This window comes from Bufo gargarizans, chromosome 1 (assembly GCF_014858855.1).
Source record: "Bufo gargarizans isolate SCDJY-AF-19 chromosome 1, ASM1485885v1, whole genome shotgun sequence".
Taxonomy (NCBI): Eukaryota; Metazoa; Chordata; class Amphibia; order Anura; family Bufonidae; genus Bufo; species Bufo gargarizans.
The window spans coordinates 170,649,171-170,713,209 of NC_058080.1; the positions used below are offsets into that span (position 1 = coordinate 170,649,171).

Below are 64,039 nucleotides of genomic sequence, written 5' to 3' on the forward strand. Positions count from 1 at the left end.
TGGAGTAGAGGATGAAGCTATTTTTTGTTGTCGGTTTGTGGAAGGTGCAGCATGTCAGTTTGTTATTTTCTACTTTGATGTTTAGATCTAGGAATTCTATCTCGCTTTTGTTTACATTGGCTGTGAATTGTAGGTTTATTTGGTTGTTGTTTATTTCTTTCAAGAATTTTTGTAAATCAGTTTCTCCTTTCTGCTGGATGAAGACCACGTCGTCAATATATCGTTTCCATAGCACCAGATCCGTCCCAGTCGGAGCTGTATATGTTCATCCTCCCATTGTGACATAAAGAGGTTTGCATAGCTGGGGGCGAATCTGGTGCCCATGGCTGTGCCCCTGGTCTGTAGATAGTAGACGGAGTTGAAAGAGAAATAATTGTGTCTTAAAATCAATTCAACACCTTCAGCTATGTAGCTTATTTGTTATTTTTGGAATTCATTGCTTTTTTCTAGCTGTGTAGTCATGGCTTCAATGCCGTGCTTATGTTCTATTATTGTGTATAAAGACTGAACATCACGGATGGCGAGGTGAGGGACTCCGTGCCAGATATCCTATCGAGTTTTGCTGACTTTTATCGCGATCTATACAGGTCACGAGCGGAGCACTCGGAGGTAGAATTGGAGGCTTATTTAGCGGAGATAGACCATCCGACTTTGTCAGTGGAGGATAGCCAGGTGTTAGAGGAGGACATAACTGTTGAGGAGATACGGGAAGCTATAGCAGACCTGGCAAATGGGAAGGCCCCTGGCCCTGATGGCCTGCCATTAGAGATTTATGCTAAATATGTAGATATACTTGGGCCTCAACTTAAGGTGATGTTCCAGGAGGCGTGGAGGTTGGGTAGGCTACCTGATTCGTTGTATGAAGCGACTATAGTAGTGCTTTTGAAGCCGGATAAGGATCCAGTGGAATGTGCCTCCTATCGGCCGATATCTTTGCTGAACCTTGACTATAAGATTCTGACAAAGATCTTCGCCAATAGGTTGAACAAGATGATAGCCAGCATAATACATAGTGATCAGACTGGGTTTATACCTGGACGCTCGACCTCTAGCAATATACGTAGGACTCAGGTCGTAGCCCAAATTGGTACTCAGGATGGTAGGCAGTGGGCCTTGGCTTCGCTTGATACCGCGAAGGCATTCGATTCGCTAGAATGGCCCTATTTGATGAAGGTAATGGAGAAGTTTGGCTTCGGTCCTGGGTTTCTGCAGTGGATTCGAGTATTGTATAAAAGTCCCAGAGCCAATGTCTTGGTGAATGGTACCACCTCAGCTTACTTTGATTTACAAAGGGGGACGAGGCAGGGTTGCCCTCTTTCCCCTCTCCTGTTTGCAATAGCCATTGAACATCTGGCTCTTCGCATTCGACGGGATCAAATATATGAGGGTGTAGAGCTGGGGGGGAGGGAGGACAGAGTGGGCCTATACGCAGACGATCTCATATTGTTCATCAGCAGGTTGGAGGTGTCTTTGCCGCGGGCGATCAGCATTATAGAGACGTTTGGGCGGTATTCGGGTTTGCATATCAATTGGACCAAGTCGGCGCTCATGCCTTTATGGAGCGCAGACTGGCCCAATGATTATCATAATCTGAAGATTGTAGATCATTTTAAATACTTGGGGATTTTCATTACCAAGGAGCCGAGGGAGTCGTATGCCAGAAATATTGCCCCTTTGGAATCTGTTTTTTCTAGCAAGTTTGCAGTCTGGAAAATGTTGCCTATATCTATTATGGGTCGGATTAACTTGATAAAGATGATCCTATTACCCAAGGGGTTATATTTATTGGAACATGCCTGCACTCCAATACCTAGGAATTTTTTTGACAGGCTTCACTCCTTAATGGTGCAGTTTATCTGGGGCAAGGCCAGACATAAATTAGCCTTACACACGTTACAGCGGTCCAGGTTGTCGGGAGGCGCTGCGCTCCCGGATTTTCACTTGTACTTCTTAGCGGGTCAATTGAAATTTTTAGCCGGTTGGGTTAATGGGCAGCCTCTTGTGAATATGGAATATTACCTGCAGCAGTACTTGGGGTTGTCCAGTTTATGGCCAGTGTTAGAAGGGGCAGGGTCGATATCGGGGAAACTATTGCAGATTCACAAGCTAGCACATCAGGTTTGGAAAGACTCCAAGTTGAGGCGTTATCAGGACTGGGCAGATGATATACCCCTGTGGGATAATCCGTTGCTTCCCCATCTACAGTCCATTGAGGGAACTCAGGTCTGGGCATCTTTAGGGATACATGCGCTGCGTGACTTGTATGAGAATGGCGTTCTCTGTTCCTTTTCCCAAATTCAGGAAAAATTTGGCCTAGAGCGCACCCAATTTTTTAGATACTTGCAGATCAGGCACGCCCTGCAGGTGCAGTTTAGGGATCCGAGCAGGGCCATCTCTTCATATCCCTTAATCGGTGTAGTTAAATCACAGGGACCTAGAGGTTTGATTTCAGCCCTTTATACTTATCTGCTGGGTTTGCGAATGTCCTCGCAACCCGTTCTAGCCGAGGCCAGGTGGAGGGGTAATATTCCTCATCTTACTGCAGAGGATTGGACGGAGGCGTTGGAGGCTGTCACCTCTGTGTCACCCTCGGTTAACAACAGACTGATACAGTTGTATATGTTGCACCGTAGTTACCTGACTCCTACCAGGCTGCATAAGATGGGGAGGATGCCTCAGCCTAACTGCCTTAGATGCTTGCAGACTAACGCGGACTTCTGGCACATGATGTGGGAATGCTCCCATATCAGATTATACTGGCAGGATGTCCTTAGAGTTTTGTCGTCACTGGGTATGGGCCCGATTCCGCTGTGTGCCAAGGTATGTCTGCTGGGTATATTTGACAATGACGGGTGGTCGCACTACAATAAAATACTACTCAGTGAATCCCTGTTTATGGCCCGCAAAGTGATTGCCCTTAAGTGGATGGCGGAGGATCTTCCTACTGTGGGTATTTGGAAAAGGCTAGTTAATCAGATCGTCCCGTACGAGAAAGTATTATATGTGAATAGAAAGTGCCCTGACAAATTTCAGAAAGTTTGGGGTTTATGGTGCGATTCTTCTTTAACCATTTCGCCCAATTCTGTAAGGTCAGACGACCCCTGAGCGGGGTATAGCGCCTCTAAGTGCTCTCCCACATACTTTGATTGTCCACACTGTGCTCATGAAGGAAATAACGACATCTGTATGATTGTATACTCTTTGTTTATTTTATTGTACTGTACTGTGTACTACTCCGGTATGTCTGCATTATTCTTGCTGTAACCTACTGCATGTGATCTTACGATATGCATATGTCTATGCCATATATGTGCCTTGTTACTCTTTTTCAATAAAACGAGTTTAAAAAAAAAAAAAAAAAAAGACTGAACATCTAGGGTTTCTAAGATCCAATTTGGGTTGTACTCTGTTTTCCATTATTTTGATTATCTGTGTACTGTCCTTTATGTATGTGTTTGTATTTTTAACAACTGGTTGGAGTAATCTGTCAATGTGTTGTGAGAGGTTTGATGTCAATGATCCTATTCCAGAAATTATCGGGCGGCCTGTTGGGTTCTCTAAACTTTTGTGGACTTTAAACAGTAAAATATCGGGAGTCTCTGTTGTGTATTTAGGATAAATTTTGCTTCCTGTTCTAATAGGAAATTGTTGTCTATTCCTTTCTGACAGTAGTCTTTCAATATCTGGACGTATGAGTCAGTAGGATCTTTGCTAAGTTTCTGGTATGTGGTGTTGTCTGACAGTAATCTTGAACATTCTGTTTCATATTGTACTTTGTCTAGAACTACACAAATGAATAAATTTAGACCACGGTATCTCCACAAACTCAATTAATTCTCAAACTCCTGTTAGAACCTCCACAGCAAACAGCTTGGACCATGAAATACCGGATCCATCACCCTACACAACCCCCCACACATTGAATATGCCTATAAAAACTATCCAAAAAACGCACCATTGAAAAAACACAAATATACCACAGGAAACCCAAATCAGGGTCCCTATGTATCAAACATGCCAAAAAACAAAACCAATACACTATTGAAAGAAAACGCAGCGGTACTGCAATAGATACAAAAATTCTGATCAAGCTAAAAACCTAAACGAATAAAGAACTAAATCAATAACCAGTACAACATATAATGTATTCAGCAGAACAAGTGTACAGCAAAGTAAGCTTGGATCCCATTTAAAAAAAATTGGATCCCATCCAAAAAATCGGATCCCAAAAAATTCGGACATTACATTGCATTTAGTAGAACAAACGTATAGAAAGGAAATCATTCAACCAATACAGCAGGCAAACACTCGCATTCCATTTAAAAATTCGGATCCCACCCAAAAACTCTGATCCCATCCAATCTTTAGAAATAAGAAATTCGGATGGGCTACCACAGATGAAGAAGGCAGCTAAGACCTTCGAAACGCGTCTGGTGACTCCCCTCTAAAAACTGCAAGAAATTCTATCCTGGAAGCGCTTCCAAACAATCGATCACATCCGAATTTTCTGGACCGTAAAAAGATTGCGAAAAATCCGAAAGTTTGAAAGATAAAGATCGATAAAGACACGTGAGATGCCAGATAAGTGACGTCACACCCACATGGATCGCAAAAGACCGGGAAACAGCCATCTCGGAGCGCAGCCAAGACGCTCCACCAGCCGAGACACCGACATTTTACAGAGAAGGTAACCAGTCAGGATACAGCCCTCCTCTGTGTGGGACGCCACACCAGGTGCAGTATCCGACTGATATATTACCAATATTTTATCCTGTTGTCACTAGATATTTTTTTTACTGTGACCAACACTAATGTCCAGCTAATAAGCCCCAAACAGGGCAACATCGCACCTCTCCTCTACAATATATCTATATACTTCCATATATTTGAGACTCTTAATAAATATATATATATATATATATATATTTTCTATATTTTTATGAACTATACATAAATGGACACAATGAATTACTGAACTATTGAACTTACTAAAGGTGGAAACCATTATTGAACATCAACCAGAGTGCCTTACTCCTGCATCTACCTCTGCACATTTTTTTCATTGTGCATCCGCACCACCGCGAATCACAATTTTCATTTTTTTATATATCATTTTTTATATATCTTTTACATTTTATACCTTATCCCTCATTTTTAGATTGTATCCTCAAAAATAAATACGCATTTTTATTACCATACCCGTGTATATTGCTCTTTCAGTATCACTCATAAATATTCATGAATCATCATTATCAGCTGGAGCTTTTCAATACAAGATGTTGGCAGATTGACTGGGTCAATTAAAGAAAGTGACCCAGCATTTTGATAAAAGAATCAGTCACTTATTTATGTTGCCCCATAGTTAGGACACCATAAAACTGGTGATAGGTTCCCTATAAGCAGCCACTGGTGCGGTGAAAAAAAAACAGTCTCCCCAAAACCTGTACTGCCGCAGAGTTCGTACAGGTAGTCATTAACTGCACGTTTCTGCTGGAGCAGCCTATCAAGCATATACAAGGTGGAGTTCCATCGCGTCGGGCAGTCACAAATCAGACGTCTGACAGGCAGGTGGTGTCGCCGCAGAATGTCGGCACTGCTTTTTGCCTTCTGTGCACTGTAAGTTTTGCCTGCTTCTCCTCCTTATCTGCTGCTCCGTCTCTCCCTCTGAACTCCTCTCCTCTTCCTTACTAGTGGGCACCCACGTGACATCCATCGACACGTCATCATCATCACCTTCACCACCACTGACATTAGAAATCTCGGAGTAGGCGGCAACAGAGGGGACCATCCTCCTTGGGCTGATCTGGGTACTGTCTTCAGACTGCTGGGTGGCGACCGTTGATACCTCATCTTCCTGATCCGATGCCAAGAATGGCTGCGCATCAGTAAGGTCTTGTAATAAATGGGAAAATAATTCCTCTGACTCGAGGGGAGGGGGTATGGTGGTGGTGTCTTTGGGGGTGCACACAGCAGAGAGTGAAGGGGGTGCAGATAGAGAGGATGATGAGAGTGCAGAAGCGGAAGGCTGATTTGAGCCACTCAACCAACTTTGGTGCGTCCTTTGACATAATTGCACGCACCTTCTGCAACTTCCCACTTAGGCTCCGGCCTGGTGCACCTGCCCGACCCCTACCACAGCTGTGGAATGGCCTGCCTCTTGCTGTCATTTTCAAAATGACCCTGTGTCAAAAGTCCCTATGGAAGAGCAGTATTTGTGGAAGAAGGTATATCACACTCCTGCCTTAATCACTCATTTTGGGGGGCAATTGGTATATCACACCAGTAGAAATTATTTGTTCCAATAGCGTTTGTCAATCTGTGTAGCTGTGGTAACGCAGAAAAACCGCAAACAAATGCTGCACTACCTAAATGCACTTATATAGAAAGTATATTATTGGTATATAACACCCCTGCTTCAATCAGTTGTTTGGGGGGCAACTGGTAAATCACACCAGTAGAAATTATTGGTTCCAATAGCGTTTGGCACTCTGTGTGGCTGCAGTATTGCAGCAGAACCGCACACAACTGCTGCACAATACAAATGCACTATAATATACTTTCTATGTTAGAAAGTATATTATAAGTATAGTATGTCGCACCTATCGATAGCACACCTATACCAGTCCTTAAAAGGACTTTTGTGGCCTATTAACTAGCGTTTTATGTCCCTAACAGTCTGTCCCTGCTCCACACAGTAACCTCTCCCTACACTGGCAAAATACTGAATGTAAAATGGCGGCCAGATCAGGTTTATTTATAAGGTAGGGGGTATGTCCATGTGTTGAAATGTCTCAATTGGCTGTCCTGTACCACCTGATGGATGTGTCATGGGTCAAAATTCTTCACAATGTAAAAGAATATGGCGGGCGCGAATATTGCCATATGTTCGCATGTTTTCGGTGAATCAGGAACGTTCAAAGTTTGCCGCGAAGCGACCGCCGGGTGAACCGAAAGGCCATCTCTAGGTATAAATATGCTGCTGACAGATACCCTTTAACCATTGCACCTTCAGGATGCTGCAAATTTTTTTAAAGTGTACTTTCATCGCCTATGCTTGGCTTTTTGCTCATTTGGCGTATGGATCCATAGAAAGTATATGGGATCCATACTCCAAACGCTCAAAAACCCAAGCAGAAGCAGATCGCCCTGAGATTCTTCCTCTTAGGGCTAATGCACACTGATCCGCAAAACACAAATAACGGTCATGTGCATTCCGCATTTTAATGAACGGAACATCTGGCCCATAATAGAACCGTTCTGTCGTTGTCCCTAATGCGGACAAGAATAGGACATGTTCTATATTTTTGCATGTGCCAAGGAATTGACATGCAGATGCAGACAGGACAAGGTGTGGTGTATGGTAAGGTCAGGCAGCACTGCGCGTTAGTTGGCGGGTGCTCGGTCTTGCGGATGTAATCCCGAAGTCTGCACTGCAACGTACGTATCTGAACTGCAAAAAATTTGGACCAAAAATACTTTTGTGTGCAAGAGCCTTTTTTTTGTTTTTACAAAAGTTTTGTTGCCCTTCAATTACTGCCTTCCGAGAGCCATAACTTTATTCCCTTTCCACTAAACAAAAACACCTGAACTTCAGCTCTCCTATGCGCTTTAGAATTAATACTGATCAACAAAAATGTTGTATCCGTCACTGTAGAAGAAAGTGACATGTTAGTTATGGTCATTTTCTAATGTTTCTGCTTATCAAAAGGTGCCTATGTTTTTGGTAGAAAGGCAAAATCCATTACTAAAGTATACAGTGCCTTGAAAAAGTATTCATACCCCTTGATGTTTTCAATTTTTTTTCACATTACGACCACAAGCTTAAATGTATTTTATTGGGACTTTTTGTGATAGATCAACACAGTAGCAAGTATGTGTGAAGTAAAAAGAAAATCATACATGGTTTTCAACATTTTTAATAAATACAAATCTGAAAAGCGTGAAGTGCATTTCTATTCAGCCCCCTGTACTCTGGTGCCCCTAAATAAAATCCAGTGTGACCAATTACCTTCAGAAGTCAGCTAATTGGTAAATAGAGTCCATCTGTGTGTAATTTAGTCTCAGTATAACTACAGCTGTTCTGTGAAGGCCTCAGAGGTTTGTTAGTGAACACTGATCAAACATCATCATGAAAACCAAGGAATACACCACACAGGCCGGGGATAAAGTTGTGGAGAAGAATAAAGCAGGAATAAAAAATATCCCTGTTCAATACATCATCCCAAAATGGAAGGAGTATGGCACAACTGCAAACTTGCCAAGACATGGCCGTACATCTAAACTGACAGCCCAGACAAGGACAGCACTAATTAGAGTAGCAGCCCTGGTCACTCTAGAGGAGCTGCAGAGATCCACAGGCGGGAGGACCTGTCCACAGGACAACTATAAGTCATGTACTCCACAAATCTGTTTACTACATTACATTATCTCTTATCTACAAAGGGGTCTATAATATTGAATACTATAAAGTTTGTACATATAATTAAATTAATGCTTGCCTTGTTTAAGACCATACAATGAAAATAAATGCTTAAGTATATTACATTATTTTATATAATATATAATGGTTTATATTACTTTAAATCATATACTAAATGCAGAAATTTTAATCTGAGTCCTCACTACTGAAATATGAGCTGTCACAGCATTCTGCAGTGTACAAGAATTTGTGGATGCTTGGGTTAAGTCGAGGTACCCAGTGTCTTGGCACCAAAAATGTTGAGAGGTTGAACAGATCAACAAAGACTTTGTATCTGTCACTGTGGAAGAAAGAGACATGTATAATATGGTCATTTTATAATGTTTCTGCTTCTCAAAATCATGTCTGGCAAATGTTCTTAAAGGGGTTTTCTGTTATTTTTATACTGATGACCTAATCTCAGAATAGGCGATCAATATCTGATCGGCAGGGGTCTCACACCAATCAACTGTGCTAGAGTGGGAACAGAGCTGCAGTAACCAGTTCCATCCACTACACAATATCAATAAATGATAACATTACAGATGAGTCATTTGTCACCATGAAACATACATGTCTTATGTAAATAAAGCTTAAAGGGTTTGTCTGGGATTTTTTATATTGATGGCTTATCCTCAGAATAGGTCATCAATATCTGATCGGAGGGGGTCATGACAATCAGCCGTTTGAAGAGACTGCGTCCAGTAACATCTCTGTACATTAGTCACATGGCCTAAGCGCTGCTCAGTCCCATTCAAATGAATAAGCCTAGGTCTCTTCAAACAGATGATTGGTGTGAGTGGCAGATGTCGGACCCCCACCGATAAGGCATTGATGACCTATCCTGAGGATAGGCCACCAATATACAAATCCTGGATAGCCCTTTAATTGTTATGTAATAAAAAGTTAAAGGGGTTGTTAAAGATCTTTTATATTCTTTCATTAAACTGCCAGGGGTGTGTCATGTGCCCTACACTGTTGAGGCCAGTAAATAGCTGCAGCCACAATAGTCTGTCGCTGATTGCAGCCAGGGGAGAAGGATGGAGGAGGTCAGTGTTGAAATGCACTGGGTTAAGTATAAGATTGTTGATCATTTTGACAGGCTTCTGGCAGTTTACTAGATTGATGAAATATCTTGGACAACTCCTTTATGCAACCTTAATATATTTGTTTCAAACCCCCACCATTTTAAAGATCTCCACTTCTGTCAGTGAATCAAACCAGTATTATTTAGATTCAAGCCTTACAACAGCAGTACAAATGTCTCTTCTGTTCTAAGTTCCAGGCTTAGAATTCTTAGGGTAAGGAAAACCGTCAGAATACCATGCCCTGCTACACACTGCACCATTTTAACACACTGCATCTGTGTGAAAGAAGGACTAAAGCCCGCCATACACATTAGTCTTATATTAGCAAACCCGTCCAGCCGACACACAAATGTGTATGGGAAGCTCCCAACTCCCCACAAATTAATATTTGTTCTCCTGGGAGAGGTGTCTGGTGGCAACTTTACCTGCTCTCTGCATAAAATACTTAGACATGTTCGGCTGAACCAAATTATCATGAAAAAGCTGGTAGGAAGTCAGGAGAGAAAGCATTCGGCCAAACAGATATTGCTTAAGCAGCTTAAGACAGGATGGATATTGAGCCTCAATATAAATAAGACTTTTTGTGGTTAGGGGCACCCACTGTATAGCCTTCTAAGTTTGTTTTTTGGGGGGGCTTTCAGCTACTTCCATCATCCATATGAAATTTATGCTAGCCATACATGCAAGATAACTGTCGACCAAATAGTTGTTCGGCTGACTGCTATCTTACCAAATCCCCCCAATACACTTGACTCCGTTCAGTTTAAATTTGTTGTGATTGGAAGAGGGGAAAAAGCAGTTGCCAGAGAACAAAAAGATTGGGCATGTTGATATCCAGCAGCAGTTGTTCTCCCAGAGAACTGAAGGATCGGACATGTTGATATCCAGCAGGACTGACTCTTCTTTTCCCTGACATCTGGGAACCCTCAATGCATATGGCCAGGTTTAGAGTTTCTGTTCCATTCAGTAATGCCTTGGTTTGCCTATGTGTTACTGATTAGAGGAGAAGCATTTGTGGACAGTGGCTTACCTGACTTTCACCTCTACTCCATCCCCCACATGGAACTCCAGCTCTGGGGATACCTTTAAGCAGTGTTCCTAAATAGCTTTAAAGTACTGATATCCTGTGCCCAGTGTTGTCTTACAGTGCATTATCATTGCTCATAAATATCTTGAATTTTTTAACCCCTTCCATTTTTGCTTTTTACAATCATCTTACCTCACTGTTGAGCGCAAATAATGATAGCCCGATGAACCACCAGTTCCAGCTTTGCTGCCAATCATTCTGTGCACCATGCAGACATGATTATCTGTTGAACATATAGCCATAGATTACAAACTCTGCACAACATGAAAATAATCTAAATAACCATGCCAGGGATGTCAGGATAAATCCCTTTTTCATAGTTTGGATCTTATGTTTCAGAAATGTAAAAAAAATCAAACTAAGAAATGATGCCTGGTTCAACTGAACATTCCCAATCCATATGTACGATGTCAAGTATTTTTGTACCCAGTCCTCAGTGATCAGCCAGATTTTCATGAAGTGATTGTCTAGTGAGGAACACCCTTTTAAAGGAATGTGTCATTCGATAGCAAAAAAAATGGTGTCATTTACAGTATACAGTGTATTTAAAATTACAAATTATAATAGGAACCACTATGGTTTTCATATCTCCCATTGACTATACTATATCTGAAAAAATATATATACAGGGTGAGTCAAAAGTCTGAGGACACCCTTTTATTTCAGAAATAAAATGGAAAATGAAATATTTGAATACCCTAGCTAATAATGGGTGATGGGGCCTATCTTTTAGGCTATGTCTGGAATATGGCCACCATCTTGAAAGCCACCATAGTGGATCAAGGGCAAATTTTTCTAAGGGGAAGAAGGTCATGTAGAATATCAAAAGCCCTGAATTTTCTTAGAAATCGATTGACGCAATCAGATTTGCAATAACTCTCGTGGTTCAAAAGTTATCAGAACAGAAAGTTTATAACGTCAAAGTTCTGTGTTCAGCACCAGGGACAACACATTCAACATTTGAAATAGCTGTGCATCACGGAGAACGTTCCAGGTTGTTGTTGTAACTTTTGATAACATTTTTGATACAAGTATATGTGTATATATACAGGGAGTGCAGAATTATTAGGCAAGTTGTATTTTTGAGGATTAATTTTATTATTGAACAACAACCATGTTCTCAATGAACCCAAAAAACTCATTAATATCAAAGCTGAATATTTTTGGAAGTAGTTTTTAGTTTGTTTTTCGTTTTAGCTATTTTAGGGGGATATCTGTGTGTGCAGGTGACTATTACTGTACATAATTATTAGGCAACTTAACAAAAAACAAATATATACCCATTTCAATTATTTATTTTTACCAGTGAAACCAATATAACATCTCAACATTCACAAATATACATTTCTGACATTCAAAAACAAAACAAAAACAAATCAGTGACCAATATAGCCACCTTTCTTTGCAAGGACACTCAAAAGCCTGCCATCCATGGATTCTGTCAGTGTTTTGATCTGTTCACCATCAACATTGCGTGCAGCAGCAACCACAGCCTCCCAGACACTGTTCAGAGAGGTGTACTGTTTTCCCTACTTGTAAATCTCACATTTGATGATGGACCACAGGTTCTCAATGGGGTTCAGATCAGGTGAACAAGGAGGCCATGTCATTAGATTTTCTTCTTTTATACCCTTTCTTGCCAGCCACGTTGTGGAGTACTTGGACGCGTGTGATGGAGCATTGTCCTGCATGAAAATCATGTTTTTCTTACCTTGCAGACTTCTTCCTGTACCACTGCTTGAAGAAGGTGTCTTCCAGAAACTGGCAGTAGGACTGGGAGTTGAGCTTGACTCCATCCTCAACCCAAAAAGGCCCCACAAGCTCATCTTTGATGATACCAGCCCAAACCAGTACTCCACCTCCACCTTGCTGGCGTCTGAGTCGGACTGGAGCTCTCTGCCCTTTACCAATCCAGCCATCTGGCCCATCAAGACTCACTCTCATTTCATCAGTCCATAAAACCTTAGAAAAATCAGTCTTGAGATATTTCTTGGCCCAGTCTTGACGTTTCAGCTTGTGTGTCTTGTTCAGTGGTGGTCGTCTTTCAGCCTTTCTTACCTTGGCCATGTCTCTGAGTATTGCACACCTTGTGCTTTTGGGCACTCCAGTGATGTTGCAGCTCTGAAATATGGCCAAACTGGTGGCAAGTGGCATCTTGGCAGCTGCACGCTTGACTTTTCTCAGTTCATGGGCAGTTATTTTGCGCCTTGGTTTTTCCACACGCTTCTTGCGACCCTGTTGACTATTTTGAATGAAACGCTTGATTGTTCGATGATCACGCTTCAGAAGCTTTGCAATTTTAAGAGTGCTGCATCCCTCTGCAAGATATCTCACTATTTTTGACTTTTCTGAGCCTGTCAAGTCCTTCTTTTGACCCATTTTGCCAAAGGAAAGGAAGTTGCCTAATAATTATGCACACCTGATATAGGGTTTTGATGTCATTAGACCACACCCCTTCTCATTACAGAGATGCACATCACCTAATATGCTTAATTGGTATATAGGCTTTCGAGCCTATACAGCTTGGAGTAAGACAACATGCATAAAGAGGATGATGTGGTCAAAATACTCATTTGCCTAATAATTCTGCACGTAGTGTATATATATATAGAGAGAGAGAAATAGCTTTGGCCTTTACATCTGACCACAAACATCAAAACATTTATTACTTACATCTCCATTTGGTCATCAAAATATCAATGTCCATTAGAGAAGTTAGGAGCTGAAATGGAACCTGGAACCGTGGTTCCTCCCTTAAAAAAGACATATGGAATTAGCATTCGACCAGCATTTTAAATGACATGAGAACATACTGAGAATTGGCTTTCTTTGACTATACCTGTAGAAATATATCATTAAAGCCCCTTTTAATGCTTTATATGACAGTCGTCTTTCTCCTGCAAAACATTTGATCAAGGCATAATTATATAAGGAAAATTAAATCATCTTTAAAAACTAACTTTTTCTTACCAATGTGCTGTTTATTGTAAACAACATAAGATACCGTACTTCCAATGTCTATTGTAGCTACGTTTGGAGATTTCAGTCGAGTTGTGGGGGCATAGGAGGGAATTTATCATGAGGGTCATATTTGAGGCCAGTTTTACTTGAGTCTGTGTTACTTTATGCCACATTTATCAAATGTCGTATGTTGCTTGATAAACATGTCTTATTATTGAACACTTTTGTCTAGAAAAGCTACTTCAGTTTTCCCAATCCATCTTTCTATTGGAGTGAGATTAAGACTTTTTTTGCAACTTAAAAAAAATAAAAAAAAGTATCAGTGATAAACATGGAGTGAAATTTAACATAGCTAAGCATGCCCACTTTTCCACGCTCATTTCAAAACTGGAGTGGGTGGTGTAAAAATGTAAAAATATTTGAGCAAGTAAGTCCAAAAATTCGCAAAAGCTCTATTTTGCATCAGTATTTTAAAGCCAAAACCAGGAGTGAAACATAAAGAGATGTATCAGAAAAAATAGCAGTCCTGGTTTTAACTTTTAAATACTAATGGCAAAATACTGACCAAAGTACTGCTGTGTGAAAGGCCTTAAAGGGTCATTCCAGCTTTTATGTCAGTTTTTAATTAGGCCAGTAGAACACTAGCCTAAAGTTTTTTTTTTAAAAAGACACCCCTGCTGCATGCCACTCTGTTTAAGTTCTTAAAGTCCAGCTTCTTCCAGGCCCCAGCCTGCACACATTGACACGGTCATGTGGGCCGCTGTGGGCAATCACTGGCCTCAGCAGTGATGTGTCCTCAAACAGCATGCGACCCCGCAGTGATATGCCATTCAGGTCCAAAGCTGAGGCGAGTGACTGGCTGCGGTTGCACCCTAGAAGTTTACAGTCCGCGGACCAGAATGAGTCAACCCGGACTCTCAGCACTGGAACAGAACAACAGGGAACAAAGGAGTTTTTTTACTTTAGGATCAGGGCTCTGTTGCCAAATTGAACATTGATAAAAGCTGGAATAACCCTTTAGCAAATCAGAATATATTCCGTGTAAGATAAGTACTTACCTTTACTGAGAAGATGTTCGTGTCGCTTCTCATCAAACAAAGCTGTAAAGACTTCTTTTTGTTTCTGAAGCTCTGCCAGCTGTTCTTCTTTGTCTTCTGAGTCTGGCTTGGCCTAATTATAACCAAATGTCATTAGAAATGTATTTCTTATTGATGTCTAAACTCTCTTCTTGTATCTGACAAATAAAACTCAGATAAGGCTACTTTCACACTTGCGCTTGATCGGATCCGTTCTGAACGGATCCGATCATATTAATGCAGACGGAGGCTCCGTTCAGTCAGGATCCGTCTGCATTAATAACTTAAAAAAAATTTGCAAGTGCGCAAGTAGCCTGCGCGGATCCGTTCAGACTTTCAATGTAAAGTCAATGGGGGACGGATCCGCTTGAAGATTGAGCCATATGGTGACATCTTCAAGCGGATCCGTTCCCATTGACTTACATTGTAAGTCTCAACGTATCCGCATGCCTCCGCACGGCCAGGCGGACACCCGAACGCTGCAAGCAGCGTTCAGCTGTCCGCCTGTCCGTGCGGAGGCGAGCGGAGCGGAGGCTGAACGCCGCCAGACTGATGCAGTCTGAGCGGATCCGCATCCATTCAGACTGCATCAGGGCTGGACGGAGGCGTTCGGGTCCGCTCGTGAGCTCCTTCAAACGGAGCTCACGAGCGGACCGACGAACGCTAGTGTGAAAGTAGCCTAGGATATCTCTAATTATATATATATGGAGCTTCTTGTGTTTTCATGGACCTTGCATCCATGTGGAAGAGTGATGCATAGAAACATAGACGGATGACTGCAGAAAAAGATTACATGGTTTATCTAGTCTGCCCTTATAATATATCCTTTTTATTTTTATCACATCTGCTGGAAGTTTGTTCCAAGCATCTACCACTCTTTCAGTAAGATAATACTTTCTGACATTGCTTCTGATCTCCCCCCCCCAACTAATTTCAGATTGTGCCTCCTTGTTCTCGTGTTTAGTTTCTTGGTAAAACACCTTTCTCCTGATCCTTATTTAAACCTTTAACATATTTAAAGGTTTTGATCACGTCCCTCATTCCCTTATAGGTTTTGCAAATTAAAGGGGCTGTCCAGGTTCAGAGCTGAACCCGGACAAACCTCTATTTTCACTCAGGCAGCCACCCTAACTTGAGAATCGGAGCAGTTCATTCTCTCCTTTGCGCTGCACTAAATTGCGCAGGGCAAAGGCTCTTTTTTGTTTACAATAACACACTGCTGGGTGGAGGCTTCCACCCAGCAGACCAGCAGTGTGTTCGGTGACGTCACCGGCTCTTATGGACGGGCTTTAGCGCTGCGCTAGCCGTTTTACTGGCTAGAGTAGCGCTAAAGCCCGCCCATCAGTGCCGGTGATGTCACCGGGCTCCCTGAGCAGCCAGAAGAAGAGGCTTCAGTGCTCCTGCAAGGGACCCGATATGTCACCGAGTCTAAGAAAACTTCACTTCCAGTGAAGAATTTCCTATAAGAAAACGGGGCTTCAGAAACATGTGGAAAAGGTAGGACATGTATGTATGTATTATGTATGTCTATCTTGTACTAATTGAACAAAGTCCTCAAACCCGGACAACCCCTTTAAATTCTTTATGTCCTTCTTTATACTAAAATGTCCTCTTGTATTTCATGTATGCTATGTAATTGTATGCAGTGTTACGGTACTTTCACACTGGCGTTAAACTTTTCCGGTATTGAGTTCCATCCTAGGGGCTCAATATCAGAAAAAAACTGATTAGTTTTATCCTAATGCATTCTGAATCGAGAGCAATCCGTTCAGTATGCATCAGGATGTCTTCAGTTCAGTCATTGTACGTTTTTTGGACAGAGAAAATACCGCAGCATACAGATTGCCGGCGGAATCTAACAACGCAAGTGTGAAAGTACCCTTACAAGAAACTCAATTTCCCAATCTGTAACCACGTACACTCCTTTAACCAAAATCAGTGGTTAGTATTTTTCTATATAAATCAAATAAAAGTACTACGATTTATAGTGTTAACAGAATCAAGGATTAAATGATTTGGTGTTACCTTAACCTTTTGAAGCTCCTCCTCTAATCCTTGAAATATATTGACCTGCAGTTTTCCCCAAAAATTGAAACCAACTTCTTCCAAGCCAGGTGTGCGTTCCAGCCATGCCTTAAATGAACATATATTGTCATTGTCATACAAGTTCAAATGTTGTATAATTCAGTTGAGAAAGTAGAAATATGAGTCTTCTCAGCTGCTCTTATAATAATAAAGTTTTTATTACTCATTTTTATGTTTTATGAATACTGTATATTGTGTTTACAACTTTACCTCTAAAAGACCCAGAAGGGTAGGTTCTTCCTCAGATCTACGAAGCAATTCATTCTCCTTCCCCTTGAAGTTATCACGATAATGGCGTCTGTTGTAAGGAACTCGAAGACTTTCTGGAACTCCAATTTTATTTTCAAGAAGTCGAAACTGCAAGCTCTGAAAGCCTGATGCAGGTGACAAGTATTCTCTTTGGAAACAAAATATACAATGTAATTTCCACGTATGAAGTCTAACCATTACTTTAAAATTGCTAAGAGTGTAAAATTAGACTTTGTAGCTAGAATTAAAAGGGTTGTCTTGCTTGCACCGTTCCTTTTCCCATGAATGGCCTTTTGCTGAGATAAGTGGCCGGTGAGTATTTAGCTCTTCTGCAGTGTTGCTGCACCACATGTTACTACAAATAGTCAATTATTCACAGGAAAGATCCCTTTTGTAGTGACTAACCTCATTGGCTACTATAGTGTGATCCTGAACAGGAGATCCCAGTTCTTTTCAAATATATGAGAGTGTACAGAACAATTTCCTTCCTTCTAGCAAGTGGTCTGCTGAAGGTATAGATTTGCTGAATAGTTATGTATTTCAGTCACTTAAAGGGACTTTCCAAAACTTGACCATTGAAGGAAGACCTGCTGTTTGTATAGGTCATAAATGTCAAATCGGTAGGGGTCTGAATCCTGTGATTAGTTGATAGAAGCTACAGTGTGCCAGAGCTAGCACAGCTCCATTCATTTGAATGGGACTGAGTTTGTCCATATTCTTGTTTACATCCAGCTCTGCTTGGGCATAGTCACATGCGCCACTGCAGCCAATAACTGGCTTCAGGCGTAGCATGGCCACAAGTGGCACATCCCCACTGAAGTCAGTTATTGGCTGCAGTGAAGCATGTACACAATCGAGGACATGGACATGTGGGAGCCAGCATTGAAGACTTGAGTGGCAGGGAGCGGGTACGTAGGGATTTTCTATTTACTGGGGCATCCTGCATGCATTAGATAAAAAGGCATTTTTTCTCAGAGAACCCCTTCAAGTTCAGGAAACCCCTTTAATTGCTTGGTGCATCCTACATTGAATTCATCACTATTTGGGTTTACTTGAGTCATTTCACTTGAGTTGAGTTCCTACCGGAAATCAAAGAAGTCCATGGCGGTCATTGTTTCTAGAACTGAGAATTGTTCAACCAATAGTTTGAGAATCATGGAAATGCGATTAATCCGAGTCACAACTTTCAGCATATTTCTTTCATCTCTTACCTGTACAAAAATACATGTGCATTGGGGTATTCAAAATCTTTTAGCGCAATTAAGAAAATGCATTCATACCTGTTTCTATCACATATGGGATTTTGTTATCTTATGTATCTAACCTTTGTAGCCACACACTAGGGCCAATTTTCTAGGAAGCCATTTGGCCATACACAGTCAGGTCCATAAATATTGGGACATCGACACAATTGTAACATTTTTGGCTCTATACACCACAATAGATTTGAAATGTAACGAACACGATGTGCTTTAACTGCAGACTGATAGCTTTAATTTGAGGGTATTTGCATCCAAATCAGGTGAACGGTGTAGGAATTACAACAGTTTGCATATGTGCCTCACACTTGTTAAGGGACCAAAAGTAATGGAACATAATAATAATCATAAATCAAACTTTCACTTTTTAATACTTGGTTGCAAATCCTTTGCAGTCAATTACAGCCTGAAGTCTGGAACGCATAGACATCACCAGATGCTGGGTTTCATCCCTGGTGATGCTCTGCCAGACCTCTACTGCATTTTATCTTCAGTTTTGTCTTCAGCAAGTGAAATGCATGCTCAATCGGATTCAGGTCCGGTGATTGACTTGGCTATTGCATAACATTCCACTTCTTTCCCTTAAAAAACTCTTTGGTTGCTTTTGCAGTATGCTTTGGGTCATTGTCCATCTGCACTGTGAAGTGCCGTCCAATAATTTCAGAAGCATTTGGCTAAATATGAGCAGATAATATTGCCCGAAACACTTCAGAATTCATCCTTTTGTCAGCAGTCACATCATCAATAAATACAAGAGAACCAGTTCCATTGTCAGCCATACATGCCCACGCCATGACACTACCACCACCATGCTTCACTGATGAGGTGGTATGCTTAGGATCATGAGCAGTTCCTTTCCTTCTCCATACTCTTCTCTTCCCATCACTCTAGTACAAGCTGATCCTGGTCTCATCTGTCCATAGGATGTTGTTCCAGAACTGTGAAGGCTTTTTTGGCAAACTGTAATCTGGCCTTCCTGTTTTTGAGGCTCACCAATGGTCTACATCTTGTGGTGAACCCTCTGTATTCACTCTGGTAAAGTCTTCTCTTGATTGTTGACTTTAAAACACATACACCTACCTCCTGGAGAGTGTTCTTGATCTGGCCAACTGTTGTGAAAGGTGTTTTTTTCACCATGGAAAGAATTCTTCGGTCAGCCACCACAGTCTTTTTCAGTGGTCTTCCGGGTCTTTTGGTGTTGCTGAGCTCACTGGTGCGTTCCTTCTTTTTAAGAATGTTCCAAACAGTTGTTTTGGCCACACCTAATGTTTTTGCTATCTCTCTGATGGGTTTGTTTTGTTTTTTCAGCCTACTGATGGCTTGCTTCACTGATAGTGACAGCTCTTTGGATCACATCTTGAGAGTTGACACCAACAGATTCCAAATGCAAATAGCACACTAGAAATGAACTCTGGACCTTTTATCTGCTTATTGCACTTGGGATAATGAGGGAATAACACACACCTGGCCATGGAACAGCTGAGAAGCCAATTGTCCCATTACTTTTGGTTCCTTAACAAGTGGGAGGCACATATGCAAACTGTTGTAATTCCTACACCATTCACCTGATTTGGATGTTAATACCCTCAAATTAAAGCTGGAAGTCTGCAGTTAAAGCACATCTTGTTTGTTTCATTTCAAATCCATTGTGGTGGTGTATAGGGCCAAACATTTTAGAATTGTGTCGATGTCCCAATATTTATGGACCTGACTGTAACATTATTGAAGTGTGTGAGGAGTGTATGCCTGAATACTCAGCCACCGTACCATCTATAAAGTGGACAGACGGTTAAAGTAGTAACATGCAGTGATGGTCTGTTCACAGTGTTTGCCAGCGAACACATGCGGGGTGCCATCTTTAGTAAGGTAGACTCACCTGTCCGGCGATGCACAGGTAAGCCCTTACTGGTGTCTGTCCCGGGAGCCGGTCTGAAATCAAATGCAGTCACCGGGAGCAGGCAGTTCCGAGAACAGCCTGATGAAGGCCCCCGGCGGCTGTTCTCGGAACTGCCTGCTCCCGGTGGCTGCATTTGATTTCAGCCCAGCTCCCGCCACAGGCACAGGCAAGGGCTTATCTGTGCATTGCCGGACGGGCTAGTCTACTTTACTAAAGATGGCAGCCCGCATGTGTTCGCTGGCGAACACTGCGAACTGACCATCACTGGTGACATGTTCCTATATATGTATTTAAAATCTAAATGTTATGACTTAACCCAATGAAAATATCATTCATATTAATTGAAAAGGGGTTGTTGCCTTCCTTAGTGTCCTGACTCCCCATTTGTACAGTAGCACCAACAAATAAATATTCCAGTGATATTGCTAACTTTGCTGTGGCAAACTAAAAGAATTGGCTAGTATAGGCAGCAGTATAATTGTGGGGGTTCAAATCACAGTTCAATGTTGATGGTAGGTGTCAACTTATATAATAGGAAATGTTGCTTGAAATTAATAATGGATACTTGTCTGTAGGTATGTCACTAAACCTACTGAAAATCTACTGTGTAGTGACCCCTTATTAGTCTATGTACATGAATAATGTGAGACAGAATGTTATTCAGAACGTTATTAACTCACACGTCCATTTTGGAAGATTTCTCTGACAGAATCCAGTTCCCAAAGTATTTGCTTAAACCAAAGTTCATATGCTAGAGAAAATAAATGTTTTCACATATTATAGATAGAAAATTTGTACAAGTGGGGGTTTATCATCACTAATGATTTACAAAACGTTGTTTTGTCTTTTCTCCAAGCTTTCCAACTGCACCTCACTTACTCTGGCCTTGATGCAGGAGAAGAGGCCATTCCACTGCTCCTGCTAAAAAGCTGGGTTTAAAGTGGACCTGTCACCAATCCAAAACAGTGAGATATTTATATGTTCTAGTTGGCACTGCTTCACTGAGCATGGTATACTTTCACTTATGAATGTGCACTCCCACGTTCTGCAGTGTAAGGCTACTTTCACGCTAGCGTTTAAGTTTTCCGGTATTGAGATTCGGCAGAGGATCGCAATACCGGAGAAAAGCGCTTTCGTTTTATCCCTATTCATTGTCAATAGGGACAAAACTGAACTGAACAGAACTGAATGCTCCAAAATGCATTTCATTCCATATGGTTGCGTTCTCATACCGGAGAGCAAACTTTCCTTCATGGGATGCAGAGCAAAACGGATCTAGCATGACCCACAATGCAAGTCAATGGGGACGGGTCCGTTTTCTCTGACACAATAGAAAACTGATCCGTCCCCCATTGACTTTCACTGGAGTTCATGCCGGATCTGTCATTGCTATTTTAAACGTTCATAACGGATCCAGCTGGTTCTTATATCAGAAACGGAAGCGTTTTTGCTGATCCCTGCTCAAACTCAAGTGTGAAAGTAGCCTAACAGAGAAACTTCTAGCAAAGAAGAGAAGTGACCAGCCACTCCTCTGTGGCTAGTCACTTCAGATTGACATGTGTAGTGCCTACATGGTGCCCGGCCATCTGGTGCCCAGCGCCTCCTTCCCAGTCTTAATCGCCGCCCTCCCTGTCTTAAGACTGGGAAGGAGGCGCTGGGCACCAGAAGGCCGGGCACCCAGTATTAACGGACGTCCCCTTGGGCACCTTAAGTAGGCGATTGACAGGTTATAAAAACCTGTTTTCTGGGCTAATAGAGCCACAAGCAGGTTTAATAAGGCCAGTTTAGGATTCATATTATTAGTACGGACATGGGCATATGTTTAGCTTATAGGGTTAAAATCTCATGACAGAATCCCTTTAAATGTTATAGTAAATTTTGTTTTAGTAGAAAGTTTGTTGGTTATTACTAAAGAAAAGCTACATACATTCTTTCTACAAATGACATACTTTCTATATTGCATATACTGTCAATGCAAACTGTATACTGTTTGTTATATAACCACACCAATATCAATACTATATACAGATATCATTAGGAGAAAAAAATGGTGGTGCATTTACATTGTACTCACAACATTATACCTTGTAGCATGTAATGGTGTATTTCTTACTGGGTGTGATACAAAACTACATACAGTGAGGAACAGAAGTATTTGAACACCCTGCGATTTTGCAAGTTCTCATACTTGAGGGGTCTGAAATTAAAATTGTAGGTACATTCCCACTCTGAGAGACAGAATAAAAAATAAAAAAAAAGGAAATCACATATTTGAACACCTGAGAAAATCAGCGTTAATATTTAGTACAGAAGCCTTTGTTTGCAATTACAGAAGTCAAACGTTTCCTGTAGTTCTTGACCAGGTTTCCACACACTGCAACAGGGATTTTGGCCCACTCCTCCACACAGATCTCCTCTAGATCTGTCAGGTTTAGGGGCTGTCGCTGAGCAACGCAGATGTTCTATTGGATTTAGGTCTGGAGACTGGCTAGGCCACTCCAGAACCTTAATATGCTTCTTACTCCTTGGTTATCCCTAGCTGTGTGCTTCGGGTCGTTGTCATGTTGGGAAGGAGGTTGTTGCTCAAAATCTCACAATAAATGGCCCCATTCATCCTCTCCTTAATACAGTCCAGTCGTCCTGTCTCCTTCGCAGAAAAGCACCCGGAAAGCATGATGTTACCACCCCCATGCTTCACAGTAGGGAAGGTGTTCTTGGGATGCAACTCATCCTTCTTTTTTCTCTAAACGCGACGAGTGAAGTTTAGACCAAAAGGTTCTACTTTGGTCTCATCTGACCACATGACTTTCTCCCATACTTCCTCTGGATCATTCAGATAGTCATTGGCAAACTTCAGACGGGCCTGGACATGTGATGACTTGAGCAGGGGAACCTTCCGTGCATGGCATGATTTGAAACCATGAGGGCGTAGTGTTCTACTTAAAGTGACCTTTGAAACTGTGGTCCCAGCTCTCTTCATGTCATTAACCAGCTCCTCTCTTGTAGTATGGGCTGATTACTCACCTTTCTTATCATCAGTGATACCCCACGAGGTGAAATCTTGCATGGAGCCCCAGTCCAAGGGAGACTGTAAGTCATCTTTAGCCCCTTCCATTTTCTAACAATTGCTCCAACAGTTGATCTATTTTCACCAAGCTGCTTGGCAATTGCCCCGTAGCCCTTTCCAGCCTTGCAGAGGTCAACAATTTTTTCTCTGGTGTCTTATAACAGCTCTTTGGTCTTGCCCGTGGTAGTAGTTGGTGTCTGACTGACTGTGAGGTGAACAGGTGTCTTTAAAGAGCTCAAACAGGTGCTACTAAGATTAATGAGTGGAGTAGAGATGGACTTTTTAAAGGCACAGTAACAGGTCTTTGAGAGCCAGAATTCTTGCTGTTTCTCAGGTGTTCAAATACGTATGTTCAGCAGTGCAAGACAAATACATTCTTTAAAAATAATAAAATGTGATTTCCTGATTTTTTTTTTTCTGTCTCTCAGAGTGGGAATGCACCTACAATGTGAATTTCAGACCCCTCCATGATTTCTAAGTGGGAGAACTTGCAAAATCGCAGGGTATTCAAATACTACTGTTCCTCACTGTATACTGTATCACTCTGATAGTTTCACTTATATACCTGATAAAGGCAGTATGTGTAACCAAAGTTCATGGTGGCATCTATAACTTCACATCTTATTGATATCAATGTCAATACATCAATGTGTACATATTTCCTTAGGGCTCATGCACACGAACGTATTTTCTTTCCTTGTCCACTCCATTTTTTTTACGGACCGTATGCGGAACCATTTATTTCAATGGGTCCGCAAAAAGAACCGAAGTTACTCCGTGTGCATTCCGTTTTCCATATGTCCATATTTCCGTTCCGCCAAAAAATAGAACATATTCTATTATTGTCCGCATTACGGACAAGGATAGTACTGTTCTATTAGGGGCCAGCTGTTCTGTTCCCCAAAAACGGAATGCACACGGACGTTTTCCGTATTTTTTGCGGACCACAAAATACATATTGTCATGTGCATGAGCCCTTAAATGAATATTCCCATCGTAAACATTGGGTCTTAGAATTGTTAATTAGTGGAGCAAGGCATGGTACCCCGTTACTCCCAATAGGTGAGGATCCCAGGGATGGGATGTTTACCAATCAGGGATTTATGGCATATTCTGTGGATTTTCCATATATATTTAAGATAGGAATAATCCTGTAAAAAGCTGGCCATAGACATTACTTAAAGGGGTTGTCCGAGTTATGGGAAACAAAAAATATAGCACAGTAAATCTGATGGTCAGCGATATATAACTAAGCTAAGCAATTTTTTGGCAAAAAAATATCAATTTCCTGATTTCCCTGGTTCTCTTCTGGCCCTTTGTTTACTTGCAATAAAAACAATCTCTGCCCCTCCCCCTGCACTGCTAAGGGAGTGAATACAAGTGCTGCCCTGAGTGACACGTCTGCCTGCTGGGAGACTTAGCAGCATGTTATAAGTGTTGGACTACAAGTCCCAGCTGTATAATGACACTGCTAAGGGAGTGAATACAAGTGCTGCCCTGAGTGACATGTCTGCCTGCTGGGAGACTCAGCAGCATGTTGTATGCGTAGGACTACAAGTGCCAGCTGTACAATCACACTGCTAATACACACAGGATCGTCCCCCTACCTGCAATGCTCTGCAGAACTTCTCTTTCAGCTCCTATGCCCATCATTTGTCTCCTCACTGCCTGCAGCTACACAGTAAACACTTCAGCCCTGAGTTTGTGCAGCTAAATGGGGTTGAATCCTGGGAGAGAGCAATAAGCAGCAGCTGGCAGTGCAGGGGGGCGTGGCCAGTACAGTGTTGTCTGGTGTACAGATCTCTCAGGCTTGTGCACCAACATTATCAGAGCAGGGAGAGAAGCTGACATCACAGGTCATGAAATCTGAGAAACCAGCCACTGGAGATAAAGTGAGTTAATTGGAAAGCTGTTACATTTGCCTAGTTAGAAACATAGAAAGAATAAAAAAATAACTCGGACAACCCCTTTAAATGTCTTCTGAACCCGCTGATTTTGAAAGGACCAGATGATAACCTAATGTGTATGGTGGCCTTCTGACTCTCCCCAATGGCATAAGTCAGGGAGATAAGGACTAAGTTGGGTTTCAACTAACCAATTCTATTGGGAAATAAATTGCTGTTAGAAGAGTCTAGTAGCAGCTGTCTCCCCTCTCTATGAACATTCATCCAAGCAGACGCAGGTATGGAGAGTGGGAGTATGGCAAGATCTACTTTGCAGAGCTGGCCTATGTCTATAGCTTAATTATCCACTTACCTTGATGAGTGACTATGAAAAGGTGCTCATCATGGATTTTATTTCCCTTTTTTTCACTCTGTAGTTCTTGAGCATCCAACACTTTATAAAGCTTAAAAAAAAATGGATATTTTGTATTTTTGTTTGCTGTGAAAATGTATAAAGCTAATAATACATTTAGGGATCACTTTACTTTTAAAAATTCATAGAAATCAAAGCATAATAGTATTATTTAAATTACTCCAAAGAAAAAACAAACTACAAACTGGTTTGGAGCCGATTTGGAATAACAGCCTAATAGGTAGACTACAAGAGCGAGTTTGTGAGCGTGGGAGTGTGTTTGTCCTGTGTGTTTTGTCTTAAGTATGTGACTAGAGATTACATGACTTTCGGAGAGTACTGCATTTATTCATTTATCAGTTTCCTTGCATTGTATATTTTACCTTTTTATTTTTTTCCTGGTGTAATCCCCAGTATGTACTCCATGGTTGACAATGCACTCCAGTGCATATTTTGTGCAATATATGCAGTTCTGGAACAGCCGTTTAAGGGTAAATATTGCTGTGCAAAATGGGAGGAAATTGCATGCTTGGAAGACCATATCCTGGATCTAAGTACCGTAAGCGAATTGCAACACTGAGATACATTGACAATATGGAAAGGAGTTTGCTGCTCACTATGCAGAAACACGCTGGGGTAGATGTAGAGGAGGCTGGCAGGAAGGAGAAGCTGCAAAGTGAGGTAGCAAGCTGGGTAACAAAAGGTAGGGTAGAGGGAAGAGTGCCAGGGAGGCAAGCCCAACAGGCTTGCAACGTTGTCAGATGAGGGGGATGTTAGTTTAGGGAGAGAACTGCTGCTGCAAGATACTTCCTCTGCCAATCAGGAGAATATCAGCTCCAGTATAATAGGGACCAGGGGTGCAGGGCAGGCCAGATAGTTGTTGGTAATGAGAGATTCAATCATTAGGGGTACAGATAAGGTGATGCATCACAATGATCGTGATCGTCAAATATTGTGTCAAGTTTGACATATAGCGGATCAGGTTGATAGATTACTGGAGGGGCTGGTGAAGACCCAGCAGTCATGGTCCACATTGGTACCAATAACAAAGCTACAGGTAGGTGAAAGTGCCTTAAAAATTATTTCATGGTCTTAGGTCAAAAGTAGAGATGAGCGAATTTCATATTATGAAATTCTTTCACGCTTCGTTTGGTAGTAAAAGCAGAATTGTGTTATGGATTCCATTACCACGGACTATAACGCAATTCTATGATGGAATGCAGAACGGAATGCTTTTAGATGCATTCCATTATTCATTCCGTCATAATAGAAGTCTATGGCCTGCATAACAGATCAGTCTGGTTTCCGTTATGCAGGAGAGAACCTGAAAAGGTACTATTTTCTGATATGCTACCTGTACACACCACACACACACCACACCAAAAAGATAACGGGAGATCAAGAACTGGTATGGAAAGGAGGGATTTGGGTTCCTGGAGAACTGGGCTGACTTCTCTGTTGGCTACAGACTATACCGTAGGTATGCATTGCACCTCAATGGGGGAGGTACAGCTGTTTTGGGGGAGAAGATGGCTAGAAGGTTGAAGGAGTTTTTAAACTAGCGACTGTATATGTAAAAGATAGATAAAGGCAGCCAAGCTGGAGACAGAGCGGCTCATTGCCAAAGAGAGTAAAAGTAATCCTGAAATGTTCTTCAATGATATAAATGGTAAAAAGGTTAAGCTTGAAAGTGTTGGCCCATTAAAGAGTGATGAGAAGGCAATTGTAGAGGGCGATGAGGAGAAAGTAAATTTATTAAATATTTTTTCTCCACTATATTCACTGGAAAAATGTCAGATGAAATACAGAGTTTTAGATGACATACATTCCTGTGTTCTAAGAGAATTAAAGGGGTTGTGCAGTGATTGATATTGATGACCTATCCTCAGGATAGGTCATCAATATTTGTTTGGCGAGGGTTCGACACAAGGCATTCATGTTGATAAGCTGTTTGATGAGGAGGTGGTCCTCCATTCGACCTATCCTGACGATAGGCAGGCAACTGCTGCCAAAGCCAATAAGGTTATGGGTTGCATCAAAAGGGGCATAGATGCCCGTGATGAGAACATAGCCCTGCCACTTTACAAATCACTAGTCAGACCACACATGGAGTACTGTGTACAGTTCTGGGATCCTGTGCACAACAAAGACATAGCAGAGCTGGAGAGGGTTCAGAGGAGGGCACCTAAAGTAATAACTGGAATGGGGCAACTACAGTACCCCGAAAGATTATCAAAATTAGGGTTATTTAGTTTGGAAAAAAAGACGACTGAGGGGAGATCTAATAACTATGTATAAGAGATCTCTGACATCAGCTATTTATACTCAGGACTGTGACGAGGGGACATTCTCTTGCATCTGGAGGAAAGAAGGTTTGTACACAAACATAGAAGAGGATTATTTACGGTAACAGCTGTGCGACTATGGAACTCTCTGCCTGAGGAGGTGGTGATGGTGTATTCACTGTAAGAGGGGCCTGGATGTATTTTTGGAGTGTAATAATATTACAACCCCTGGAGAGGTTGTTGATCCAGGGAGGCATTCTGACTGCCTGATTGGAGTCAGGATTTTTTCTCCCCTAAAATGAGGAAAATTGGCTTCTACCTCATGAGTTTTTTGACTTCCTCTGCATCAACTTTGCATGATAATCGGCTGAACTGGATGGACAGATGGGTTTTTTTTTTTCAGCCTTACAAACTATGTTACTATGTTATTCTATTTAGTTGTTATTGTGTTATTTTGATGCATCAATAAATTCCAAAAGTGGAGACTCAGTTTATAGTAAACTGAAATGTGTCATTTTACATATGGCATCACATACTTGTAAATAGTCCCCATATACAAGTCCTCCTCGGCTGGCTTTATTTATTCCTTCTTGTGAGTTTTCCCCATTTTTCTCTTCCAGAGATAGTTCGCTGAAAGTGTACCTTAAAGAGATGACAGTTTATCATTCCTTACAGTGTTGTCAAATCACCTCGAACACCTCAAATATTTGTTACAGAAAATACTTACCGAAGCTTCGTTCCCATAAATGGACAGCCACTCATTGTTTATGCAATGATGTCTTCTTAAATAACCTGGACATCCCAATATGCACTTGTATTTATAGCTGCTGCTCGTGTACTTTTACCCAATCCCCTGGCTGTTCCCGCTCTCTGCCCTTGCTGTCGTTAATTATTAAACAATGACGAGTATCTATGTCACTGTCTGTTTATCGTCACTGTGTTCCAGTCCGAGATCATCTCAAAAATAGGAGTAGTTACTTATAGCAATGGATGGTAGGTTATTTAGACCACCATTGATTGGCAAAGGTATTTAATTTCAATGGTAACTTTTGATGTTGTGGCAGCTGTATGTATTACAGAGGTATCAGTCTCAATCCAGCTCTGATGCCTTCAGGGTTCCCAATACTTTTGCCACATAAGAAGACACCAGAATTATACATGACACATGGTAGGTGGAAGCTGCTCCCAATTTTGGGCTCTGGGAGCTTCAAGCCTCTGCGTAGGACAGGCGCTAATGTTAATCACTTTTTTTAAATTGACTCTGAAACTGAGTTTGAGACTGGTGTGGTAGTGAGAGGATACAACAACAGATTTATTAAGACTGACATTTTATATGCCAGCCTTAGGAAGAATTTTGTAATAAAATATGCCAAATGTATTAAAAGGTGCACGTCTTAATACATTTGGTTCATTTTGGTTTGTCTTGAAGTTAGAAAATGAAATGTATGCCTACTTCAAAGGGCATCTGTGATCAGATTTACATCACTTTTGCAACATTTTGTGGCTTAAAACTCCCCCCTCGCCCAGGTAACTTTTCTCAACATTTTTTAAAAGCGGCTTAAAAAATTGCAAATTATAGCACAAATATGATATACCATAAGTGCCATCATTTTCAATTTTTCTATTCCAAAGTGGCACAAATGCAGATTGTTAAGCAGTACAGCAGTGCTCCTGCCCATTCATTAGCATGTACTGCACTATATTCACCTGCTTTCTGCCTGGCCTTGACTGACTACACACATACAAGGGCTGCCAGTTCGGCTTCATTGATGTAACTTAAACTTGCATTCCCCATGTTGGAGATATGTCTTTTGAAATCAAAAAGCGGTCTCACAACTTTTTAACCAGGGGAAAGATTATGGCCAGAAACATACTTTTACATAATGTACAAATCCTTCTAGAGGCTACTGCTGAAGAAATCTGAAAAATTGCTGCTCAGCAGGAGTCCAAATGTCCTTCTGTATCATCTGGGCTTCAGGAAGAAAAGCTACCGTAATTGCTGCTACAAGAATTTTTGGGGAATGGAATCAGATTACATCAAGGTTAGAGCAGCAAAAGCAACTTCTTAGCAACTCTACAGGAATTATGTCAGACATGTATTAAGGGAAATCTGTGTAGTTCCAAGACCTATGACATGCACTTTAAATGCTTTCAGCACAAGCACAGAAGAGGGTGCCTTCGGGGCAGCAGTCACATATATCTCATGTGACCACCGCCATCTTGCTTGCTTGCACAAGACAGCCACCGACATCTGCTGTTTACAGACAACGAGGACAGCGAGGACAACTGAACTGGGGTGTTGTGGTAAGAAATTATGGGGCATAGGGTTTCCTTTGCTAGGGCCCAGAAGTTTATGCTGTTTTAGAAATTTTTTGGAAACTGGTCTGTCCCTTTAAGATCACAGATGGCAGAAGTGGTGTCACAGTGCTTGCCCACTGTTTGACTGCTGATTGGTAATATTCTATAATGTTCATTGGCAGGTTGTTCTGTCAAACATAAGAAAACAGAGGCATCGCACGTAGATATCTTCCGATGGAGCTAGCAACATGGCACTCCTCCAGTGACATCATCAGAGGTTACATATACAGTACTTCGTTATGTTATAAATTGCTGCTGTAGCCCCAGGTTCCTTGAATATACCGAACTACATTCAAGCTACAGCACGTGACTGTAGACATACATTGTAATACATCAGCTGGTAATGTGCAAAACTGTTTTAGTGTTGTATATTGGTAAGGTGCAAAGAGGGTTTTGGTTGCCCTCTGGGTAAATTGATATGGGACGCTATCACTGAAACCAACTACCTAAAACATAACTTTTAATATTAATATAATAAAATTTAAATCTGGGCCCCTCACGTGGAGACTGGTATACAGACAGACAGACAATAAGAAGCCAATGAGGACCAGGTAGGGAGGGTAGATGTTACCAGTGGTGGACAGGGGGCGAAACCATATGGGTCCCTAGTGTGTCCCTAACCTATTCTCTGCCCAGATATGCACCTAGATGGTAGGAGCACTCTGTCCCCGTACCTAACCTACCTGTCCTTATAACGCCCTTACAACAGAAATGGACCCATATGGATGCCTGGATCATTTAATATAATACAATAAATTTATATTGGTTGTCTTAGTTTGCAGTCCTAGTCTCGACGCGTTTCCCCTTATTAGCAAGGTTTGTCAGGAGACAAAAAATGGACAATCAATTAGGTCGCTGCCGATACACAGCGACTGCACAACAATAATCAAAAAAATCAAAATCAAAGTCAAACCAAAATTCTGGAGCACCCCCAAGACGGTGCTCAGCTGTCAGAAACAGATTGAAATTTACAAAGATAATGCAAGTAAGAGAAACCAGTTCAATACTCATCTGATAATGTACATCCTTTCTGGACAACGGTCTGCGGCTTGGGTTGCCCCAGGGGGCACTAAGACGAGGCTCCAATTTGTACACTGATTCCATTACTATTTAAACCCTAAACGGGGCGGTCCCTAACTGTCTATATCCAATCATTGTTCTGGCAATGGGTCATGTGACCTAGTAATTCCCAGCATGTATAGGTAAAATAAAGGAAATAGGCCCATTTCTTTTCTAGATATAAATCATACATATGGGACAGCAGTGTCAAGCATGATGATGCCCACCGATCATGCCAGGAAGCAATTTGCTTCGCCCGGCATGAATCGCACGTCGCCGGCTGCAGGTGGAACACACGCAGAGGCCTAAAATGGGCGTGCGTTCCACCACAGAGGAGCCAGTCAGCTACGGAGGCTGGGTCACATGGGCGCTGACGTTTTTGGTCATGCGTTCCAGCGCGGCATCCTTTGGGCGTGGTTATGTGTTCCACCAAGGTTTAGTATGAATTCTGCCCCTCAATCAAGGAAAACAAGTGTCTAAAAGGTGGTAACGTCCCAGTGTTTTACTCAGGGGCCTTGCAGACACTTATTATCTTGTGCAGGGTGATTTAATAAGGGGTGTCCCTTGCCTCAATATGTGGAATAGCTGCCCGCAAATAGTGGCCATACATTCCAGCTATGGGTCTATTAAATAATTCATTATTTATACACAAGTGTACAAAATCCACCTAAAAATAATGATGACAGGGTGGACAATTTTCATTATAAAGTTATTATTATTAGTACACATATGTACAAAGGATACTCAATATTAATGATAACAAAGAGTATATTAACTACTCCATAATAACGATGAGTTAGAGTGATTAGATATACAGGTGACCGCCGAGAATTAATAAAAACGACAATAACACAGGTGGGTATGTCACCAAGGATATATCATTGTCGTAGCCCCAGTAATGTATAGCTATATAATGATACCATGCAGGGCAGGGTTAATGGTCTATCACTGAGTAGTCCTGTCTGAATATGATACAAACAATATATATCATGGGTGGGCCTTACTGATAGAGGAGAGCCCTAAAATAAAGGTGGTGACACTTCGCGTGTCGATAGCGAGTTCTGTCACATGAGGAAGAAGTTTGGATTCGGGGTAATCCCCGTAGACAAAATAGCCCAGTATTTTACAGGAAGCATGAGAACGTGATTTGTTCATTCAGGCCTCCCGGTGATTGCGACCGGAACCGGAAGATCCACTCAGTCTCTTTCTGGAGGATCCTGCGGTCCCAGTCGCCCCTCCTCGGGGAGGGTCTTATCAGTTCCAGTGCGGAGAACTTGATGAGTCGAGGGTCCCCATTGTGGAATTCCCACATATGGTTAGCTAGGGGGGTATCCTTCTTGTTCTTGATATCGTTAATGTGTTCGAGGATACGCCTCCGGAACTCCTTGAACGTTTTGCCCACATAATCCCTTGGGCAGGTGCACTGGGCCAGGTAAACCACCCCCTTACTGCGACGGTTGATGAAGTCCCCGGACATCATAGATTTTACCCGTGACCGAACAAGTATTATTTTTGGAATTTCTAATATTATTACAAGCCATGCAAGACCCACAGCGAAATGTGCCCAGTGGTTTACGATCGAGCCACGTTCCTTTCGGGGCAGGTCTTGAGTAGTGGCTGTGGACTAGCCGGTCACGGAGACATCTGCCCCGTCTAAACGCAATACTTGGGCGTGGAGATAGTATGTCTGACACATCAGGGTCCATCAAAAGAATGGGCCAGTATTAATTAATCATGTCCCTAACTTCCTGGCTCCTGGTGTCAAAGGTCGAGATGATTCTAATAACGTCATCTCTTTTCCCCTTTGATTCTCTCGGTACCAGAAGGGTGTTACACTCGCACGTGGACGCATTATGAAAAGCCTCCCTAAGGACATGTTGTGGGTAGCCCCTCATTGTGAATCTCTTCTGCAGTTTCCTTGATTCGTGATGGAAACCTTCTCGGTCCGAACAGTTTCTCCTCATACGTAAATACTGTCCACGGGTTATACCCTTCTTTAGGCTAACTGGGTGATGGCTATCCCAGTGTAGTAAACTGTTTGTGGCAGTGGTCTTCCTGAAGGTGGAGGTGACAAGACCGCCTCTGATTTTTGTGACCCTGACATCTAGGAACGTTAAGGAATCTGGATGGAATTCGGAAGTGAAAGAGAGCCCCAGTTCATTAAAATTTGGAGCCCTAACAAATAAGTCAAACTCGTCCGAATTCCTGTTCCAGATGATAAAGACGTCATCTATATATCGAGTCCAGAAGACTATCTTGTCACCCCACCAGGTATGTATGTCAGGGAAGACCACTTTGTCCTCCCACCAGCCCAGGAGGAGATTTGCATAGGTCGGGGCACAGGGGCTCCCCATTGCAGTCCCCCTGAGCTGGTGGAAGAATTGCCCATCGAAGAGAAAAAAATTATGTGTGAGTACGAACTCGAGGAGGGTCACCACAAAAGTATTGTGCAGCTTGTGACAGACAGCCCTAGTTTTAAGGAATTCCGTTGTTGCCATCAGGCCCTTATCATGGGGGATCGAGCTATAGAGTGATTCCACATCTATGCTTGCAAGGAAACACAACGATTCAATATTTAAAGCTTCAATTTTGCATAGAAAATCCATTGTGTCTCTTGTATGAGACGGAAGAGAGGATACAAAACTCTTAAGGACACTGTCTATATAGATCCCGCTATTCTGTGTAATCGAGCCCACCCCAGACACAATGGGGTGGCCCTTAAGGGGGGACACGCCCTTGTGGATCTTGGGTAGCCCGTAAAAGGTTGCTGTCTGGGGTGTGCTCGGCAACAGAAAGCAGTACTCCGCATCACTAATCACTTTTTTTGAAAGTCCTACATTTAATATAGATGTGAGATCTCCCAAAAAGATCTCTGTAGGGTCAGAGGGCAACACACGGTAACAGTTTCTATCATTTAACAGTTGTTTGCACATTTATTTGTATTGAAGGTGTCCCATAATTATGAGATTCCCTCCCTTATCTGCCGGTTTAACTATTATTGAGGTATCCCTCTCAAGATTACGAAGGGCCTCAGTTTCGCTGCCGGACAGATTATGGAAGTATGTTTTTTTTATGAGGGGCAGTTTTTCTATATCTTCAGTAACCATCCACAGAAATATCTCTATATGATCGTAGTTCATAGGTGGAGGTGTTCTCTCCCTTTTTGGGCGAAGATCCGTAAAAGGACCCTGGCCGGGTACGCGGGAACCCTCTTCATGCAAATCGCATAACACTCTGAAATCAACAAACTCACTCTCCTGCAAGCCCAATTGCTCTCAAGTACTCCGGTTGCTATTTTTTATGAATTTATGCCATTTTAACTTCCTAGAGAAGAGGTAGAGGTCCTTGGTCCAAACAAACGGATCAAATCTGGTGGTGGGAACGAAGGATAACCCCCTCCTAAGTAGGGTTTCCTATACTAAAAGTCCGAGGGGATAGATTAATGATCTGTAACTGATCATTCTCCTCCAAAACGTTCTTGGTTAGGTGCGGTCCCGGAGTTGGTACGGCCCACCCCTTGCTAAAAAATCCCCCTGAATGGGGGGTATGGGGTTGGGCAGAGATGAGGAGGAAGAGGACGGGGAGGGTGAGGGGTAGTCGCCACCTCTCCCTCTTTGGCCATTTGATCTCGGCCATCTCCTGTTAAAGCGTCCGCTGCCCCTTCCTCTCTGGCCACGTCTGTTACTATTCCTCCCCCTGCTGTTTTGTACCTCGGAGTCCGAGAATTCTTGTTCGGAAGACGAAATATCGGTATTAGGTGGGGGCTGGGATTTATCAAATTGATATGCCCTATTCTCCCTAAACTCTCTCAAATCCTTGTTAAACTGCCTGTGTTTTCTCTCTTTTATTTGCCCCTGGAATCTTTCCACTGCCGTTTGCAGAGAGGACTCCCTCCTATTAAATTCGGGGTCGGTCTTAAAGGATACAGACAGTTCTACAAGGGTTTTGAGTTTTTCTGATGATTTTTCAAAATAGACTCGTTCCTCGGACAGGAGTATATTCATAAGTTTGAGTGAGCTGTTCGTTAATTCCTGCTCCCATTGGGACAGGAGTCCCGGTGAGCGTATCCGCTCCGCGGGGGTAATGCCTATCCGAAGACCACGAGGAATTATCTTGTGTTCTAGATAACTCTCCAGGGACTTAATTTCCCACCAAGATTTAATATTATTTTTATACTCTTCATATAGATCAGTGAACGTGAGCTTGCAGGTGAGTGAGTTCGATATCCTTGGCTTCTTTAACCGCCTCCGGACCGCCGAACGCAGGGACGCGTCCTGGAGGCGGTCGATTCATCCCTCCTGGACGCATATACGTGTCCTCTCGCGAGACGCGAGATTTCCTGTGAACGAGCGCACACAGGCGCGCGCGTTCACAGGATCGGAAGATAAGTGAGTGGACCTCCAGCCTGCCAGCGGCGATCGTTCGCTGGCAGGCTGGAGATGCGATTTTTTTAACCCCTAACAGGTATATTTGACGCTGTTTTGATAACAGCGTCTAATATACCTGCTACCTGGTCCTCTGGTGGTCCCTTTTGCTTGGATCGACCACCAGAGGACACAGGCAGCTCTGTAATAAGTAGCACCAAACACCACTACACTACACCCCCCCCTTATTAACCCCTTATTAACCCCTGATCACCCCATATAGACTCCCTGATCACCCCCCTGTCATTGATCACCCCCTGTAAGGCTCCCTTCAGACGTCCGTATGATTTTTACGGATCCACGGATACATGGATCGGGTCCGCAAAACACATACGGACGTCTGAATGGAGCCTTACAGGGGGGTGATCAATGACAAGGGGGTGATCACCCCATATATACTCCCTGATCACCCCCCTGTCATTGATCACCCCCCTGTAAGGCTCCATTCAGACGTCCGTATGATTTTTACGGATCCACGGATACATGGATCGGATCCGCAAAACACATACGGACGTCTAAATGGAGCCTTACAGGGGGGTGATCAATGACAGGAGGTGATCACCCCATATAGACTCCCTGATCACCCCCCTGTCATTGATCACCCCCCTGTCATTGATCACCCCCCTGTAAGGCTCCATTCAGACATTTTTTTGGCCCAAGTTAGCGGAAATTGTTTTTTTTTTATTTTTCTTACAAAGTCTCATATTCCACTAACTTGTGTCAAAAAATAAAATCTCAGATGAACTCACCATACCCCTCACGGAATCCAAATGCGTAAAATTTTTTAGACATTTATATTCCAGACTTCTTCTCACGCTTTAGGGCCCCTAAAATGCCAGGGCAGTATAAATACCCCACATGTGACCCCATTTCGGAAAGAAGACACCCCAAGGTATTCCGTGAGGGGCATATTGAGTCCATGAAAGATTGAAATTTTTGTCCCAAGTTAGCGGAAAGGGAGACTTTGTGAGAAAATACAAAAAAAAACAATTTCCGCTAACTTGTGCCAAAAAAAAAAAATTCTATGAACTCGCTATGCCCCTCATTGAATACCTTGGGGTGTCTTCTTTCCAAAATGGGGTCACATGTGGGGTATTTATACTGCCCTGGCATTTTAGGGGCCCAAAAGCGTGAGAAGAAGTCTGGGATCCAAATGTCTAAAAATGCCCTCCTAAAAGGAATTTGGGCCGCTTTGCGCATCTAGGCTGCAAAAAAGTGTCACACATGTGGTATCGCCGTACTCAGGAGAAGTTGGGGAATGTGTTTTGGGGTGTCATTTTACATATACCCATTCTGGGTGAGAGAAATATCTTGGTCAAATGCCAACTTTGTATAAAAAAATGGGAAAAGTTGTCTTTTGCCAAGATATTTCTCTCACCCAGCATGGGTATATGTAAAATGACACCCCAAAACACATTCCCCAACTTCTCCTGAGTACGGCGATACCAGATGTGTGACACTTTTTTGCCGCCTAGGTGGGCAAAGGGGCACACATTCCAAAGAGCACCTTTAGGATTTCACAGGTCATTTTTTACACATTTTGATTTCAAACTACTTACCACACATTAGGGCCCCTAGAATGCCAGGGCAGTATAACTACCCCACAAGTGACCCCATTTTGGAAAGAAGACACCCCAAGGTATTCTGTGAGGGGCATGGCGAGTTCCTAGAATTTTTTATTTTTTGTCACAAGTTAGTGGAAAATGATGATTTTTTATTTATTTTTTTCTTACAAAGTCTCATATTCCACTAACTTGTGACAAAAAATTCTAGGAACTCGCCATGCCCCTCAGGAAATACCTTGGGGTGTCTTCTTTCCAAAATGAGGTCACTTGTGGGGTAGTTATACTGCCCTGGCAATTTAGGGGCCCTAATGTGTGCGAAGTAGTTTGAAATCAAAATCTGTAAAAAATGGCCGGTGAAATCCTAAAGGTGCTCTTAGGAATGTGGGCCCCTTTGCCCACCTAGGCTGTAAAAAAGTGTCACACATCTGGTATCGCCGTACTCAGGAGAAGTTGGGCAATGTGTTTTGGGGTGTCATTTTACATATACCCATTCTGGGTGAGAGAAATATCTTGGTCAAATGCCAACTTTGTATAAAAAAATGGGAAAAGTTGTCTTTTGCCAAGATATTTCTCTCACCCAGCATGGGTATATGTAAAATGACACCCCAAAACACATTGCCCAACTTCTCCTGAGTACGGCGATACCAGATGTGTGACACTTTTTTGCCGCCTAGGTGGGCAAAGGGGCACACATTCCAAAGAGCACCTTTAGGATTTCACAGGTCATTTTTTACACATTTTGATTTCAAACTACTTACCACACATTAGGGCCCCTAGAATGCCAGGGCAGTATAACTACCCCACAAGTGACCCCATTTTGGAAAGAAGACACCCCAAGGTATTCTGTGAGGGGCATGGCGAGTTCCTAGAATTTTTTATTTTTTGTCACAAGTTAGTGGAAAACGATGATTTTATATTTATTTTTTTCTTACAAAGTCTCATATTCCACTAACTTGTGACAAAAAATTCTAGGAACTCGCCATGCCCCTCAGGAAATACCTTGGGGTGTCTTCTTTCCAAAATGAGGTCACTTGTGGGGTAGTTATACTGCCCTGGCAATTTAGGGGCCCTAATGTGTGCGAAGTAGTTTGAAATCAAAATCTGTAAAAAATGGCCGGTGAAATCCTAAAGGTGCTCTTAGGAATGTGGGCCCCTTTGCCCACCTAGGCTGTAAAAAAGTGTCACACATCTGGTATCGCCGTACTCAGGAGAAGTTGGGCAATGTGTTTTGGGTGTCATTTTACATATACCCATTCTGGGTGAGAGAAATATCTTGGTCAAATGCCAACTTTGTATAAAAAAAATGGGAAAAGTTGTCTTTTGCCAAGATATTTCTCTCACCCAGCATGGGTATATGTAAATGACACCCCAAAACACATTCCCCAACGTCTCCTGAGTACGGCGATACCACATGTGTGACACTTTTTTGCCGCCTAGGTGGGCAAAGGGGCACACATTCCAAAGAGTTCATGGAAGTTTTTATTTTTTGTCACAAGTTAGTGGGATATGAGACTTTGTAAGAAAAAAATAAAATAAAAAATAAATCATCATTTCCCGCTAACTTGTGACAAAAAATAAAAAGTTCTATGAACTCACTATGCCCATCAGTGAATACCTTAGGGTGTCTACTTTCCGAAATGGGGTCATGTGGGGTGTTTGTACTGTCTGGGCATTGTAGAACCTCAGGAAACATGACAGGTGCTCAAAGTCAGAGCTGCTTCAAAAAGCGGAAATTCACATTTTTGTACCATAGTTTGTAAACGCTATAACTTTTACCCAAACAATTTTTTTTTTTTGCCCAAACATTATTTTTTTTATCAAAGGCTTGTAGAACAATAAATTTAGCGAAAAATTTATATATGGATATCGTTTTTTTTGCAAAATTTTACAACTGAAAGTGAAAAATGTCATTTTTTTGCAAAAAAATCTTAAAATTTCGATTAATAACAAAAAAGTAAAAATGTCAGCAGCAATGAAATACCACCAAATGAAAGCTCTATTAGTGAGAAGAAAGGGAGGTAAAATTCATTTGGGTGGTAAGTTGCATGACCGAGCAATAAACGGTGAAAGTAGTGTAGTGCAGAAGTGTAAAAAGTGGCCTGGTCATTAAGGGTGTTTCAGCTAGGGGGGTTGAAGTGGTTAATGAGGTCCTCTGTAAACAATGTACCTGACAGAAAGCTGGCCATGGAAACAATTTTTATCAACCGACAAAATACTTAATTGGTAGTTGTAAGAAAAACACTATCCCTGAAACCAACTACCTAAGGGCTCTTTCACACTTGCGTTCTTTTCTTCCGGCATAGAGTTCCGTCGTCGGGGCTCTATGCCGGAAGAATCCTGATCAGTTTTATCCTAATGCATTCTGAATGGAGAGAGATCCGTTCAGGATGCATCAGGATGTCTTCAGTTCAGGACCGGAACGTTTTTTGGCCGGAGAAAATACCGCAGCATGCTGCGCTTTTTGCTCCGGCCAAAAATCCTGAACACTTGCCACAAGGCCGGATCCGGAATGAATGCCCATTGAAAGGCATTGATCCGGATCCGGCCTTAAGCTAAACGTAGTTTCGGCGCATTGCCGGATCCGACGTTTAGCTTTTTCTGAATGGTTACCATGGCTGCCGGGATGCTAAAGTCCTGGCAGCCATGGTAAAGTGTAGTGGGGAGCGGGGGAGCAGTATACCTACAGTCCGTGCGGCTCCCGGGGCGCTTCAGAGTGACGTCAGGGCGCCCCACGCGCATGGATGACGTGATTGCATGGCACGTCATCCATGCGCATGGGGCGCTCTGACGTCATTCTAGAGCGCCCCGGGAGCCGCACGGACTGTAAGTATACTGCTCCCCCGCTCCCAACTACTACTATGGCAAACAGGACTTTAATAGCGTCCTGGCTGCCATAGTAACACTGAACGCATTTTGAAGACGGATCCGTCTTCAAATGCTTTCAGTTCACTTGCGTTTTTCCGGATCCGGCGTGTAATTCCGGCAAGTGGAGTACACGCCGGATCCGGACAACGCAAGTGTGAAAGAGGCCTCAAACATAACTTTTAATATTAATATAATAAAATTTAATCTGGGCCCCTCACGTGGGGACTGGTATACAGACAGACAGACAATAAGAAGCCAATGAGGACCAGGTAGGGAGGGTAGATGTTACCAGTGGTGGACAGGGGGCGAAACCATATGGGTCCCTAGTATGTCCCTAGGGTGTCCCTAACCTGTTCTCTGCCCAGAGATGCACCTAGATGGTAGGAGCACTCTGTCCCCGTACCTAACCTACCTGTCCTTAAAACGCCCTTACAACAGAAATGGACCCATATGGATGCCTGGGTCATTCAATATAATACAATAAATTTATATTGGTTGTCTTAGTTTGCAGTCCTAGTCTCGACGCGTTTGCCCTTATTAGTAAGGTTCATCAGGAGACAAAAAATGGACAATCAAGTAGGTCGCTGCCGATACACAGCGACTGCACAACAATAATCAAAAAAATCTAAATCAAAGTCAAACCAAAATACTGGAGCACCCCCAAGACGGTGCTCAGCTGTCAGAAACAGATTGAAATTTACCAAGATAATGCAAGTAAGAGAAACCAGTTCAATACTCATCTGATAATGTACATCCTTTCTGGACAACGGTCTGCTGCTTGGGGTGCTCTGACCAGGGGGCACTAAGATGAGGCTCCAATTTGTACACTGATTCCATTACTATTTAAACCCTAAACGGGGTGGTCCCTAACTGTCTATATCCAATCATTGTTCTGGCAATGGGTCATGTGACCTAGTAATTCCCAGCATGTATAGGTAAAATAAAGGAAATAGGCCCATTTCTTTTCTAGATATAAATCATACATATGGGACAGCAGTGTCAAGCATGATGATGCCCACCGATCATGCCAGGAAGCAATTCGCTTCGCCCGGCATGAATCGCACGTCGCCGGCCGCAGGTGGAACGCACGCCGAGGCCTAAAATGGCCGTGCGTTCCACCACGGAGGAGCCAGTCAGCTACGGAGGCTGGGTCACATGGGCGCTGACGTTTTTGGTCATGTGTTCCAGCGCGGCATCCTGTGGGCGTGGTAATGCGTTCCACCAAGGTTTAGTATGAATTCTGCCCCTCAATCAAGGAAAACAAGTGTCTAAAAGGTGGTAACGTCCCAGTGTTTTACTCAGGGGCCTTGCAGACACTTATTATCTTGTGCAGGGTGATTTAATAAGGGGTGTCCCTTGCCTCAATATGTGGAATAGCTGCCCGCAAATAGTGGCCAAACATTCAAGCTATGGGTCTATTAAATAATTCATTATTTATACACAAGTGTACAAAATCCACCTAAAAATAATGATGACAGGGTGGACAATTTTCATTATAAAGTTATTATTATTAGTCCACATATGTACAAAGAATACTCAATATTAATGATAACAAAGAGTATATTAACTACTCCATAATAACGATGAGTTAGAGTGATTAGATATACAGGTGACCGCCGAGTATTAATAAAAACAACAAGGTGGGTATGTCACCAAGGATATATCATTGTCGTAGCCCCAGTAATGTATAGCTATATAATGATACCATGCAGGGCAGGGTTAATGGTCTATCAGTGAGTAGTCCTGTCTGAATATGATACAAACAATATATATCATGGGTGGGCCTTACTGATAGAGGAGAGCCCTAAAATAAAGGTGCTGACACTTCGCGTGTCGACAGCGAGTTCTGTCACACGAGGAAGACGTTTGGATTCGGGGTAACCCCCGTAGACAAAATAGCCCAGTATTTTACAGGAAGCATGAGAACATGAGTTGTTCATTCAGGCCTCCCGGTGATTGCGACCGGAACCGGAAGATCCACTCAGTCTTTTTCTGGAGGATCCTGCGGTTCCAGTCGCCCCTCCTCGGGGAGGGTCTAATCAGTTCCAGTGAGGAGAACTTGATGAGTCGAAGGTCCCCATTGTGGAATTCCCACATATGGTTAGCTAGGGGGGTATCCTTCTTGTTCTTGATATCGTTAATGTGTTCGAGGATACGCCTCCTGGACTCCCTGAACGTTTTGCCCACATAATCGCTTGGGCAGGTGCACTGGGCCATGTAAACCACCCCCTTACTGCGACAGTTGATGAAGTTCCGGTCGTCATAGATTTTACCCGTGACCGAACAAGTATTATTTTTGGAATTTCTAATATTATTACAAGCCATTGTCACGAGGGTGTCAAGAGCCACGTCTGACTCCGTTATACCCGGGGTTAGGAAGTCGCAGCGGGTGGCTGCGCGCTCTATGTCTAAAGATCACGTGGTTTCTTAATGATAGTTTTCTGTGTTTGCCTTGCAATCCTTTTTGTCTCACTCAGGGATCCGTAGCTTCTCCTCCTCAACTGTTTCTTGTCTGTCACTCCCAACCTCCTTATATTCTCCTCTCATACTTCTCTAGTTGCCAGGTATAGAGCTTCCTGCCTGGACTTCTATACTGACCCACTGGAGCTGTGAATCCTGGTTGTTGTTCCAGAGTGTTATCCTCCGGATCCCTGTTGGGCTTTTTTTTGTCTTCTGTTGTCGCCCACCTGGGATTATATGTTTAGTCTGTATTGTCTGTCCTCCCCTTGGAGTTTTCCTTTAGAGCTAGTGGTGCGGACTAGTGTTCCCACCGCCCTATTCACTATCTAGGGCTCATCTTAGGGAAAGCCATTGTTTTAGGCACGTGATCGGCGTACGGGTGAGGAACCCGTCTAGGGACGTCAGGGCAGTCAGGTGCCAGCCTCAAGGTGAGATAGGGGTCACCACCTTTCCCTCTCCCTTGGACAGGGCCTTCCTCTTTCCCTCCCTCTGTGTCACGTATGTGATAGGCACGCCGGTCGTGATAGCCATTCAAGACCCACAGCGAAATGTGCCCAGTGGTTTACGATCGAGCCACGTTCCTTTCGGGGCAGGTCTTGAGTAGTGGCTGTGGACTAGCCGGTAACGGAGACATCTGCCCCGTCTAAACGCAATACTTGGGCGGGGAGATAGTATGTCTGACACATCAGGGTCCATCAAGAGAATGGGCCAGTATTTATTAATCATGTCCCTAACTTCCTGGCTCCTGGTGTCAAAGGTCGAGATGATTCTAATAACGTCATTGTTTTTCCCCTTTGATTCTCTCGGTACCAGAAGGGTGTTACGCTCGCACGTGGACGCATTCTGAAAAGCCTCCCTAAGGACATGTTGTGGGTAGCCCCTCATTGTGAATCTCTTCTGCAGTTTCCTTGATTCGTGATGGAAACCTTCTCGTCCGAACGTAAATACTGTCCACGGGGTATACCCTTCTTTAGGCTAACTGGGTGATGGCTATCCCAGTGTAGTTGACTGTTTGTGGCAGTGGTCTTCCTGAAGGTGGAGGTGACAAGACCGCCTCCGATTTTTGTGACCCTGACATCTAGAAACGTTAAGGAATCTGGATGGAATTCGAAAGTGAAAGAGAGCCCCAGTTCATTAATATTTAGAGCCCTAACAAATAAGTCAAACTCGTCCGAATTCCCGTTCCAGATGATAAAGATGATAAAATTGATATGGGATGGTTTCTAAATTAGTGTATTGTCGTCCGAACTAGTTTTTAAAGGGATTTGGCAACAAACTATTCTATATGGGGAGCTATTATTACCTTTTTTTTTGTTCTCCAAGGAGATAAGCCACGTCCAGAAGTGTCTGGCATCTGCTTTCTCCTCTCTCCTCCTGAACTGAGAATGCATGTGGGAGTCAGAAGAGATAGCAGCCATCTGAACGAGGAGTATGGGCAACCCAAAGGATATAATCAACCATGTAGCCATTGAGAACATCATCATCGGTGTGACTAAAGCTTTTGTCAGCGTTAGGAATGGCTTTATAAAAAAAATTAAATTTCCTGCTTTACTAGAATGTAGGAAAATGTGAGCAAAATTTACTAGTACTGTAAAACTATATGTTCATTTGATAATTTAGTCAAAGTAATTCATTATATGTGTTTTGTAAACAGTTCGGGTATATGCTGGCAATATCTCCCGACATGTACGTCTAATGTAATCACAGACTTCAGTAGCCAGGTGTATGCCAAAAGAGTGTCCTGTTGGTATTTGTTTGACCAATATACAGTAGTTGCATAGGTATGGGTAAAATATTAAGCAGGCGTAGTGTGACTAACCTAAGGAATATTGTACTGCTGTCTCTACAAATAGGGCATTACCTGGGGCATTGCATCATATGTACAGTATATGTTGTTGTTCGTTGAACTAAGTCAAATAGTTTTTTATGTTATTGACAGTGTAGTGTAGTCTTGCACGTTACTGACAGTGTAGATGGAAATTACCAGAACTGGATGTAGCATGTATAGTATATCATCAAGGTTTTAAAGCTGCACTGTATTTAGGAGTATCCCTAGAGGTTATCTTTGTAAATACATGTAATTTTATTTTCTGATGGAATTGCCACTTTTAATTAATGTGAGTGGTTAGACCCTATTTAAAAGATTGATATAAGCACAAGAATACATGTAATTTGAATGAGAATGAACAGATTGTTATATACACAACCCAAAAAATTAAAGAAAGATTACCTTGAAGTAGTTAAAAGGGTTATCTTCCATTTTTTATGGTCCAACCCTTCATGTGATTAAGCGCTTTAACAGTGGTAAGATTGAAAATATTCCTACCGGGCCAACACTCTCAATGTAATCAGGTTGCAGACACTTCCTGGATCACGTACCTGACTGCTTGACTGCATGGGCGCAACCCACATACATAGCGGGTAGTACCTGGGCTAGGAGCACATGCTGAATGTACAGCATGTGATCCATGAAGTGCCTGCAAACTAATTATACCAGAGAGCGCAGGGAGCACAGTGGTGGCCCGGTAGGAATATTTTCAAACTAACCACTGTTAAAGCATTTAATCACATGAAGTTGTGGGACCATTAAAAAAAATTGTGGTTATCTTCTTTTAGGGTAAAAATAAACTATTTTACAATATGGCAATTCTGGAAAGTATTATATGTAGTGATCATTACTTTACATACAGATGCTCCACAGCCTTTTTTGTCTGTCATCACTGTTGTCTTTTGGCTGACAATACTGTTTATCGTGGTACCTCTTACAGTACTGTTGATTGGGTGTTGTTGAGGTGCTCACTGTGCCTGCTAGACGAAGCAGGGATGCACCATTTGTGCAATTACCGGATTTTGAAAAGGGGTGAATACTGGGGCTTTGAAAAGCTTGATGTGAAGTTTCTGTAGTGCATTAGTAATGTCAACAGTGGTCAAAGGAGGGCCCTCATACACATAGAGTGTTCTAGTGTCACAACCAGACAGCTGAGAAGCTCTGACAGAGGCCTTTCAGAACCTCCCCCTTGAGTTTCTGTGTTGTGGTATTCAGCTCCTCCTCTCGTTAGTCTCTCTCAGCTGTCATGTGTTGGACTAATCGCTTCCCTTTAAATTGTTCCCCAGAAGGCTTTTCTGGGCGGCTTATATTTCTTCCTGGAGTATGTGTGCATGCCCATCTGGTCCTCCTCTCCTCTACAAAGTTAAGTGTTAACTGTTATCTGTTATTTTCTGTTTGTTGGATCCCAGGTGACCCTGACTCCCTCCGTGTCTGGTGTAGGGAGCCGGTGGTCGTGTCCCCTCACTATTGTAGGGTGCTCAGGGCTTATATAGTCAAGGTACGTGGATATGCATACCTCCACCATTCGGATCTATGCATAGGCTGAGCAGCCAGGGAAAGTGCCAGGTCTTCTACAGGGGTCTCCCTTTTGTTCCTTAGCTTTTGGATCCAGCGAGTCATTTATGCATGTTGTTTTGCATTGTTTCCTGTACACATTCCGTGACATTATAAGCCGCCATAACCGTCTCAAGCATGGATCCGGTTTCACTTTTGGCTGAACGCCTTCAGGGTCTTTCATTGGAGGTAGCTGATCTCCGCAGGACTTTTTCTCAGCTTCAAGTGACCGGTTCAGCTGGCGTTCATGGAGTTTGTTCTGAGCCTAAGATCTCGCTCCCGGATACGTTCTCCGGGGGTAGTGAGAATTTTGTGCGTTTTAGAGAGGCTTGCAAACTCCATTTTCGCCTTCTTCCCCATTCTTCTGGTGATGAGGAACGGAGGGTGGGGATCATTATATCGCTGCTCAGGGGTAACGCTCAGTCCTGGGCCTTTTCGCTGCCGGAGGGGGCACGGCCCCTCCGTTCAGTGGATGAATTCTTTTTAGCCCTGGGTCAGATATATGATGATCCGGATCGTATTGCTCTGGCGGAGTCTAGACTACGTCTCCTATGCCAGGGTAAACAATCCGCAGAAATATACTGCTCAGAATTTCGGAGTTGGGCAGCTGATACTGGTTGGAATGATGCTGCACTCCGAAGTCAATTTTGCCATGGTCTTTCAGAGGGATTGAAAGATGCATTTGCCTTTCATGAAAGGCCTATTTCTTTGGACTCTGCTATGTCTCAGGCCGTTCGTATTGACAGGCGTCTTAGAGAGAGAGGAGAGATCTCTCCTTCCTGTCATACTCGGTCCCAGGACTGTGCAGCGGTCCCATTCTCTGCGCAGGGGTCTCAGTCGCTGTCAGCCCCTTCTGAGCAGGAGCCCATGCAGCTGGGGTTGATTGCTTCTGACAATAGAAGATTCAGCCCGCATGGGAGGGTTTGTTTTTGTTGTGGAGGTATTAATCATTTGGCAAATATTTGTCCCTCTAGGAGATTCAGGCAGTTCTCTGGGTATAATAAAGAAACAAAGAGGAAAAAATCTTTGAAAAATGTTCCGTCTGTTACTATTGGCAGGATTGAGGCGGAGATTGAAGATTTTCCGTTTGCTTGTAGTTCCCGTTTTGTCCTGCCGGCTAGGGTGGCGCTAGAGAGCAAGAACATTTTTTGTGAGATTTTTGTGGATAGTGGAGCAGCGGTCAATCTCATTGATAATCACTTTGCGATAACTCATGGTTTCCAGGTGTGCGCTTTGAGAAAGGATATTCCTGTATTTGCTATCGATTCCGCTCCACTTTCTCAGAAATCATTAAAGGGCATAGTTCACAATATCCGTTTAATTGTGAGTGATGCTCATGTTGAGGATGTGTCATGTTTCGTCCTTAGCGGTTTGCCCACCCCGCTGGTGTTGGGGCTGCCCTGGCTCACTAAGCATAACCCCACCATTGATTGGCAAGCGAAGCAAATAAATGGTTGGAGTGACTTTTGCAGAGAGAATTGCCTCATGACATCTGTTTCTGAGGTTGCTACTAAGACTATACCATCTTTTCTCTCTGAATTTTCGGATGTCTTCTCTGAGAGTGCAGTTCAGGATTTGCCCCCGCACAGGGAATACGATTGCCCTATTAATCTCATCCCAGACGCCAAGCTGCCTAAATCTCGTTTATACAATCTTTCCCAACCTGAAAGGGTCGCTATGCGTGCTTATATCTCTGAGAGTCTGAGAAAGGGACACATACGACCCTCGAAGTCACCGGTTGCCGCTGGTTTTTTTTTTGTCAAGAAAAAAGATGGTTCTTTAAGACCTTGTCTGGATTTCAGGGAGCTGAACAATATCACAATTCGTGACCCTTATCCGCTTCCTCTGATCCCGGACCTATTTAACCAGGTTGTTGGGGCTAAAGTCTTTTCCAAATTAGATTTAAGAGGGGCATACAACCTGGTCAGGGTCAGAGAAGGGGACGAATGGAAGACGGCCTTCAATACCCCTGAGGGCCATTTTGAAAATTTGGTTATGCCTTTTGGTTTGATGAATGCCCCAGCCGTTTTTCAGCATTTCGTGAACAGCATTTTTTATCATTTGATGGGAAAATTTGTATTGGTGTATTTGGATGACATTTAGATTTTTTCTCCCGATTTCAAAACTCATAAGGAACATTTACGTCAGGTCTTGCTCATCCTGCGGGAGAATAAATTATATGCGAAACTGGAAAAATGTGTGTTTGCGGTTCCAGAAATTCAATTTCTGGGGTTTCTTCTCTCCGCTTCTGGTTTTCGCATGGACCCCGAGAAGGTCCGCGCTGTGCTTGAGTGGGAGTTTCCTGAGAATCAAAAGGCGCTGATGCGTTTTTTGGGCTTTGCCAATTATTACAGGAAGTTCATTTTGAATTATTCTTCTATTGTTAAACCACTCACTGATATGACCAGAAAGGGGGTAGATTTTTCTTCTTGGTCAGTAGAGGCGCGTAAGGCTTTTTCTGATATCAAGGAGAGTTTTGCTTCCGCTCCCATCTTGGTGCAACCCGATGTTTCTTTACCCTTCATAGTTGAGGTTGATGCTTCTGAGGTGGGTGTGGGTGCGGTCTTGTCTCAGGGTTCCTCTCCTGCCAAATGGCGACCGTGTGCCTTTTTCTCGAAGAAACTCTCCTCCGCAGAGAGAAATTACGATGTGGGAGATAGGGAATTGTTGGCCATCAAGTTGGCTTTTGAGGAATGGCGCCATTGGCTAGAGGGAGCCAGACACCCTATTACCGTATTTACTGACCATAAAAATCTGGCCTACTTGGAGTCAGCCAAGCGTCTGAACCCGAGACAGGCCAGATGGTCGTTGTTCTTTTCTAGGTTTAATTTTGTTGTCACGTTCCGCCCTGGAGTTAAGAATGTGAAGGCAGATGCCCTGTCACGTTGTTTTCCGGGAGGCGGGAATTTTGAAGACCCGGGTCCCATTTTGGCTGAAGGTGTGGTGGTCTCTGCTCTTTTTCCTGAATTGGAGGCAGAGGTGCAGGCAGCCCAGTCAGAGGCTCCTGATCTTTGTCCTCCTGGGAGGTTGTTTGTGCCTCTCGCTTTAAGACACAAGATTTTTAAAGAACACCACGATACGGTCCTTGCTGGGCACCCGGGGGTAAGAGCCACACTGGATCTCATCGCTCGGAGATTCTGGTGGCCTGCGCTTCGTAAGTCGATTGAGGGTTTTGTGGCAGCCTGCGAGACTTGCGCTCGTGCCAAAGTCCCTCATTCACGGCCATCAGGTCCTCTCCTTCCCTTACCCATTCCTTCCCGTCCTTGGACACATCTGTCCATGGACTTTATCACGGACCTGCCTCGTTCCTCGGGGAAGACTGTGATTCTGGTGGTGGTGGACCGTTTTAGCAAAATGGTGCATTTTATCCCTTTTCCTGGTTTGCCCAATGCTAAGACGCTGGCGCAGGCATTTGTTGATCACATTCTCAAATTGCACGGTATTCCTTCAGACATAGTCTCTGACAGGGGCACGCAGTTTGTTTCCAGATTCTGGAAGGCTTTCTGTTCTCGCTTGGGGGTTCGGTTGTCATTCTCTTCTGCTTTCCACCCGCAGTCGAATGGCCAGACAGAGCGCGTCAATCAGAATCTGGAGACATATCTGCGTTGTTTTGTGGCGGAGAATCAAGAGGATTGGTGTTCTTTTTTGTCCCTTGCTGAGTTTGCTTTAAATAACCGTCGTCAGGAGTCCTCTGATAAGTCACCATTTTTTGGTGCATATGGGTTTCATCCACAGTTTGGGACTTTCTCGGGAGAGGGGTCTTCTGGTTTACCTGATGAGGACAGATTCTCCTCGTCTTTGTCATCTATTTGGCAAAAGATTCAAGATAATCTAAAGAGCATGAGTGAGAGATATAAGCGTGTGGCTGATAAGAGACGTGTGCTTGGTCCGGACCTGAATGTTGGTGATCTGGTGTGGTTGTCTACCAAGAATATCAAATTGAAGGTTCCCTCCTGGAAGTTGGGTCCTTTGTTTATTGGGCCTTACAAAATCCTGTCTGTCATCAATCCTGTTGCATACCGTCTTGATATTCCTCAGACTTGGAAGATCCATAATGTTTTTCATAAGTCCTTATTGAAACCTTATGTTCAACCCATTGTACCCTCGCCTTTGCCTCCTCCTCCGATTATGGTTGATGGGAATCTTGAATTTCAGGTCTCTAGGATTGTGGATTCTCGTCTTGTCCGCGGTTCTCTTCAGTACCTTGTTCAGTGGGAGGGGTATGGTCCTGAGGAGAGGATGTGGGTCCCAGTGACGGACATTAAGGCCTCTCGTCTCATCAGGGCTTTCCATAGGTCCCATCCTGAGAAGGTGGGTTCTGAGTGTCCGGAGTACACTCGTAGAGGGAGGGGTACTGTCACAACCAGACAGCTGAGAAGCTCTGACAGAGGCCTTTCAGAACCTCCCCCTTGAGTTTCTGTGTTGTGGTATTCAGCTCCTCCTCTCGTTAGTCTCTCTCAGCTGTCATGTGTTGGACTAATCGCTTCCCTTTAAATTGTTCCCCAGAAGGCTTTTCTGGGCGGCTTATATTTCTTCCTGGAGTATGTGTGCATGCCCATCTGGTCCTCCTCTCCTCTACAAAGTTAAGTGTTAACTGTTATCTGTTATTTTCTGTTTGTTGGATCCCAGGTGACCCTGACTCCCTCCGTGTCTGGTGTAGGGAGCCGGTGGTCGTGTCCCCTCACTATTGTAGGGTGCTCAGGGCTTATATAGTCAAGGTACGTGGATATGCATACCTCCACCATTCGGATCTATGCATAGGCTGAGCAGCCAGGGAAAGTGCCAGGTCTTCTACAGGGGTCTCCCTTTTGTTCCTTAGCTTTTGGATCCAGCGAGTCATTTATGCATGTTGTTTTGCATTGTTTCCTGTACACATTCCGTGACATCTAGATGGTCAAGAAAGATAGATGCACTCCAAGATCGCCATATATAAAGAGATGCTATATCTCAAAGGACAGCCACAGCATCATATTTCTTCTGCAGAAACCACCTATATTATAAAAAAAAACAGCTACTTGAAGCAGGACTGCATTCACACACCCTGCTAGCACATTTGCCATTGACCTCTCATCACTAAGAGTGTCTGTATTGGTGCTGTGAGAGAGCCCATTGGAGGCATGAATGGCAAACACTAGTGTTCAGTGATGAAGCAGGTTCTCTCCTGACACTGGCTTCTCATCTTCACTAAGAAAGTCTGCATTTTCCACTTACCTCTCATCATCACTAAGAACGCTTGTATTGTTGCCATGAGAGAGCCCATTGGAGCATAATTGGCAAACAATAGTGTTCAGTGATGAAGCAGGGTGGGCCTTGGTACTAATGATGGTCACATCAGAGTTCACAGAATGGCTTAAGAGTGCCTACTGCCATCATGCATTGTGCAGAGACACACAGGACCAACACCAAGTGTCATTGCATGGGGTCCCACTAGCTACCATAACCGTTCTCATCTGATATTCATGGAGGGAATATTGACCAGCATTTTGTATGTCCAGAACATCATGGAACCAGTCCTACGGCCTCGTTTTACTTAGGAGATGTGGTGTTCCAACAAGATAATGCTCACCCACACACTGCCTACAATACACTATATCATTAGGAGTATCCAGCAGTTCCTCTGGCCAGCTCATTCCCCAGATCTCTATCCCATGCAGAATGTCTAGGACTGAATGGGGCAGCATATCTCCCATGCACAGCAGCCAACAACCACCTTGGCTGGACTATGAATCCAAGTTCAAAGATCTGGGAATGACATACCAGAGGAGAATATCCAACATCTCTATGATCATTACCATGTAGAATGACCTGTATCATAGAAAGCTGAGATACCACTCAGTATTACTGTGACCCTGCCTCAACATATACTCTGCTACAGAACTCAAAATAAAGGATGCACCACCTTGGTTGTGTGATCATTGAATATGCATCACTAGCAGTTTATACTTTGTCAATCTCATATCAATCACATTAAGTTTTCCTGGTGTTCTTTTTTAATTTTCTACTATGGTAGTTTTATGGGAAAATTATATTTTATATACAATGCCTGTCCCAAAAAAAAAAAATTTGCCACCTGGAATTAACTAAGCAAATAGTTATGAGCCTTCTATTGGATAATTACTGCATGGGCGATTATCTTTCAGCTGGCAATAAGTTATTTAACCCTAACTTGTGCAATGAGTTGCTTCTAATTTCTTAAACAACCATGTTAAAAGACATCTCGTGGTCGTGGAAAAGATGTTAGTCTGTTTGAGAAGGGTCAAATCATTGGCATGCATCAAGCAGAGGAAACATCTAAGGAGATTGCAGAAACTACTAAAATTGGGTTAAGAACTGTCCAACGCATTATTAAAAACTGGAAGGAAAGTGGGGACCCATCGTATTCGAGAAAGAAATGTGGCGGCAAAAAAATCCTGAATGATCGTGATCGGCGATCACTTAAACGTTTGGTGAAATCAAATCAAAGAAAAACAACAGTAGAACTCAGGGCTATGTTTAATAGTGAAAGTAAGAGCATTTTCACATGCACAATGCGAAGGGAACTCAAGGGATTGGGACTGAACAGCTGTGTAGCCATAAGAACCCCACTAATCAGTGAGGCAAACCAGAAAAAAAGGCTTCAATTTCCTAGGGAGCATAAAGATTGGACTCTGGAGCAGTAGAAGAAGGTCATGTGGTCTGATGAGTCCAGATTTACCCTGTTCCAAAGTGATGGGCTCATCAGGGTAAGAAGAGAGGCACATGAAGTGATGCACCCGTCATGCCTAGTGCCTACTGTACAAGCCTGTGGGGGCAGTGCTATGATCTGGGGTTGCTGCAGTTGGTCAGGTCTAGGTTCAGCAACAGTATGTGCTCCATGAATGAGGTCAGCTGACTAGCCGAACATACTGAATGACCAGGTTATTCCATCAATGGATTTTTTTCTTCCCTGATGGCACGGGCATATTCCAAGATGACAATGCCAGGATTCATCGGGCTCAAATTGTGAAAGAATGGTTCAGGGAGAATGATGTATCATTTTCAGAGAGGAAAGGGATGCAAATGAGCTCTTAACAAGCTCTGCCTCTAATGCCACCAGATGTAAGGCAGCTATCCTATAAGTTAATGCCTAATAAGCCAGCACCTCATCTGCAGACAGCTTTTTGATTGAAACACCTTTATTACAATCAATCGTCATACATACATACTTTGGTACTGTGACGCAGCACGGGCCACGAGTCAGCACATAATAAATTACTTACAGTCGTCTTTGCGAGCATGGCATTGTTATGTAACGCACAGGCTAACCTACGCTATACATCGCAATGAATGCTACACTAGCATACCTATTCAATCACAAAAAACCTCCAACAAAGCATTTAGACAGTGACGAGGGAAGGGGAGGAGGGAAGGAGGGGGTAGGGAGGGGAAACCACATGCCCTAAGCTTTATTGAGAAGACAGAAATAAACGGGGGGAGAGGGGGAAGGAGAGGGGTTTAGTCCTCTTCTTCGTCGTCGACGTCCAAGATGTTGTAATCCCGCAGCAGACTGTGGATAAGTCTGCGGCAGTCCAGGACGGACTTGTTCTCCCTCCTAAGAATGAGCCAATTCCTAAAAAAACTAATAGTGTCCTTTAAACAGTTCAAAAGACGCCAGGCCTCCTGGATGGCTCCAACAATATGAGTCCCAGGAAATAGTCCGTACAGCACCGAAGTGTATTGCAGGCTGTTTCTGGGCACAGAGTCTTTGAGTTCATGTTCCAGGGCATCCAACAGGCCCTGCGCAAAGGGGCACTCCCAAAACAGGTGGTACGAAGTTTCCTCCATGAAGGGGCACCTGGGGCAGTACTCCAGTTAGGGGGGTACTATCTCTCCTTAGGGAGAGAGCGCCTTAATCAGCGTGAAGAGACTTATAGGCCATACATGCTCCTCTGGAATTCTGGGAGGAAATGGATGCAAATGAGCTCTTAACAAGCTCTACCTCTAGTGCCACCAGATGTAAGGCAGCTATCATGCTGATTAAGGCGCTCTCTCCCTAAGGAGAGATCGTACCCCCCTAACCCTGACAGGCCTCTCACCCAGTCAAGCCAGTACTCTCTGCTCTGCACTGATGAGGGGGCAATAACCTCAAAACAGCTGTCTGCAGATGAGGTGCTGGCTTATTTAATATCCAAGTCATGTCTCAAGGCTTAGTTAAAGAGCTGAACATTGACTTATAGGATAGCTGCCTTACATCTGGTGGCATTAGAGTCAGAGCTTGTTAAGAGCTAATTTTCATTCATTTCCTCCCAGAATTCCAGAGGAGCATGTATGGCTTATAAGTCTCCTCATGCTGATTAAGGCGCTCTCTTCCTAAGGAGAGATAGTACCCCCCACATCATTTTCACACTTGGATTGGCCACCACAGAGTCCAGACCTTAACCCCATTGAGAATCTTTGCGCAGCAGTCAGACTCTACCATGATCAATGCAAGATCTTGGTGAAAAATTCATGCAACACTGGATGGAAATAAATCTTGTGACATTGCAGAAGCTTATCGAAACAATGCCACAGCGAATGCGTGTCGTAATCAAAGCTAAAGGTTTATTTTTTTGGTGGCGACTTTTTTTGTTGGACAGGCAGTGCATGTATTCATTAAATAATTTTATTTTTTTCTGAGCTCTGTAGCCAAGTGGGCCATTTTATCAGTGATTGGCAATCTTCCCTGTATAAGTGTATATGATGTAGGAAGGTGCAAGGGTCCGTCGTTGACGGAAGGTATGTGTCACGAGGTTCCTGGCCTCGGTGAAGTAAGAGCTGGTATTTTCAGGTGTCTGGAGCAGCTAATGCTGATTGACATTTTACTATTTTAGTATGGCTGATCCGGAACGGGTCTTATTGGGAGTAGCCAAAGTGATGGGTGGGTGACTACTCCCCACGTTCCAGGCCGGGTCTTGACTGGCCTATATAAAACCCAGCCAGCAGTGTCAGCTGTGAGTGGATTACTCCTCTCTGACAGTGGAGCTCTGTCAGTCTCTGTGTTGGGACCTAGAAGTTTGGGCCTGGATTAAAGAGGACCTTTCACCTAAAAAAAAAATGTAAACTAAGACCATAGCTTTACTTACATGCCCCCATGAAGTGTTGATCGTTTTTTCTTTTTTCAAACTGTGCCCCCGTTTGTCCGCTATGCCCCCCCGGAATAATTCCCGCCGTCTATGCTAATGAGCCAGCCTCAAATGGGCTGGCTTTAAAAGTTCTCCTCGGCGTGCCTTCTCTCTTCTCCCTGGCACGGAGCGCATCCAATCAGCGCGCTCCGCTCTTAGCCGGATAGACGAAATCGCTCCAGTTCTCTGAAGTCTCGCGAGAACTGGAGCGTCTTCTCCCTGGCTAAGAGCGGAGCGCGCTGATTGGATGCGCTCCGTGCCAGGGAGAAGAGAGAAGGCACGCCGAGGAGAACTTTTAAAGCCAGCCCATTTGAGGCTGGCTCATTAGCATAGACGGCGGGAATTATTCCGGGGGGGCATAGCGGACAAACGGGGGCACAGTTTGAAAAAAGAAAAAACGATCAACACTTCATGGGGGCATGTAAGTAAAGCTATGGTCTTAGTTTACATTTTTTTTTTAGGTGAAAGGTCCTCTTTAAGGCCTGCTACCTTATTGGTGGAAAGCAGGTGAATTCCGCTTTGTCCAAGGACTTCTTCTTGGCTGCATGGTGTGAACGGACACCAGAATCACAAGGTGACTGTTTTCCTTGAAGCAGACTTTTTGTTTTGTTATTTACTTAATGTGTGAATAAACACTTAAAGGGAACCTGTCCCCGGGCTTTTATTGTGTCAAAAAACGATTTGATACATATGCAAATTAACCTGAGATGAGTCCTGTCCCTGACTCATCTCACGTACAGGACTCATTTCAGATAAATTTGCATATGTATCAAATCGTTTTTTTTACACAATAAAAGCACACAGAGCTATGGGGACTGGGTATTGCGGATGTGCTAGTCTAGCAACCCATGTCCTCAGGTCTATACACAAAATCCCGGTGACAGGTTCCCTTTAACTGTTTAATTAAAATACTTTGTTGTTGCCTCTATACTGCGTCTGCTAACCTGCCTACCAGAGCGAATCCCCATAATACACATATAAAACATAAAAGAGAAAAACAGACTGAGTAAATGATCAAATAAGTCCAAGAATCTCCTGTGATTGAGGTAAAAAGTTTGTACATAAAATGTAGATGCAGGAATAAAATAGAGCTGCAGTAAGCTTTACATAATGTCAGTTTTTGTGCTTCTTGGCCTGTCCAGCACATTTCAACACTTTATTATACTTGACCGATTTTGCCATGCGGCTTTCACAAGAGTTGCAAGTTCACTAATTGCTTCCCACACAACTCTTTTATAGACACACCTATATGAAACAGTTAGGCCCCTTTCACACGGGCGAGATTACCGCGCGGGTGCAATGCGTGAGGTGAACGCATTGCACCCGCACTGAATCCGGACCCATTCATTTCTATGGGGCTGTGCACATGAGCGGTGATTTTCACGTATCACTTGTGCGTTGCGTGAAAAATCGCAGCATGCTCTATTTTGTGTGTTTTTCACGCAACGCAGGCCCCATAGAAGTGAATGGGGCTGCGTGAAAATCGCAGGCATCCGCAAGCAAGTGCGGATGCGGTGCAATTTTCACGCACGGTTGCTAGGAGACGATCGGGATGGGGGCCCGATCATTATTATTTTCCCTTATAACATGGTTGTAAGGGAAAATAATAGCATTCTTAATACAGAATGCATAGTACTATAGGGCTGGAGGGGTTAAAAAAAAATATATATTTTTTTAACTCACCTTGATCCACTTGTTTGTGCAGCCCGGCTTCTCTTATGTCTTCATCTTTGCTGTGCACAGGAAAAGGACCTGTGGTGACGTCACTGTGCTCATCACATGGTCCGTCACACGATCCATCACCATGGTGATGGATCGTGTGATGGACCATGTGATAAGCACAGTGACATCATCAAAGGTCCTATTCCTACTGCACAGCAAAGATGAAGACAGAAGAGAAGCTAGGCTGCGCAAACAAGTGGATTAAAGGGGTTGGCCACTCTGCATGTATTTTCAGCAACTGTGTGGGAGGCAGGGAAAAAAGACATTTCCTAATATATGTCTTTAAGAAGATATGCCTATTTTTTAAACAATCTGAAGCCACACCTCCTGAGCCTCGTTCTGATGTGCAGACAGTCCGTCCATAGCTGCACGAGACATGGAGAAGATCCGTCCATTGGCTGCTGTGTAAATGCGCATGCCCAGTCAGCCCCTGCCACAGGCGAGCTCCCTGCTCCTACTCTGTGTCAGACTTCTGAGATTCCCCGATCCTCCCCCTCCCCCTGCAGCCCTCAATGTGCCCTCTTATTTTATTCTCAGCTAAACTCCAGACACAAAACGGACTAAGGGGTTAAACACCTATCAAGAAACAGACCTTCAGACGTCAATGAGTCACTCACGTGACTGAATGGGCAGCAAATGAAGTGTCGGAAGATGGAGAGATCAGGCTGTTTGCAGAGCAGGTCACCACTGATAGAGGGGGGAGAGAGTGTCTGTCAGTGCTGGAGGTACATGTGCTGTGGACGTGCTGAGAGGAGGGGGATCGAGAACTGTATGCTGAGGTGGGGTGTTCTGTCAGAAAACCTCAGATTCCCTTATCCTGGCATTGTAATATGGGGGGGGGGGGGGACTGTGTAATATTGTGTGCAGGAGGGGGCTGAGTGATATTGTATTGGGGGGGACTGTGTGATATTGTGTGCAGGGGACTGTGTAATATTGTGAGCAGGGGGCTGAGTAATATTGTATGGGGGAGACTAGTAATATTGTGAGCAGGGGGGCTTAGTAATATTGTGAGCAGGGGGGCTTAGGCTAGTTTCACACTAGCGTTCGGCTGTCCGCTCGTGAGCTCCGTTTGAAGGCTCTCACAAGCGGCCCCGAACGCTTCCGTCCAGCCCCAATGCATTCTGAGTGGATGCGGATCCGCTCAGACTGCATCAGTCTGGCAGCGTTCAGCCTCCTCTCCGCTCAGCAGGCGGACACCTGAACGCTGCTTGCAGCGTTCGGGTGTCCGCCTGGCCGTGCGGAGGCGTGCGGATCCGTCCAGACTTACAATGTAAGTCAATGGGGACGGATCCGTTTGAAGATGCCACAATATGTCTCAATCTTCAAGCGGATCCGTCCCCCATTGACTTTCAATGTAAAAGTCTGGACGGATCCGCTCAGGCTAATTTCACACTTAGCTTTTTTTTGCCAATATAATGCAGACGGATCCGATCGAACGCTAGTGTGAAAGTAGCCTTAGTAATATTGTGAGCAGGGGGCTGAGTAATATTGTATGGGGGGACGACTGTGTAATATTGTGTGCAGGGGGGCCGAGTAATATTGTATGGGGGGGGACTGTGTGATTTTGTATGCAGAGGGGGGGTGCAGTGTGATTTTGTATGCAGAGGGGGGTGCAGTGTGATTTTGTATGCAGAGGGGGGGGTGCAGTGTGATTTTGTATGCAGAGGGGGGGGTGCAGTGTGATTTTGTATGCAGAGGGGGGGTGCAGTGTGATTTTTTTTTTTACGCAGGGGGGTGCAGTGTGATTTTGTATACGGGGGGGGGGGGGGTGCAGTGTGATTTTTGTATGCAGAGGGGGGGTTCAGTGTGATTTTGTATACGGGGGGGTGCAGTGTGATTTTTTTTTATGCAGAGGGGGGGTTCAGTGTGATTTTGTATACGGGGGGGGGGTGCAGTGTGATTTGTATGCGGGGGGGGTTCAGTGTGATTTTGTATGCAGAGGGGGGGTGCAGTGTGATTTTGTATGCAGAGGGGGGGTGCAGTGTGATTTTGTATGCAGAGGGGGGTTCAGTGTGATTTTGTATGCAGAGGGGGGGTGCAGTGTGATTTTTTTTTTTTATGCAAGGGGGGGTGCAGTGTGATTTTTGTATGCAGAGGGGGGTGCAGTGTGATTTTTGTATGCAGAGGGGGGGTGCAGTGTGATTTTGTATGCAGAGGGGGGGTGCAGTGTGATTTTTTTTTTTATGCAGAGGGGGGGGGGGTGCAGTGTGATTTTGTATGCAGAGGGGGGGTGCAGTGTGATTTTGTATGCAGAGGGGGGGTGCAGTGTGATTTTGTATGCAGAGGGGGGGTGCAGTGTGATTTTTTTTTTATGCAGAGGGGGGGGGTGCAGTGTGATTTTGTATGCAGAGGGGGGGTGCAGTGTGATTTTGTATGCAGAGGGGGGGTGCAGTGTGATTTTGTATGCAGAGGGGGGGTGCAGTGTGATTTTGTATGCAGAGGGGGGGTGCAGTGTGATTTTTTTTTTTACGCAGAGGGGGGGGTGCAGTGTGATTTTTGTATACGGGGGGGGGGGTGCAGTGTGATTTTTGTATGCAGAGGGGGGGTTCAGTGTGATTTTGTATGCAGAGGGGGGGTTCAGTGTGATTTTGTATGCAGAGGGGGGGTTCAGTGTGATTTTGTATGCAGAGGGGGGGTTCAGTGTGATTTTGTATACGGGGGGGGGTGCAGTGTGATTTTTTTTTTATGCAGAGGGGGGTGCAGTGTGATTTTTGTATACGGGGGGGGGGTGCAGTGTGATTTTGTATGCGGGGGGGGGGGTGCAGTGTGATTTTGTATGCGGGGGGGGGGGGTTCAGTGTGATTTTGTATGCAGAGGGTGGGTGCAGTGTGATTTTGTATGCAGAGGGGGGGTGCAGTGTGATTTTGTATGAGGAGGGGGGGTGCAGTGTGATTTTATTTTCGGGCTGCTATCTGGGGAGGCCACGTTGTATGTGACATCTTTTACTGAATAGAACAGGTTTTCTGTATGTTCTCCGCACCCGATATTTATTCTTATATATTTTCTACTGTACAAGTCAAAGTGAAAGCTGCCCGTTTGACTGTTTTTAATAAAAACTTATTGTTGAAACAAAAAAAATGTATTCTATATATTTTTGTTCATTCATTTTTTTATTTTATTTTTTCCAGTTCTTCTGTGTTCTAGGCGCTTGTAGCTGTGCATAGAGACGGACGCAGTGTTGAGCGAAGCGAGCTTCAGATGCTTTATCCTAAGTTTCCTCGTTCAAAACGTCGGTGTAATACTGTACAGTGATTTGTCTCCGTACAGTATTAGAATGTATGGGCTCCGAGGAGCCAAAGTAAGTTATTCACGAAGTTGCGAGAGACTTTATTGAATAACTCAGGTAGTTGATTTTTAAAGTTGAAAAACACTTTAAAACTAGAAACTGAACTCTGTTTCGGTCCCGTCTAGTATCTCTGAACCGAAGCAGAGTTTAGTTTCAAGTTTTAAAGTGTTTTTCCACTTTCAAAATCAACTACCTGAGTTATTCAATAAAGTCTTGCGCAACTTCGTGAATAACTTACTTTGGCTCCTCGGAGCCCATACATTCTAATACTGTACGGAGACTAATCACTGTACAGTATTTCTCCTAAGTTTAGAACTAAGCGACTTCGGATGAAGCCTCCAACGCTCACTGCCCTCGACACCAACAATGGCCTAACGGACGCGCACATTACACCGCCCTGCGGATCATTGAGGAGCAGCGTTTACTGCTACAAGGGGACTCCCTGTACAATGTTTTAACCCCTTCCTGACCACCCAAGGTAAATATACCTTGGTGGGTGGTTATTTAAATATGGCGGCTGATCGCGAGCACCATAGCTGCTGTGTGCTGTTTTAACCCCTTAAGGACCCATGACGTACATGTTCGTCATATTTTGACGGGACTTAAAGAACCATGACATACATGTACTTCATGAGGTCTGTGGGTCTCTGGGGGAAGATCGGGGTGGAATCGCTGCACCATGGCTGCTCTTACTAGCAGGCCAGGCCATGCCAGGAAAGAGCAGCATGGTGCCGGTCCACCCCCTTCCAGCTCCAAGCACTGCAATTGGCTGATCAATGTGTTGGTCACATTGCAGCCCAGGAAGCTGTCAGCAGTTGTGGAGAGGGTCGGGTGGAGGTCAGGGGACGGTGGATGTTGCTTAACTGGTCAGCACCGGTCTCTTCCTAGGTGAGGCAGGGGACACCAGTTTTAGGGTCCCCTGCCAGCGCTGCGATTGGCTGGAACAACGCTCCAGCCAATGGCAGCGCTATAGCTGCACAGGAAGAGGCTGAACTTCCCTGCAAGCAGCCATTCTAGCTGATTACTGCATGCAGAGGATCTGTTCTGCTGGGACTTGTGCTGTACCACCACTACAAATTAAACTTTTTTGCTGCTGAAAATAACAACAACATCTGGAATAGCTGCACAGATTTTTTGTCATTTGTAGCTGTTCCAGATCCCTTGTCCCTTTCCACCCCCCTCCCATCCTTTTTTTTACGGACACAAATTGGTCCGTGCACTATTTTTGCTGTGACCTCCAAGTGCTTTTCAGTGCGTACCTGCCTGAATAGCACCTGTGGATTATTTGTGCTGATTTCAATTTCAGTTAGTGTCAGTTTAGATTTTTGCACGAACACACCATCTGCGTAAGTGCAATTTGTGTCCATTACTGATCGCTCAGTTTGTGCAAAAAATTTTATATTCGCAGAAAACTGTTTTTTTTACAACTTTTTTTCTAAATTTAATTAAAAATTTATTAAAAGCCCCTTCATGTGTGAAAACACTACATACACATCCCTCACACTAAATAAAGGTTTACACGTTTCACACACCCCAAAAAAAAAAAAGGTCCCATTTATCCCAATGACTATGCTCAGCTGAAGAGGCATACGCCATGCTAGCCTCCGATACCGAGTTTGCAGTGAGGGAGAAGAGGATGCCACTTGCCTCTACTTCTCTACCTCCTGATCATCATCATCATCTGCTGATGAGGGACCCTCTAGAAGGTGCCCCAGGGTAGCAGCTGATGGAGCCCACATGGACCCCACCCCCTGAGAATTATCAGCCCCAAATTCCTGAGTTTGTGGGCCACTCAGGAATTCTGGTAGATTGTGCGGGCTTCACTGAGCTAGATTTTTTTCAAAATCTTCTTCTCTGGATATTTTGTAAATCTAATGGTGGCCCAAACCAATTTGTACGCCCAACAAGTCATTACTCAGAACCCTAGTTCGCCATATGCTAGACCCCTAGGTTGGACCCCAGTAAATGCAGCAGAGATGAAGAAGTTTTGGGGACTCGTGCTGCATATGGGCGTAGTAAAGAACCCTAACGTTAGACAATATTGGAGTTCGGACATTTTCTACCAGACTCCAATTTACAGTCAGACCATGACCTGGGAGCGATTTGAATGGCAGCTAAAATCCATGTCTGCCAATTCAGGCCTGCAAAAAAACATATTTTGCACTTTGCCTCTAGAGGCCTGCTGTGCGCCAATACAGCAGGCTACGAGCACATATGGGGTGTTCGCAAAATGGGGAACATATACTGGTTGTTTTTACACATTTATTCATTTTATTGTTTTATTTACCTGAGGGGTTAGGCCATGTGATATTTTTATAGAGCAGGTAGTTACAAATGCAGCGATACCTAATATGTATACTTTAAAAATAAATAAGTAAATAAAATTTATTGCACTGGCCAGAATCAGTCTGTACCATCCTGGGGGCCGACTGCCTCTCCAATCTGCATTGCAGCCAGCACAAGCACATGAAGAAGGTCATCGTACAAGCCTTCTCCAGGGAAGCCCTGGAGAGCTATGTACCCGTCATGTTTGAAGAGATGTATATATATATATATATATATGATGTGTATGTGTATATATATATATATATATATATATATATATATAGCTACTTTCACACTAGCGTTCTAGCAGATCCGTTCTGAACGGATCCGCTCATATTAATGCAGACGGCGGCTCCGTTCAGAACGGATCCGTCTGCATTATAACTTAGAAAGATGTTCTAAGTGTGAAAGTAGCCTGAGCGGATCCGTTCAGACTTTACATTGAAAGTCAATGGGGGACGGATCCGCTTGAAGATTGAGCCATATGGTGTCATCTTCAAACGGATCCGTCCCCATTGACTTACATTGTAAGTCTGGACGGATCCGCTCGCCTCCGCACGGCCAGGTGGACACCCGAACGCTGCTTGCAGCGTTCAGGTGTCCACTCACTGAGCGGAGCGGAGGCTGAGCGCTGGCAGGCGGATGCATTCTCAGTGGATCCGCCTCCACTGAGAATGCATTAGGGCCAGATGGCTGCGTTCAGGGCCGCTCGTGAGCCCCTTCAAACGGAGCTCACGAGCGGACACCTGAACGCAGGTGTGAAAGGAGCCTAAAAATGTGTGTGTGTGTGTATATATATATATATATATATATATAAATGTGTGTGTATATATATATATATATATACAAAGGGAAAAATGGCGGCACTGGCTGCACTAGGAAAAACGGGTGCACGTTCCTGGGGAATCGACCTCTCACCCCAACCAATATATCCAGAAAAAGGACGGCACTCCAGCAGGATGAAAGTGATAAACTTCTTTTAATCGACCATACGGTGCAACGTTTCGGCTCAACTGAGCCTTTCTCAAGCAAAGCCTTTCTTCTTTGCTTGAGAAAGGCTCAGTTGAGCCGAAACGTTGCACCGTATGGTCGATTAAAAGAAGTTTATCACTTTCATCCTGCTGGAGTGCCGTCCTTTTTCTGGATATATATATATATATATATATATATATATATAAATGTGTGTGTGTGTGTAAACATATGTATATAGAAATGTGTGTATGTATATATATATATATATATATTTATATATATATATATATATATATATATACACACACAGACCTATAAGGAATCATCACGTCTGTAACTACAAGCTGTATAAAAATATAACATAACCAACCGTCTCAGGTAAACGGCAAGAAAAAAAGGAGATATATATATATATATCTAATAAAAAATTAAAACATTTTTGTCACCTAACATAACGAAAAGTGTAATGCCAAGAGATCAAAAAGTAATATGTACTCCAAAATAGTACCAATAAAACCACTCATCCTGCAAAAAATGGGCCCCTACATAAGACAATCGCCCAAAAACTAAAAAGTCTTTCAGAAAAAGGATACACTAAAATACGATTTTTTTTAAAAATGCTTTCATTGTGTAAAACAGATTTTTTTAAAGGGATAATGAGACCTGGATTTTTACTATAGAGCTGCGGACATGTG

The 64,039-nt window shown here is 43.5% G+C and overlaps 1 protein-coding gene and 1 long non-coding RNA gene across 2 annotated transcripts; one reads left to right on the forward strand and one right to left on the reverse strand.

Annotated features, from left to right (window-relative positions):
- Nucleotides 1-7,814: 7,814 nt before the first annotated feature.
- On the reverse strand, nt 7,815-28,651 carry TDO2 (tryptophan 2,3-dioxygenase). Its single transcript, XM_044300174.1, has 12 exons — nt 28,535-28,651; nt 28,344-28,449; nt 25,484-25,574; nt 20,841-20,911; nt 18,088-18,215; nt 16,966-17,152; nt 16,696-16,803; nt 14,653-14,764; nt 13,473-13,530; nt 13,307-13,386; nt 10,766-10,856; nt 7,815-8,759 (listed from the first exon to the last, which is right to left on the reverse strand). The coding sequence occupies exons 1-12, from the start codon at nt 28,567-28,569 to the stop codon at nt 8,606-8,608; spliced, it is 1,221 nt and encodes a 406-aa protein (XP_044156109.1). The 5' UTR covers nt 28,570-28,651; the 3' UTR covers nt 7,815-8,605.
- Nucleotides 28,652-28,780: 129 nt separating this feature from the next.
- On the forward strand, nt 28,781-30,418 carry LOC122938435. Its single transcript, XR_006390020.1, has 3 exons — nt 28,781-28,800; nt 29,963-30,111; nt 30,288-30,418. It is a non-coding gene; the product is annotated as an uncharacterized LOC122938435 (long non-coding RNA).
- The last annotated feature ends 33,621 nt before the right edge of the window (nt 30,419-64,039 follow it).

Excerpts from the sequence above, each read along its gene's own strand:
- TDO2 (XM_044300174.1), bottom strand. The coding sequence starts at position 28,569 with ATGAGTGGCTGTCCATTTATGGGAACGAAGCTTCG. Across the intron at positions 25,575-28,343 it reads TATATGGGGACTATTTACAA|CTTTATAAAGTGTTGGATGC; the intron begins GTATGTGATGCC and ends TTTTTTTTTAAG. Across the intron at positions 20,912-25,483 it reads TTTCATAGTCACTCATCAAG|CATATGAACTTTGGTTTAAG; the intron begins GTAAGTGGATAA and ends TATTTTCTCTAG.